The sequence below is a fragment of the Lissotriton vulgaris genome, chromosome 12, assembly GCF_964263255.1.
Source record: "Lissotriton vulgaris chromosome 12, aLisVul1.2, whole genome shotgun sequence".
In the NCBI taxonomy this organism is placed as follows: domain Eukaryota; kingdom Metazoa; phylum Chordata; class Amphibia; order Caudata; family Salamandridae; genus Lissotriton; species Lissotriton vulgaris.
Genome location: NC_141700.1, coordinates 671959994 through 672032082, shown reverse-complemented (window position 1 = coordinate 672032082; position 72089 = coordinate 671959994).

Sequence of the window (72089 nt, the reverse complement as noted above, 5' to 3'; positions counted from 1 at the left end):
TTCTGCACCCTTCTTTCTTCTTTTTGTACCTCTCTTGTTTCTTTGTGTATCCCTCTTGCCTCCTTCTCCATCCCACTTCCCCATTACTACAGCTCTGCTGCTTCTTTATGCAATTCTCTTACTAGTTTATGCACTGCTCTTGTGTATTTCTGTACCTCTGTTGCATCTTTCTGTACCTCTGTTGCGTCTTTCTGCACTTCTCTTGCTGTTTCTGCACCCTTTGAGCCTCTTTCAGCACCTCTGTTGCTTCTTTCTGCACGTCTCTTGCTTCTTTCTGCACCCCTCCTGCCTCTTTCTGAACCTCTCTTTCCTCTTTCTGCACATCTTCTACCTTTTTCTGTATCGCTCTTGCTTGCACTGTTGGTTCTTTCTGCACTGCTCTTGCTTCTTTCTGCACCTCACTTGCCTCTTTCTGCACTTCTCTTGCTTCTTTCTACACCTCTGTTGCTTATTTCAGAAATGTTCTTGTCTGTTTCTGCACTTCTCTTCCTTCTTTCTGCACCCCTCAAATCTCTTTCTGTACCTCTTTTGCCTCTTTGTGCACGTATCCGACCTCTTTCTGCACTACTCTTGCCTCTTTTTTCATCTCTGTTGGTTCATTCTACACTGCTTTTGCTTCTTTCTGCACTCACCTTGCCTCTTTCTGCACTCATATTTTTTCTTTCTGCATCTCTCTTGCCTCTTTCTGTTTACTGTTCCCTCTTTCTGCGCGTTTCCTGCCTATTTCTGCTCCTCTCTTTCCTTTTTCTGTACCTCTTTTGGTTCTTTCTGTAATTCTCTTGCTCTTTCGGCACCCTTCACGCCTCTTTCGGCATCTCTGTTGCTTCTTTCTTCTTTCTTCTTTTCTTCTTTCTACACCCCTCCTGCCTCTATCTTTACCTCTCTTGCCTCTTTGTGCACAACCCCTACCTTTTTCTGTACCCTTCTTGCCTTTTTTTGCACCTCTGTTGGTTCTTTCTACACCGCCTTTGCCTCTTTCTGCACTTCTCATGCTTCTTTTCTACACCTCTGTTGCTTATTTCAGCAATTCTCTTGCCTCTTTCTGCAATTCTCTTCCTTCTTTCTGCATCCCTGCTGCCTCTTTCTGTACTTCTCTTGCTTCTTTGTGCACCTCTCCTAAATCTTTATGTGCCCTTTGCACCTCTTTCAGCACCTCTGTTGCTTCTTTCTGCACTTCTATTCTTTTGTTTCTGAACCCCTCTTGCCTCTTTCTGTACCCGTCTTGCCTCTTTGTGCACCTCTTCTACCTTTTCTGTACCACTCATCCTTCTTAATGCACCCCTTCTGCTCTTTCTGTACCCCTCTTGCCTGTTTCTGTACCTCTCTTGCCTCTTTGTGTACCTCTCCTACCTCTTTCTGCATTCCTATTGCCTCTTTTTTCACCTCTGTTGGTTGATTCTGCACTGCTCTTGCTTTTTCTGCACCCCTCTTGCCTCTTTCTGTACCCCTTTTTCTCTTTCTGCACATCTATTGCCTCTTTCTGTACCCCGTTCCCTCTTTCTGCACCTGTCCTGCCTATTTCTGCTACTCTCTTGCCTCTTTCTGTACCTCTGTTGGTTGTGTCTGTACTTCTGTTGTTCTTTCTGCACCCTTTGATCCTCTTTCAGCACCTCTGTTGCTTCTAACTATACTTCTCTTCCTTCTTTCTGCACCCCTCCTGCCTCATTCTGTACCTCTCTTGCCTCTTTGTGTGCCTCTCCTACCTTTTCCTGCACCCCTTATGTCTCTGTTTGCACCTCTGTTGGTTCTTTTTGCACTGCTTTTGCTACTTTCTGCACCCCACTTGCCTCTTTCTGCACTTCTCTTGCTTCTTTCTACACATCTGTTACTCCTATCAGTAATTTTCTTTACTCTTACTTTACTTCTCTACCTTCTTTCTGGACCCCTCCTGCCTCTTTCTGTACCTCTCTTGCCTCTTCACGCAACTCTCTTACCTCTTTCTGTATCCTTCGTGCCTCTTTTAGCACCTCTGCTGCTTCTTTCTGCACTTCTGCTCCTTCTTTCTGCAACCCACCTGCCTCTTTCTGTACCTCTCTTGCCTCTTTGTGCACCTCTCCTATCTTTTTCTGCACCCCTCTTGCCTCTGTTTGTACCTCTGTTGGTTCTTTTTGTACTGCTCTTGCTTCTTTCTGTACCGCACTTGCCTCTTTCTGCACTTCTCTTGCTTCTTTCTACACCTCTGTTGCTTCTTTCAACAATTCTCTTGCCGATTTCTGGACTTCTCCTCTTTCTTTCTGCACCTTTCTGTACCTCTCTTGGTTCTTTGTGTACCTCTCGTACCTCTTTCTGCACTCCTCTTGCTTCTTTTTGCACCTCTGTTGGTTCATTATGCACTGCTCTTGCTTCTTTCTGCACCCCTCTTGCCTCTTTCTGCACCCATATTTTTTCTTTCTGCATCTCTCTTGCCTCTTTCTGTTTACTGTTCCCTCTTTCTGCGCGTTTCCTGCCTATTTCTGCTCCTCTCTTTCCTTTTTCTGTACCTCTTTTGGTTCTTTCTGTAATCTCTGTTGCTTCTTTCTTCTTTTCTTCTTTCTACACCCCTCCTGCCTCTATCTTTACCTCTCTTGCCTCTTTGTGCACAACCCCTACCTTTTTCTGTACCCTTCTTGCATTTTTGCACCTCTGTTGGTTCTTTCTGCACCGCCTTTGCCTCTTTCTGCACTTCTCATGCTTCTTTTCTACACCTCTGTTGCTTATTTCAGCAATTCTCTTGCCTCTTTCTGCAATTCTCTTCCTTCTTTCTGCATCCCTGCTGCCTCTTTCTGTACTTCTCTTGCCTCTTTGTGCACCTCTCCTAACTCTTTATGTGCCCTTTGCACCTCTTTCAGCACATCTGTTGCTTCTTTCTGCACTTCTATTCTTTTGTTTCTGAACCCCTCCTGCCTCTTTCTGTACCTCTCTTGCCTCTTTGTGCACCTCTTTACCTTTTCTGTACCACTCATCCTTCTTAATGCACTCTTTCTGTACCCCTCTTGCCTGTTTCTGTACCTCTCTTGCCTCTTTGTGTACCTCTCCTACCTCTTTCTGCATTCCTATTGCCTCTTTTTCACCTCTGTTGGTTGATTCTGCACTGCTCTTGCTTTTTCTGCAACCCTCTTGCCTCTTTCTGTACCCCTTTTTCTCTTTCTGCACATCTATTGCCTCTTTCTGTACCCCGTTCCCTCTTTCTGCACCTGTCCTGCCTGTTTCTGCTACTCTCTTGCCTCTTTCTGTACCTCTGTTGGTTGTGTCTGTACTTCTGTTGTTCTTTCTGCACCCTTTGATCCTCTTTCAGCACCTCTGTTGCTTCTTTCTATACTTCTCTTCCTTCTTTCTGCACAGCTCCTGCCTCATTCTGTACCTCTATTGCCTCTTTGTGTGCCTCTCCTACCTTTTCCTGCACCCCTTATGTCTCTGTTTGCACCTCTGTTGGTTCTTTTTGCACTGCTCTTGCTACTTTCTGTACCCCACTTGCCTCTTTCTGCACTTCTCTTGCATCTTTCTACACATCTGTTACTCCTATCAGTAATTTTCTTTACTCTTACTTTACTTCTCTTCCTTCTTTCTGGACCCCTCCTGCCTCTTTCTGTACCTCTCTTGCCTCTTCACGCAACTCTCTTACCTCTTTCTGCATCCTTCGTGCCTCTTTCAGCACCTCTGCTGCTTCTTTCTGCACTTCTGCTCCTTCTTTCTGCAACCCACCTGCCTCTTTCTGTACCTCTCTTGCCTCTTTGTGCACCTCGTCTATCTTTTTCTGCACCCCTCTTGCCTCTGTTTGTACCTCTGTTGGTTCTTTTTGTACTTCTGCTCCTTCTTTCTGCAACCCACCTGCCTCTTTCTGTACCTCTCTTGCCTCTTTGTGCACCTCTCCTATCTTTTTCTGCACCCCTCTTGCCTCTGTTTGTACCTCTGTTGGTTCTTTTTGTACTGCTCTTGCTTCTTTCTGTACCGCACTTGCCTCTTTCTGCACTTCTCTTGCTTCTTTCTACACCTCTGTTGCTTCTTTCAACAATTCTCTTGCCGATTTCTGGACTTCTCCTCTTTCTTTCTGCACCTTTCTGTACCTCTCTTGGTTCATTGTGTACCTCTCGTACCTCTTTCTGCACTCCTCTTGCTTCTTTTTGCACCTCTGTTGGTTCATTATGCACTGCTCTTGCTTCTTTCTGCACCCCTCTTGCCTCTTTCTGCACCCATATTTTTTCTTTCTGCATCTCTCTTGCCTCTTTCTGTTTACTGTTCCCTCTTTCTGCGCGTTTCCTGCCTATTTCTGCTCCTCTCTTTCCTTTTTCTGTACCTCTTTTGGTTCTTTCTGTAATCTCTGTTGCTTCTTTCTTCTTTCTTCTTTTCTTCTTTCTACACCCCTCCTGCCTCTATCTTTACCTCTCTTGCCTCTTTGTGCACAACCCCTACCTTTTTCTGTACACTTCTTGCATTTTTGCACCTCTGTTGGTTCTTTCTGCACCGCCTTTGCCTCTTTCTGCACTTCTCATGCTTCTTTTCTACACCTCTGTTGCTTATTTCAGCAATTCTCTTGCCTCTTTCTGCAATTCTCTTCCTTCTTTCTGCATCCCTGCTGCCTCTTTCTGTACTTCTCTTGCCTCTTTGTGCACCTCTCCTAACTCTTTATGTGCCCTTTGCACCTCTTTCAGCACATCTGTTGCTTCTTTCTGCACTTCTATTCTTTTGTTTCTGAACCCCTCCTGCCTCTTTCTGTACCTCTCTTGCCTCTTTGTGCACCTCTTTACCTTTTCTGTACCACTCATCCTTCTTAATGCACTCTTTCTGTACCCCTCTTGCCTGTTTCTGTACCTCTCTTGCCTCTTTGTGTACCTCTCCTACCTCTTTCTGCATTCCTATTGCCTCTTTTTCACCTCTGTTGGTTGATTCTGCACTGCTCTTGCTTTTTCTGCAACCCTCTTGCCTCTTTCTGTACCCCTTTTTCTCTTTCTGCACATCTATTGCCTCTTTCTGTACCCCGTTCCCTCTTTCTGCACCTGTCCTGCCTGTTTCTGCTACTCTCTTGCCTCTTTCTGTACCTCTGTTGGTTGTGTCTGTACTTCTGTTGTTCTTTCTGCACCCTTTGATCCTCTTTCAGCACCTCTGTTGCTTCTTTCTATACTTCTCTTCCTTCTTTCTGCACAGCTCCTGCCTCATTCTGTACCTCTATTGCCTCTTTGTGTGCCTCTCCTACCTTTTCCTGCACCCCTTATGTCTCTGTTTGCACCTCTGTTGGTTCTTTTTGCACTGCTCTTGCTACTTTCTGTACCCCACTTGCCTCTTTCTGCACTTCTCTTGCATCTTTCTACACATCTGTTACTCCTATCAGTAATTTTCTTTACTCTTACTTTACTTCTCTTCCTTCTTTCTGGACCCCTCCTGCCTCTTTCTGTACCTCTCTTGCCTCTTCACGCAACTCTCTTACCTCTTTCTGCATCCTTCGTGCCTCTTTCAGCACCTCTGCTGCTTCTTTCTGCACTTCTGCTCCTTCTTTCTGCAACCCACCTGCCTCTTTCTGTACCTCTCTTGCCTCTTTGTGCACCTCGTCTATCTTTTTCTGCACCCCTCTTGCCTCTGTTTGTACCTCTGTTGGTTCTTTTTGTACTGCTCTTGCTTCTTTCTGTACCGCACTTGCCTCTTTCTGCACTTCTCTTGCTTCTTTCTACACCTCTGTTGCTTCTTTCAACAATTCTCTTGCCGATTTCTGGACTTCTCCTCTTTCTTTCTGCACCTTTCTGTACTTCTCTTGGTTCTTTGTGTACCTCTCCTACCTCTTTCTGCACTCCTCTTGCCTCTTTTTGCACCTCTGTTGGTTCATTCTGCACTGCTCTTGCTTCTTTCTGGACCCCTCTTGCCTCTTTCTGTATCCCTATTTTCTCTTTCTGCACCTCTCTTGCCTCTTTCCGCACCCCTGTTCCCTCTTTCTGCACCTTTCCTGCCTGTTTCTGCTTCTCTCTTGAAGCTTTCTGTACCTCTGTTGATTCGTTCTGTACTTTTCTTGCTCTTTCTGCACCCTTCTCGCCTCTTTCAGCATCTCTGTTGCTTCTTTCTGCACTTCTCTTCCTTCTTTCTGCACCCCTCCTTCATATTTCTGTACATCTCTTTGCATACCTCTCCTACCTTCTTCTGTACCCATCTAGCCTCTTTTTGAACCTCTGTTGGTTCTCTTTCTGTACTAATCTTGCTTCTTTCAGCACATCACTTGCCTCTTTCTGTACTTCTCTTGCTTCTTTCTATACCTCTGTAGCTTCTTTCAGCAATTCTCTTGCCTCTTTCTGTACTTCTATTCCTTCTCTCTGCACCCCTCCTGCCCCTTGATGTATCTCTCTTGCCTCTTTGTGTACCTCTCCTACCCCTTTCTGCACTCCTCTTGCCTCTTTTTACACCCCTGTTGGTTTATTCTGCACTGCTCTTGCTTTTTCTGCAACCCTTGCCTCTTTGTGTATCTTTTTCTTCTCTGTCTGCACCTCTATTGTATCTTTCTGTAGCCCTGTTCCCTCTTTCTACAGCTTTACTGCCGGTTTCTGCACCTTCCTTGCTTCTTTGCAGACCTCTGTTGCTTCTTTCAGCAATTCTCTTGCCTCTTTCTTCTTGTACCTGTGTTGGTTCTTTCTGCACTTCTCTTGCTCTTTCTGCACCCTTTGTGCCTCTTTCAGCACTTCTCTTGCTTCTTTCCACACCTCTGTTGCTTCTTTCAGCAATTCTCTTGCCTCTTTCTGTACTTCTCTTCCTTCTTTCTGCACCCATCCTGCCTCTTTCTGCACCTCTCTTGCCTCTTTGTGCAACTCTCTTAGCTCTTTCTGCATCCCTCGTACCTCTTTCAGCACCTCTGTTGCTTCTTTTTGCACTTCTCTTCCTTCTTTCTGCACCCCTCCTGCCTCTTTCTGTATCTTTCTTGCCTCTTTGTGTACCTCTCCTACCTTTTTCTGCACCCCTCTTGCCTCCTTTTGCACCTTTGTTGGTTCTTTCTGCACTGCTCTTGCTTCTTTCTGCACCTCACTTGCATCTTCCTGCACTTCTCTTCCTTCTTTCTGAACTCCTCCTGCCTCTTTCTGTACCTCTCTTGCCTCTTTGTACACCTCTCTCACCTCTTTTTTACTACCCTTGCCTATTTTTGTACCTCTGTTGGTTGATTCTCCACTGCTCTTGCTTCTTTCTGCTACCCTCTTGCTTCTTTCTGCATCCCTCATTTCTCTTTCTGTACCTCTCTTGCCTCTTTCTGCACCCCTGTTCCCTCTTCCTGTACCTTTCCTGTCTGTTTCTACTCCTCTCTTGCCTCTTTCGGTACCTCTGTTGGTTCAACAAAATTCGCTGTAAATGCTAAATGTAAAAGCATGTTTTTTTAATGTTTGGATAAGGTAAGTATGGGTATAGGGGTATATGTTTTGGGGTACTGAGGTATATGTTTTGGGGTGTTTGGGTATTTTAAGGGTTCAGATATAGTTTTGGGTTATGGGGTACAGAGGTAGTTTTAGGGGTTAGGGATAGGTATGGGTTTTGGGGTACAGGTGTATTTTTAGGGATCAGGGGTTAGGTTTGGGGTACAGGGGTATTTTAAGGGTTCAGGGATAGGTTTCGGTTATGGGGTACAGGGGTATTTTTAGGGTTCAGGGCTAGGTTTGGGTTTTAGGGTACAGGGGTATTTTAGGGTTCAGGGGTAGGTTTGGGTTTTGGGGTACAGGGTTATTTTTAGGGTTCAGGGCTAGGTTTGGGTTTTGGGGTACAGGGGTATTTTTAGGGTTCAGGGGTAGGTTTGGGTTTTGGGGTACAGGGGTATTTTAAGGTTCAGGGGTAGGTTTAGGTTTTGGGGTGCAGGGGTATTTTTAAGGTTCAGGGCTATGTTTGGGTTTTGGGGTACAGGGGTATTTTTAGGGTTCAGGGCTAGGTTTGGGGATACAGGGGTATTTTAGAGTTCAGGGGTAGGTTTGGGTTTTGGGGTACAGGGGTATTTTAGGGTGCAGGGCTAGGTTTGGGTTTTGGGGTACAGGGGTATTTTAGGGTTCAGGGGTAAGTTTGGGTTTTGAGGTACAGGGGTATTTATAGGGTTCAGGGCTAGGTTTGGGATTTGGGGTACAGGGGTATTTTTAGGGTTTAGGGATAGGTTTGGGTTTTGGGGTACAGGGATAGGGTTAAGATGGGTTAGTTTTTAAGGGTGTTGAGGTATTTTAAGGAGTAAGGGTGGGTTATGATTATGGGGTGCAGGGGTATTTAAAAGGAGAAGGGTGGGATTAGTTTTATAATGTAAAGGGTAATAAAATAAAATAATAAATAAAACAATATAAATAACGCAATTTAAAAGAATAAATGCTTTAATAAAATTTAAAAAATGTGTGTGTATATATATATATATATATATTTTTTTTTTTTTTCCCACAAAGTTCCCATCGAGATGAGAGGGCACTCGACACCGCTCGGCCATCCGGCAATTAAGTGCAGCTTACTTTCATGCCCCCACGTATTTCATTGGTGCCAACGCGTTTCGCGGTCCTACGCCGCTTCTTCATGGGCTGCTCCTGAACACAGATTGATGCACGCATTTTAACATTTTCTGCTGTGCTTTATTGACATGCTCGCCCTTCAATGGACGTGTGCTGATGAGCTTTCTCTATTGCATGCTGGGCTATGAAGTTCCCAAATGCGTGTCACAATTCAAAATGTGTCCAGATTTTAAAAGCAATTATTGTTTTGTACCTTTGGTAAGGGTCGGGGCATAACTGCAAGCTTATGTGCAAATTTCGAGCAGTGTGCTGTCGTTCTCGAAAAGTTCAAAATCTCCGCCTCAGTCAGCTGGATATCCTGTTCTTCCAGCTGGTGATGGTTCCCTCTCCGCGGCAGGGAGGCCGCGTGCATAGTTTTTCCACAAAGTTCCCATCGAGATGAGAGGGCACTCGACACCGCTCGGCCATCCGGCAATTAAGTGCAGCTTACTTTCATGCCCCCACGTATTTCATTGGTGCCAACGCGTTTCGCGGTCATATGCCGCTTCTTCATGGGCTGCTCCTGAACACAGATTGATGCACGCATTTTAACATTTTCTGCTGTGCTTTATTGACATGCTCGCCCTTCAATGGGTGTGCGGTGATGAGCTTTCTCTATTGCATGCTGGGCTATGAAGTTCCCAAATGTGTGTCACAATTCAAAATGTGTTCAGATTTTAAAAGCAATTATTGTTTTGTACCTTTGGTAAGGGTCGGGGCATAACTGCAAGCTTATGTGCAAATTTCGAGCAGTGTGCTGTCGTTCTCGAAAAGTTCGAAATCTCCGCCTCAGTCAGGTGGATATCCTGTTCTTCCAGCTGGTGATGGTTCCCTCTCCGCGGCAGGGAGGCCGCGTGCATAGTTTTTCCACAAAGTTCCCATCGAGATGAGAGGGCATTCGACACCGCTCGGCCATCCGGTAATTAAGTGCAGCTTACTTTCATGCCCCCACGTATTTCATTGGTGCCAACGCGTTTCGCGGTCCTACGCCGCTTCTTCATGGGCTGCTCCTGAACACAGATTGATGCACGCATTTTAACATTTTCTGCTGTGCTTTATTGACATGCTCGCCCTTCAATGGGCGTGTGCTGATGAGCTTTCTCTATTGCATGCTGGGCTATGAAGTTCCCAAATGCATGTCACAATTCAAAATGTGTCCAGATTTTAAAAGCAATTATTGTTTTGTACCTTTGGTAAGGGTCGGGGCATAACTGCAAGCGTATGTGCAAATTTCGAGCAGTGTGCTGTCGTTCTCGAAAAGTTCGAAATCTCCGCCTCAGTCAGCTGGATATCCTGTTCTTCCAGCTGGTGATGGTTCCCTCTCCGCGGCAGGGAGGCCGCATGCATAGTTTTTCCACAAAGTTCCCATCGAGATGAGAGGGCACTCGACACCGCTCGGCCATCCGGCAATTAAGTGCAGCTTACTTTCATGCCCCCACGTATTTCATTGGTGCCAACGCGTTTCGCGGTCCTACGCCGCTTCTTCATGGGCTGCTCCTGAACACAGATTGATGCACGCATTTTAACATTTTAACATTTTCTGCTGTGCTTTATTGACATGCTCGTCCTTCAATGGGCGTGTGCTGATGAGCTTTCTCTATTGCATGCTGGGCTATGAAGTTCCCAAATGCGTGTCACAATTCAAAATGTCTCCAGATTTTAAAAGCAAATATATATATATATCATCACAGAGTTGCCCCACCTTTGAGAACGCACACAAGGAGACGGTAGAATTCCGCTTTTAGTTTTCAGCAGTATCCTTTATTTTGTGCAACCAGCAAGCAGCATCTTGATTAATTTAAAGCCCTACGCGTTTCGGAACTCCATGTTCCTTGATCACGGGCGATTTGCATGTGATGAGGAAGAAAGGGTGAAGGTAAAGTCACTTGTTTTTATACTTATTCTCCTCCAGTGGATGTCCCTTCAGTGGGCGTGTTCAGATACCCAGCATTCTTGGACCCATAGTACCTTCTCCCGTAGTTTCAGACCCTTTGGTGGGTTTCCGCCGCATTTACATTGTTTTGTGCATTATTACAAAGCTCTTTGGTGAGCTACAAGTTGCATGCCTCCGGTTCAGTTTAAAGCAAAACCGCTCCTTCTGCCAAAGCGTTGCAGTCCAGTCCACACCGGCAGCCCTCATTTCAATGATGGCGGTGCAGTTCTCCCGACCGGGACCGGCCGGTTTCAATATGATCACAGAGTAGCCCCACCTTTGAGAACGCACACAACCATCTGTTCACGGAGTGTGTCTTTAATGCAGGGCAACCTTGGGAAATATATATATATATATATATATACATATATATATATATATATATATATATATATATATATATATATATATATATATATATATATATATATATATATATATATATATATATATATATATTCACTGAAAAAAACATAGGTTTCACACCAGTTATAGTTAGCTGGAAATTTTACTGACATAAAACCATTGAAACATCCATTAAGACACTTATTTAAACATGTATTGTTCCATCGACCTTTACATATACATATATAAAACATATTTATTTTTCAGAAAGACACACATTCACTGGATGGTGTCATCAGTGATGTCATGAGTGATGTCACTGACCATGTCATGAGTGATGTAATATGTGACGTCATCAGCAGTGCATTACACGCGCAAGTTATAGTGAGTCCAACTAACTATAACGTGGAATTTCAATGGTTTTATGTCAGTAAAATTTCCAGCTAACTATAACTGGTGTGAAACCTATGGTTTTTTCAGTGAATTTAATAGTTTTTTTAAATTCTAATTCCTAACTATAACTGGTCTGAAACCTATGTTTTTTTCAGTGAATTTCATAGTTTTTTTTAATGCTAATTCCTAACTATAATTCTCACTTTATAAGTAAGACTGTTAGCGCTCTAGTTGTTTAGAACACTCTGGTACATTCTGTCATTGGGCTACAGTTGGGCTACATCTGGCTGATATTTGGGCTACTTTTTTTTTTTGTCTCTGGTGGCCATCTTTGGGCTACTTTGGGCTACATTGGGCTACATTTGCGCTACATTTTGGCTCTAACATATATATAGCCCAATGTAGCACAATATATATTTTTTTTAGCATAAGCGCGTGGGGTCATGTGACCTGAAAATAACAATTTTTATTGGTTCATAACAGTTTTGGTTTCATGATGAAGCCCCTGGTCATGTGACCTGAAAATAACACTTTTCATTGGTTCAATACATTTTTTTTTTCAAAAGGATGAAAGACCCCACCTTTTTTCCTTATTCTGACTTTGTCCTTTGACTTAGGAAGACCTGTTTGTAGCTCTCTCTACTTTTTTGCTCAAAATAATGGCTTCAGTAGTGGCAGCAGCTGGTGCATCTGCACCACCACCACCACCACAACCACCAAAAGGACCTCCTCAAGATATCATTGGTGGTCTTCAAGAAGAGGAAGAGGAGGAGGAGGAGGAGGGGAGTTCAAGATGGCTGGAAGAACACAATACCCCATACCAGCCAAGACCACACATTATTTGGGAGTTTTTTACTCTCCCAGAGGGGGAAAAAAAAGTAAATGCACCCAAGGTCAATTTGCAAATTTGTGGCATGGAACTTTCCAGGGGAAACCCAAATAAAAAATATTCATTTGGGAACCACACAATGATACGCCACATGCAGCGCAAACATCCTATAAACTATTCTGCTGCAGAAATGAGGGAACTGGCCAGTAACCGTCCCCGATCAACAAGAACCAGCTCAAAAAGGGAAACAACCCACTGCGTCTGCACCAGAGGAAAGTGAGACGATGCTGTGCATTCAGCCCCGATTTGCAGATTTCAGAATTATCTGTAAATATTGTGGGAAGACCATCTCCTACGGAGAACAGAGCGTAAAGCTCATCGTTCTTGCTGGGGAAAACCATAAATGCCCCAATCAACCCTAATTTTTTCTTTTCTTTTAGTTTTTTGCTCCAGTTGAGGCATTTTCAATTCCCTGTTTTTTCGTTTTTCCCCATGAAAAATACAAAAAAAATCTAAAACTGTTCAAAAAATCCCAAAAAAGTACAAAATGTTCAAAAAACAATATAAAAAATATAAAACAACAAAAAGAAGAAAAAAAAACAGTTCTTTTTAGAACTACCTCCAATTTCTAAAAAAAGGCTACATTTTTTAAAAACTCTATCATTCATTTTTCCTCATGGTACGCTCCCCGGTCCGCTCCCCGGTGCGCGTACCGGGCACTCCCCCCGCGCCAAACAAAAAAAAAAATGGTTTGCCCCGCGGGGCCCTTTTTGAGCCCCCACATCAAACCTAGGGGTTCAGGGGGGATCTACCCTGCCCCCTTATGGTCATTTCCCCCTTTGTTTTGGCCACCTCTTGTGTCTCGATACTACAGAGACACAAGATGGCGGCCGCTCCGGACTGTTTCGAATGTTTACAGACACCCAAGAGCCAATCAGATTTCCGTGCGCACCTAGCGTGTCGCGCCCGGGGCGCTCCCCGGAGCGCGTACCGGGGCGCTGCCATAGATATATATATTTATTTGAACCTAAATTACTCAAAATCCACTGGAGCACATATCTTGAGACATAGCAAAGGCACATCGGGCTACCAGTCCCTACAATTTTGCCAAGTTTGGTGTAAATCCATTCAGCCGTTCGGGCTAAAAGTGAAGTCGACCGCCCTATGGAAATTAACATGGGGAAAACGCGTTTTGGGACCCCCCTTTTATCTCAGCCCCCGCTTGACGAATCCCCCCCCCCAAACTTTCAGGGAAGGACCAGAACTCGAAGAGGCCATTTTGAGGAAATTTTCAGGCAGATTCGTCAACCGGCGCCAAAGTTATTCCAAATACAATTTTGAGATTTAACATTGAAAAAAATCCTAACTATAACTACCTACTGGCGACCGCCAGTAGGTAATATATATATATATATATATATATATATAAATATATATATATACATATATATATATATATATATATATATATATATATATATATATATATATATATATATATATATATATATATATATATATATATATATATATATATATATATATATATATATATGTATATATGTATATATATATGTATATATAAATACACATATATACAAACAATACAAACATGTATTTGATGTTTTAATAAGGTACTTTTACAATGTATATGACTTTACCACACATGCATTTGCGTTAAAATGGCATGCGTGATAAAGTCATATGCGTTGTCAAAAGGTTTAGAAATTATGTCTTTGCGGAGTAATAGTCCAGCGTTATAAAAATTGCAGAGTGATGGTATGCGGGATGTTGGTTTGCGGAATATCATCACATATTCCCGGGGGAGGGATTGTCCCTTTCTTGCTATTTCCATGGAGGCGGGCCTTGTGTCCGAATGTGAGTGGCGCGAGGCCTGTGCGCAACAGAAGTGGAAAATCTCCAGAGTGCGCTTCAGGCGTCACCGGAAGGTAAGGCGAGATTACATTTCCTGCACAATGGCCCCTGTTTGCGCTCCTTCCGGCCCTTGGGAATAGCGCCATGCCTGACCTCCATACAGTAAAGCAGGTGCACGTCACTGGGAGCGCGGGGCAAGTACACCCGGAGCTGGAATGTGCAGAACCTGGGAAGAAAAAACAATGAAATATTGGGCACAACGCTCGCTTTTTTTTCCGTAATCCCGCACCCCGCACACGCCCACACCCCCAGCACACGATATGAAACATGGCATGAAGGGCGGAACGTACCACACGCTCCCAGCATTTGTCACGCCCCCAGCACACGCCCACAGCACAACACAGACACGCCCACAAGGAACTACTTTGCTGGCACGGTTCTTTTACCTTTTAAATGTATATGGTGGGCGTCTGCATAGCCTATGTCCTTCTGCTGCAACTGCCCTTTCCAACGCTGTATTGGGTGTTGTGATTGGTGCTGTGGTTCCTGAGGTTACCCGCCTCAAAAGTTTGGGCTCTCTCTTTATTATATTAGTATAGATGTGACTTTATCAGCAGTGCATTGCGGGGGGGCAAGTTATTGTTATCTCAACTATATATATATATATATATATATATATATATATATATATATATATATATATATATATATATATATATATATATATATTTATAAATATACACATCTTTATGTATATGTATGTGTGTCTGTATATATATATATATATATATATAAAATCCACAGGTTGCCCCAGTTGAGGATGTCACACGAGAAGGGGTATCAGCACACAACCACCGGCAGCAGAAATATCAGCCAGTCCTCAAAGCCCCACATCGTGAATGCCAAACGCGTTTCGAGCAAGTAATGCTCTTGATCACTGGCTCATTTCAACAGAAACAGGGGAAGCGGAATGATGTGGAACAAACATTCTTTTATTAAAGTAAATAGTCCCGCCCATGTGGGCGCCAGCAGAACCAGGCATCTTGGTCTATGTAGTTTAAAGCCTATTGTAGCTTGGACGCAGTTCCATATAAACCCGTTTGGGTACCGCACCCCAGTCGAAAAGTTCACAAATGTCTTACCCCAGTGGGCATGGGGAATTGAAAGGGCGCATCCATTCCTGCCAATAGGATCCCGGCAGCTAGGCCCCCTTCACTCCTTTCGTCACTCGACATTTCCGAGCGCACAGGATCCGCCTTGAAGCAGCGGGACATCCTCTCGGCCAGGCTAGCCGCTAAAATACAAAATCCACAGGTTGCCCCAGTTGAGGATGTCACACGAGAAGGGGTATCAGCACACAACCACCGGCAGCAGAAATATCAGCCAGTCCTCAAAGCCCCACAACGTGAATGCCAAACGCGTTTCGAGCAAGTAATGCTCTTGATCACTGGCTCATTTCAACAGAAACAGGGGAAGCGGAATGATGTGGAACAAACATTCTTTTATTAAAGTAAATAGTCCCGCCCATGTGGGCGTCAGCAGAACCAGGCATCTTGGTCTATGTAGTTTAAAGCCTATTGTAGCTTGGACTCAGTTCCATATAAACCCGTTTGGGTACCGCACCCCAGTCGAAAAGTTCACATATGTCTTACCCCAGTGGGCATGGGGAATTGAAAGGGCGCATCCATTCCTGCCAATATGATCCCGGCAGCTAGGCCCCTTCACTCCTTTCGTCACTCGACACTTCCGAGCGCACAGGATCCGCCTTGAAGCAGCGGGACATCCTCGCGGCCAGGCTAGCCGCTAAAATACAAAATCCACAGGTTGCCCCAGTTGAGGATGTCACACGAGAAGGGGTATCAGCACACAACCACCGGCAGCAGAAATATCAGCCAGTCCTCAAAGCCCCACAACGTGAATGCCAAACGCGTTTCGAGCAAGTAATGCTCTTGATCACTGGCTCATTTCAACAGAAACAGGGGAAGCGGAATGATGTGGAACAAACATTCTTTTATTAAAGTAAATAGTCCCGCCCATGTGGGTGTCAGAAGAACCAGGCATCTTGGTCTATGTAGTTTAAAGCCTATTGTAGCTTGGACTCAGTTCCATATAAACCCGTTTGGGTACCGCACCCCAGTCGAAAAGTTCACAAATGTCTTACCCCAGTGGGCATGGGGAATTGAAAGGGCGCATCCATTCCTGCCAATATGATCCCGGCAGCTAGGCCCCCTTCACTCCTTTCGTCACTCGACATTTCCGAGCGCACAGGATCCGCCTTGAAGCAGCGGGACATCCTCGCGGCCAGGCTAGCCGCTAAAATACAAAATCCACAGGTTGCCCCAGTTGAGGATGTCACACGAGAAGGGGTATCAGCACACAACCACCGGCAGCAGAAATATCAGCCAGTCCTCAAAGCCCCACAACGTGAATGCCAAACGCGTTTCGAGCAAGTAATGCTCTTGATCACTGGCTCATTTCAACAGAAACAGGGGAAGCTGAATGATGTGGAACAAACATTCTTTTATTAAAGTAAATAATCCCGCCCATGTGGGCGTCAGCAGAACCAGGCATCTTGGTCTATGTAGTTTAAAGCCTATTGTAGCTTGGACTCAGTTCCATATAAACCCGTTTGGGTACCGCACCCCAGTCGAAAAGTTCACAAATGTCTTACCCCAGTGGGCATGGGGAATTGAAAGGGCGCATCCATTCCTGCCAATATGATCCCGGCAGCTAGGCCCCCTTCACTCCTTTCGTCACTCGACATTTCCGAGCGCACAGGATCCGCCTTGAAGCAGCGGGACATCCTCGCGGCCTGTGGATTTTATATATATATATATATATATATATATATATATATATATATATATATATGTATTTATTTTCAAATTACAAAGTTGTGGTGTTAAGAATAATAGACCCATACCTCCCTCTGTGCACTTACCTTTGGATATTTTGTTGCGAATATTGTTGTAACAATATTATATCCTATCAATATTTGGGATTAGCTATACCCTACTATAATAAGGAGAGAGCACCATTCTATACTGATAGACTCAATACACCTATATTATAAATCCCTATGCTTTATTTTCACAAATTGTGTTGTTGTATACTGAAGAGAAACAGGTTTAGCGTTGATGGGATATCTTGACCTTGAACAGGGGTGTGATACAAGAGAAACAACCTGACATTTACCAGGTACCAAATATCATCCTGGATGACTTTTCTAACAACCTAAAGTAAGTCCAAAGCATGTTATTCAAACAGTAGGGCACAGCAAAGTAGTTTGTTTAAAATGACTTTTGCAAGTGATCCATTATGTTTTTAAAGCATGCTTTCATTGCCTTCACTGAGAACCTGTTAACTCACTTCTAAATGCTTGAAGGAACAACATAAACTCACAAAACTGTAATTATGAACATGATAGGCGTCCAACATAGTGCTTTATGGATTAGCAGGCAATAATTACTGAAGCCTAAAAGGAACTTCACTCTAGAAGTGCCATAAACAGTTAATAAAAATAACATTATTTCAGTCGAATAAACAATGTAAAACAATATTTACCTTGCTCCTGGGTTGCTTGTCTTCATCCATTGTTTCTGAAACATTTTCTTTTTACCCAATCAGCTCTGGTTCTCACTTAACATCAGATTTCATTATTTCTCAGTGCATACCTTCTGTCTCTCTTTCAAGCAACATGGAGAGTTTACATTCTGGTTATCGTTTTAGCGTTTCTAGGTTCCCTCATTTTTTGTGCCGGGAAAGTCAGCTTTCATAAGTTAGAGCTTACCTCCTCTTCAACGTCTTTCATTTGAGGGTATTTAATGCATGTAGAGCAAAAAAGTTCAAGTAAATTATTCTTTGGAACCAATCTTAGAAGTTAAAAGCAGCCTCTGGTATGTACATGCCTAAAATGGTGCGTGCACGTAAATCTTATAAAACTTACTTAACAGACCGGGAAGTTCTGCACCTTCCTATGTCAATGAACCTTTACCACTGTGTTAGAATGGAGCATTTTTCATAACAACAACATCATCTTTTGCATTTGATGTCCAGTCAATAAAGAGAGTGTTGGTGAAGTTTTAAAATGTATTTTCTCATTAAGAGATTCATTGATATTTTTTTTTCATTTATTCAGGTTAGTCAGATCCGATCAATTACAGAAATAATCATAAAGATAGGTTAGACATAGAAAATAACAGCGTGTTCCATTCTGAATATAGTCCCTATTTTAATCTAAAGGGGCTATCCTATTGTAACAAGTTTCCATAAAGAATTCCTTATGGAAAAGAACACGCAGAATTTTGAAGTAAAGTGAGATAACTAAGAAAAGGATCAAACTTCCCATAAAAGGTAGTTCTGGAGGCTCAGCTCAGTACATCGGACAGTTGCCAATGCAAATGTCTAAATGAGTTAGAGGGTGAGAGAAATCACAGCAGTTGCTATGACCTGCATAAAGATAGAGAGTCTCCTCAATCTGTGTTAGAAGAAATCAAAGAAAATCAATGTCAGCAATAGCTTATGGTAATTGAAGCTAGCACAACAAAATGCTAACGGGCATGGCAGGGTGGGAGTGCATAGAATGCCTTGACTCTCTACCTTGGAACACGTACTATAAGAAAGACCACTAAAAATGTTGCAAATAAAGGAGAATATCTCATCAGCATCCAATGGAGGAAGATCTTGGTCTTCAGGCTTTTTCCTCGAATCTAATGGTAAACTTCCATGTCTACATGATGTTATTCAGAGGTGGGTACAACATATTGGACAGGGAAATTATACCGGAGAATTCATTTGTAACAAATGGAGATGTAATGTCCAGTTTAGATGGAGAACTTAACATTAGGGAAAATGGAAACATTAGGGGGGACAATATTGTATTTTTGACAGACATGGGGGGTGAACCCAGATTTTCACCAAGTATGGGTGTAAATGATGGTAAAAATGCCAATTGTACAGAAATTGTCTTGGAAGAAGGTGGTGATTGTGAGAGCTTGACCAACTCCCCGGTTATCCAAACTACTGATGGGAAGACTTGCAAAGACAGCATTATGGGGAAGTTTTCTTCGTGGAATATTGCGGGGCTGAGTACTAAATTGTTGTCACAAAGTTGGATAGATTTTGTTAACGGATTTGAAATGTGTTTGTTCCAAGAGACGTGGGCTTGTGACCCAATCTTCCTCCCAGGTTACCTAAATTATTGTATACCAGCGAGTAGAGGCCCAAGGGGAAGACCTATGGGAGGTCTAACAGTCTGGATCAAGCAAAGTTTACGACTTAAGATAAGGGTGCTTGACCTAGGCTGTAAAGATATACAACTGCTAAGAATACTACCGGAGAAGGGGGGTGTGATAGACATCTACAATATTTATGCTAGGGGCACATGTGCTGGGAGTTCCCCTACCCTAGAAGCTCTATCCACCTTCCTAGAATGACAGTCACTGGGAAATAGAGTGGTCGTGGCTGGTGACCTGAACAGGTCATTTGAGCCCCTAGAAAGCACGGAACATCCAATAGGACAGGAGGAAGATGCCCAATGGGGTATTCCAAACCTAAATTTAGTGCCAGTTAAGCGGTGGACAAAGGATATATTATTGTTGAACGCGTTATGTCTGGAACATGGCCTGAGGGCCCTTAATGGTAGGACAAAGAGTGACCAGGGAGGAAATTGCTCATTTGACAATGGCCATAGTAAAAGTAGGATTGATTATGTCATCTGTAGCTTAAAGCTGTGGTGTGGCGTAGTCGATATGGAAATCAAGGGTAGATTAGAAAGCGACCATAATCCCCTTTGTGTCACCCATTCCTGGTGGAGGGCTACGCCTGACAACCCAGAGACAATTAGCGAGACCATAGCGGTTATGGCTAATGACTCACGAAGGGTGAAATGGCCAAATGTGTTGGCAAATCTCGCTTCCTTGAACCACATAAACTTGGAGGTTGATAAAGCAATTGCCGCGATGGAAATAGTGAATCCTGTAACTTCTGGTTCCTCCTTAACAACAGACATACATGACGCATTCTTTTCCTTGATAAAACCGTTTTTCACAAGATTAGTTAAGGCTAATAGAAAAGTACCCATTAAACAGGCGAGGTGGTTTAATAAACAGTGTAGGTTAACTAGATTAGAGCTGGGTAGGGCAATCCAAAGTAGGGATAAGGCTTTGATTTGCATAGCCAGGAAACAATACAATGACAACATCCGTAAGGCTAAGAAACAGTGGGACGAGGAATACTGGGAGGAGCTACTTGAAGCCTCTGGGTCAAGAGACTCGAGACTTTTTTGGAAAATTTTGAAGTGGGGCAGAGGTGGCACCCCCAATAACCCAGACAATAATGTTAATGAGGCATCCTGGGTTGAGTATTTTAAGCCTCAGTATGCAGAGAATAGGGATATTATGGCCATTGACCCTATCCCAGTGGTATTTTGCGAGGGAGACCTATTTACAATGAAAGAATCTGAACTGGTAATTTCAACACTACAAGGGGGGAAAGCACCGGGGCTAGATGGAATTCCCTCAGACATATTTAAGCATGACAAGACCCGGTGGGCCAAGTACGTGACCTTACTGGGAAATGCTCTAGCTAAAGGGGCCAAAATTCCTGAAATATGGAAGGGGGCAATAATTATACCGATCTACAAGAAAGGTGATCGGTCGTTACCAGCCAACTATAGGCCGATAAGTTTGATAGCCACCATCCAAAAAGTGGTGGGGAAGATGGTGGTCAACAAACTTATGGCTTGGGTAGAAGAGAATAATGCTCTCTCCCCCTACCAGGCAGGATTTAGGCGGGCAACTAGCACGGTAGATCAAATATTTCGATTTACCATGCTACGGTGGGGAACTGTACTCCTTGGTGAAGGCAGCCTCTACGTAGCATTCGTAGATTTGAGGGCTGCCTTCGACCTGGTCCCTAGGAGCAAGTTGTGGGCAGCTCTAAATAAAATAGGGGTCCCACCCGAGTTGCTTACACTAATAATGCGTCTCCACGAAGGCAACTTTGCTAAAGTCCAGTGGGGGAGGAACGGGGAATCTACCATCAATTTCCCAGTCGAGCGAGGTGTGAGGCAGGGATGCGCTATGGCGCCCCTGCTGTTCTCCCTGTTCGTTAATGGCATAGTGGATAAGATGTTAGACGCAAGGGTAGACGCACCATCGCTAGCTGGCATCAGGGTTCCGATCCTGATGTTCGCTGACGATACCCTGATTGTGTCCAAAACCCCGTCAGGACTCCAGCGAGCCTTGAACATATTTGATATGTTTTGTAGGGAACAAGGCCTAGAAGTCAATGTTAGTAAAACAAAGCTGATGGTTTTTGGACATAAGTGCCGATCCCAACCAAGGGTATCTCTGAACAACACTAAGCTTGAGGTAGTAAATGTTTTTACATACCTAGGGGTAGAGATATCGAGTAAGCCAGGTTGGTCACGACATATAGAGAAGGCGGTACTGAAACATCAGCAGATTTCAGGAGCGCTCCGGAAGGAACAAGTAAAATCGAAAATTAGGCCCATAAAACCGGTACTCATGGTCTATGATGCCAAAGCCTTGGGTGCAGCCCTGTATAGGCTCAACACCCTACAAATATCTGAGAACAGGTTCCTGAGAGGAATAACAAGTCTTCCCCAGAGTACCCCACTAATACCTCTTGGTCTGGACCAAGGAAGGAGATTAGCTAGTGACCGTGCTCGACTAAGGCCTATCCTCTATTGGAGACGGCTTTGGACGACCCCAGAGATCAGACACTATGCCGATGGGTTCCTAGCCCTAGTCAAATCGGATGTCTTTCACAAAATCACATGGCTGAAGATGCTTAGGGATGCCCTGGTTGAGCTAGGACTTTCTAACCTCTGGGAAAATCCTCTTGGGGAAGTGTTCCCAAGTAAAAACACTATCAAGGCCATATATTGGGACTATATAGAACATAAGCTCTGGAGGAGTACACACCCAGAAACAATGGGGGGTAAATTTATGGAAATCAAAATGAGACCTGCATTGGAGCAGTATTGGGATAAGATAACTGTTCCGACAGATAGGAAATTATACTTCCAGTTAAGGGCAGGTTCTCTCCCCCTGAGGTCACTGACGTGTAGTTGGAGGAATAGCAACGGTTCGAGTTGCCCAGCATGTGGTGCCCCCAATGAAAGTATTGCCCACTTCCTATTTCTGTGTGAGGCCTATGCAATCCCAAGAATATCATGGCTGGTACCTGTTTGTAGAAATCTTGGGGTATCAAGCGGTGTAGAGGGGTTGAGAATTATCTGTACCTCCACCGAAATGCCCATTGTATTAGGAACAGCAAAATACCTGGGGTGGGCTTGGTCCATTAGGCGAAGGGCCCAACTTTCTAATATGTAATATATCTTAATTCACTTGAGAAAGCTTGCACAAGTTACTACAAAATGTATTTTATGTGTATGAAACATGGATTTTAACTGTATTGTGTTTTTTAATATATGTAATGTGTTTTGGAATGTATGTATTTTATACTTTTTGCCTGTGCTTTTATGAGTGCATAACTCGAATAAAGCTTTTTCAATCGTTATTCAGAGGTGGGTACAACATATTACAAAAAGTTACTTCTACAAATGTTCTCATGGGAAACTTTTGCAAACCTACTCTATTATATGCTTGATGTCCCATTTTTTAACACTGAGCTGCTCTATGGAATTAAACATTTACAATCTGTTATGTCCTGGTTAGATCACAACATGTAAGCAGCATTAAGTATTTTCTTTTCATAAATACGCTTGTTCATTAAGAATATGGGGCATAGAAAACAATCTAAATGCAATGAAGTCATAAGGTGTTACAAGAGGAGAAATACATTTTGCATTAAACAACACATTTCACAAAATGGTCAGTCTCTAAAATTCAGTTACAAAGTTAATTCACTATTTATGAAATGCATTTATTTTTCTTAAAGTGATAGAGAAGAATGAAAGAATAGTGTGACCTAGCAGTTGGAGAATTAAAGTAATGAAAGCTTTCTGCAAATGTTGGCTTCATTTTCATTTTTTCACATTTAATAAAAGCACATTTCCTAACGTCTACTTTATTATGAATGTCAATGTTAACGTTGTTAACACAATTCTATATCATTATGTGGTACATTTTCCATAAACATTTTCAGCTTTCTCAATTCCCCATCTGATGATTTGTAAAGCATCACCTATCTATGTTTCTCATATGAGTTCATTTCAGAGTGCACCTTCATTGTCAGTTGAATCTTGTCTTTTTCTTTCCAGACCTCTAAATGTCAATGAGTTCATGTAGTTATCATTCATAATAACCCTCACACCCAAATCCTTCTCATACCATTTATTTTCCAATTTTTCCCTTCTCTTCCGAAGAATGTATTTACAGCCCAAGAATAATGGATAAAGAAGTATAAGACAAAGCCATTCTACTATTATTGACATTATTATAGCTCTAAAAAAATGTTCTAGCCATCAAATACAAGTTTCCAATTGTGGTAATCCCCTTCCTAAAATTCTCAACCAAACTTGGGGGCATATTAGAAAGGGCCATATTGCTGCCTTAGCTGCACTTTTTGTCGCTACAGCGGCCATATTTTTATCGCCCTATTAGCAAGCTGTTGCTAGCAGCAGTTAGCGACAGCTTTTAGGTGATAGCGACCGGTTTTGGCCCACTTTGCACGTCAGCGATATTTATCGCTAATGACATGCAAAGTGGGTGTACTCAAACTTTTAGTGACTGAAAGCAGACGCTAACACAGCTATTGCCTATTAGCAAGGCAGGCTGTGCGCTTAAAAAAGTTGCGCTAAGCTCGATTATCGCCAGAATCTAATGCCTGCTCAGTCCATTACTTAACCTGTTTCTCCAATGGGAGCTGGATATTCAGGTTAAGCCCCTATTAGCGTTAATGCCTGAATATCTCTGGATTTTCAGCGATATTCACGCATTGAGCCGCTATTGCTGGATATTTTATCGCATTAGAGATAAACGTTGCTAATAGCATGTTATCTCTGCAATAATATCCGTCAATAGGTGTCAATAAAAAAACGGGCAAGGCGCGTTTTGCGGTAAATATCGCATGTCCTTGCTATTATGCCCCACGGTGTTTCCAAATCACTCAATTCAGGTTCTAAATTTGAAATATTCCTTGCAAAGCTTTCTCGCCTCTCCTCAGGTATATATATATATACAGTCGTGAGTTAACTTAAGCATTCAGCAGACTCTGCCCTTTTGGGCAAGTAAAATGTCTAATGCAAGCCGGTTTTCTAATATCATTGACAGTATAGCTATTACTTCTGCACTTACTATAAGCAAAGTTCCATATGTGTTAGGTGCAATTTTTCTGACAACTGTTGACAGCTTTCTAGTCTTGGAATGATGGCTCCAAAAATGTCTCCTACTAATACTTCTCCTATTTCTGTACTACATTTCTGCCTATGTGCAGGTGGTAATGTTAGTGCATCCATGCTTTTTACATGTTACATCTTGAGGATTACTATGCCTAAGTAGCAAGTCCCTTCCAGTTCGCTGGCAATAAAAAGCAAGCATTCTATCTGCAAATGTAATAAACCCCTGGAATTACATTCTCGTTTCCCTGTAATATTTGTGAAGTTCCACCTGTCAATTAGAAAGTGTGTTAACAGCTACTAATCCCTACATGTCTAGTTATTTTCGGGGTCCATATTTTATACACACAATTTTTCCCTTTATGTTGGCTGTCAAGTCTCAGTTTAGGGTAGACCATCTTTCTAAATTCATTTTCCACTTTCCTCCATGCTAAAACATCACCTTTTTTTTATTAAAAGTACGTTTTGTGTTAGTCTATCTTTCTTCTAAAGCCAATTTGTAAGCATTCTAAGCAGGTCACATTAAACACATTAAATTGTCTTTATATGACTTTACAATATGTATGTGTCTATGAGGGAAGAAATAGTACCAGGCTGTATCCATTTCGTTGCTTGTGAGTTTAAGTTTATGCTTTCTATTAATGGTACACTGGAAATTATTAGATTCGAATAAAAATGCTCAAAATGTTCTCTCCTATAAACTAGCAATAATAGGATACTTTAAGAAATAGCATAAGGTAAAAGCATATGATCGTAGGTGACCTCTTCTAACATTGATGTAGGTAAGTGTGCGCATCACTGCAGTCTTTTGTGTCCATGGCGTTAGTGTATTCTTGTATTAACCTAGAATAGAGATTAGTAGATTATTAATTTTCCTTGTAGCTTACAAAAGTGTAACTGAAGAAATCTTCTTTAGTGTTGTAGATATGCAAATTAGCAATGTTCTTTGGTTTAAGCTCGGATTCTGGTGTTAGGTTAAACCCTATCAGTACCATAGTAATAATTATTATTCTTATTACAAAAATTAATCCCATAATACATATATTATTTCTAAAGCAACACAGTCTTTGAGTCAGTTCAAAGCACTTAGTTCAATGGGTTGTGTGAGGTTTAGTAAATAGCTTCTGTGGAGAAGTTTTTGTTTTCTCTTTGTTTGTTTTTTCTTTTTCTTCGATTAAGCTCCTAACAAGACAATCCCTAGCTCCGTGTTCTTCTAAAATGTTATCCCTATTTTTCTGCAACTTTCAACTTGGACCAAGGATTTGTCTTCTTTAAAACAACAAACTAAAATAACATCGTTAATAGACACAGTTAAGGTTTCTTTCTTCCTCTGTTCAGTCTCAGATGTTTCTCAATTATGTTCCCACTTGCTTTATTTTGTTTTTCACTTCTGGGAGGTTCAAATAGTTCAGGATTCACATTGCATAAATCTTCCAATGTGAAATTCAAATCAGTGCTCACAAAGTATGCCTATTCAGATGTGGAATACCTGTGGCAAGCATCTTGTACTCTTTTTGATCTTCTTAGGTTTTGCTAATTTGTGTTTAGGCTACTTTCATCACTACATGAAAGTGATGATATTGTTATCATCACTTCATATATTGTTTCTGGTATTCAAGCTATTGAAGCACTTCTCCTCTGATTTTTGTTTTGTAGCTTTGTGGCCATTCTGCTTGTCAATTGATTCTCCTCACTTCAGTGCTGATTGCTTCACCTAGATCTTCATCTCTCAAAGCCACATTTCAAAGCACTTCCTTTTGGTGACTCGATCTCTGTTTCTCTTTCATTAGAGATCTTTACACCACTCAGTGTTACTTCTGGTACTTCCACTTGATTTTATGTCCATTGATTTCCACATCTCTTGTCCTCCTGCTGCTGGACTGGCAATGGTGCTGCTGCTCTAGGTGGTCTCTCAATTGGTGGTGCAACCACCAATGCTCTTCTCTCATGGTCAGAGACCAAAAGAACCTCTTTTGGATTGCTCAATCTTTTGCTGTGCGAGTCATGAATCTAGTTTGGAATTCTAGCACACGTAGCAGCTGTGTGTGTGGTAACCAAACAGTTTACGCACACTTTGCATGTTTCTAACCAGGCTGCATTACACAGTCTGGTGAGGAACATGCACAGGCTCGCTGTTCCCATCTGAGCACTGAACCACAGCGCTCAGACCAATCACAACACTGCATTAAAGTCTTGTGATTGGCTCAGGAGAGCCTGTGTGCCGGGTTCTTCCTGCTGCTGGCCAAACTAGAGAAAGGAAAAGAACGCAAGGGAGGTGGCGGCCAGCCATTCCATGATAAGAAAAATGTTTCTAAACCCCCCTGCTCCACCACCCCATCCGGTAGCAGCTGCTACTGGGTGGGTGCACAGAATTTGGCCAATATAGGTTTGATGGTGTCATTCATATGTTCAACAATACTAAAGGCTTCTTTTCTGTAACTAATGTAATCTTTATTCAATCTGTAAGGATGTGCAGATCATCTTTACAGCTTCGTAGTTCATCTGTCTGACTGAAAATAAATCAGCATGCTGAACCTGGGTATCAATTCCCACACAACAACTTTGCAACAGTGAGCTGTTGCTTCTTCTAGTTGGGTAGGCTTCCACCCATCTTGAGAAGATGCACATAATCACCAGGATATTTCTCAGCCTCTTCTGGACTGTCATTTTGATCAAATCCATCTGCATCCTGTTGAATGGGCCACTTGATCTCCTTAGGTGTGTTAGTGACTTGTTTGTTTTCCTACGTTTAGCTGTTGACAGGTTATGCACCAATGGCAATCTTCTTCTGCCAGCATTCCGAATCTGGGGTTATACCAATTCTGTCTGAAAAGTCTCATCAATGCATATCTCCCTAAATATATGTATCCATGGTGATATTTGGTTACTGGAAACAATAAATTAATTACTAATACCGGTCTCCCATCTGCTGACATACGGATATCATTTTCAGTTTTCTCACACCCTGATTTTACCCAACTATTTTGCTCTGCTTCTGAAACATTTTCCTGTACCCTTTTCAGCTCATCGGCATCAGCATGGAAAAATAACTCTGTTCTTTGCAGTCACATGTGAAATCTCCATTAAATGAATAGGCTAACAGGGCGCAGTACCTGGCTACTGAATCAGCATATTGGATGCCCATGGCAATGTATCAGCTTCCTCCTTGATGTGCCAAGCCCTTCTTCACAGCAATTTCTCCTGGCAACTGCAGATCATACAGTAGGTTCTTGACGTGTATTGCATTTGTTATGGGGGTTCCTGAGGATGTAAAAAAATCTTGATGTGACTGCAACTGTCCAAAATCATGGACTACACCAAACCGGTATTGTCTGTCAGTGAATATGGTGACTCTCATTTGTGCAGTCAAAATGCAGGCTCTAGTAAGAGCAATCAATTCAGGAACTTAGGCAGAATAACCTTTAGAAGCCATGAATATTCGACCACATAATTTATAGTGCACATAGCATATGCTGCTCCAAGTGTGCCATCATTAACTCTCAATCATGAGCCATCTACGAATAACCCATGATCAGGCTCACTGAGGGGTTCATCATTTAAGTCAGGGCGGTCTTTAGTGCACAAATCTGTGACATCTAGACAGTCATGTTCACTTTCATCACAATTGTCATCATCATTTACAGGCAATAACTTTCGAACCGTTCAATACTGTGCAACATTTTAAGGCAACATTTTCTGAGGATAGAATGGTCTGCTCACACTGTGTTAACTTATTATGGGTCATGTATTAATTTTTTTTTCTGATTAACACCAGCTCCACAGAGTGAGGGACCAGGACAATTAATGGGTATCTCATCACCATATTCTAGCTCTTTTCCAGACTGGTACTTACTGAGGCCATCGCTTTAAGGAAACCAGGAAATCAAGCTGCTAAATGGTCAAGGGTGGAAGGAAAGTAAGCATCATGCTTCAAGATCCCTCATGTATTTGAGTCAAAACCGAGAGAGCACACCCATCTTTCTCACTGCAAAATAGTGTGAATTTGGTTGTATAATAGGGCATTTCTAGTGCAGGGGTGCACACAACTATTTCTTCAACTCTAGGAATGCTTTTGCACATTCATTATCCTATGGAATCGGACCAGACACATGTCTGTTTGTCAGACTCAGTGGAACCTTGACACCAAGGAAACATTTGTATGCATTGTCTACAGTAGGCAACCATCCCCAAAAACATCCTGATTTCTCTCTGAGTATGTGGTGGGTTCATCTGCAAAATCGCTTCTACTATTTCTGGTGACACTTTCCTAGCTCCTTTCACAATAATGTGTACCAGATATTGAACTTCTTTTTGACAGTTCTGCAGTTTTCCTACAGACAGGTTGTGTCCACGTGATTAAGGAGTGCAATTGTATCATTTTTACATGCATTTTGCATTTCCAGCCCACAAGCAAATCATCAATTTATTGGATAAGTGTGAATTTGAATGGCATTATCAGGGTATCTAAGTTTCTTTATAAAATCATCTGGTTAAAGATAGATGGATTCTCTGTATACCCTTGTGGGACACGAAACCATATTACCTTTCTGCTGGAAGACAAAATAAAATAAAAATTGATTTTCTTCATGAAATGGCACCGAGAATAAAGCCTGACATAGTTCAAATAGAGTAAACCATCTGCAGTACATGGCATTTGAAAAAGTGTGGTGGCTGTATTTGGTACCACAGGACAACAGGGCACTGTTTAATTTATTTTTCTTAGGTCTTTAACTATCCTATATTTACTTTGGGTTTCTGTAAACTCATAATTGGAGAGTTGTATGGACTTCCTATCAGTTCTTTTGGGATTCCTTTTGTAACATTTCATCTATCACTGGTTGTATTCCTGCAATAGTCTCTGGGGTCAATGGATGTTCTAGGATATGTAATTTTTGGTGTCACCGTAAGTGGGACTGGCTCTACACCTTTAATTAGTCAGATGTCCTTTCCTGTAAAATCCCAAAGTATGGCATTCACTGTTTCATTCAGATCTTCAGGTAACTCATCGCTAGTTAATAAAGGGAATAGTCCTGTTTCAGTTTGCTGTCTGTTCAATTTAAAATCCACATCCTTATCATGTGTTTGGAAAGCTACACCATCAAGTGTATAGCAAATAGTGCAATTTAACTTGCACAACAAATCTTTCCCTAACAAATATACAGGGCTTGAATCACAAACAACAAATTGGTGCCTCTATTAAAAAAAATCCTACCTTTACTGGTACCCTTTCTAGGACTGGATTTTGGATTTGTTTATGTGTTAATCTTACAACTTGGATAGTTTTCCCTGGAGCTGGTAGCACCACAGTATTGATCAGAAATGATATGGGGTGGCTATAAACCTCTGCATCTACATATGGGCCACTCTGGAGTATCTCTAAGACTGCACTAAATATGCAATGTTCTTCCTCTCTCAGGTACCATTATAGAAAATTCTCTGAACCAGAACCATCATTTTTGAATAACGGGAATTGTTGCAAGGTAGTCTGGTTTGGGTTCTGAAATTGTGGCATGGCATTCAGAAATTGATTTGTATTCTTTTTTGGCATCTGGTTTATATTAAATCTGAGATTCTCCATCTGTGCAGGTGCAATTGGCATCATTGGGACTTTCCCCTGCAGTTGCATTTGCATTCTCTGTGCGGCCACATACTATTCTGCATTTGCATACTCTGCGGCATTTGCACATTGCCGCAAACATTTTCAGACTTATATCGACATTCCCTCTTCCAATCTCCAATTCTATGACATATATGACAAGCTGTAATCTTTTTCATAGTAGCATATCTGATCCGAATCCCATAACCACAGGAATGGCTCGACCACTGGCCTGTGACATGTGAATTCCTCCTTGACTTTACTGAAAACCTGATTGTGGCATCAAAACTCCCTAAATGTTTCCTTGGTGCCCTGTAATAGAAGCATTCCGAAAACCTTCCTGAGCCATCTTTGTCTGACCCAACTTGAATTTATCTTTTATCTTCTTCTGCTTCATGCCCAACTCATTGCTACAATATTTAGCACTTCTCATGATTTCGTCAAGTGACTTATTTTGCCAACAGATCACCCTTTGGATTATGTGAGAGCAGATCTCTGGCTTCAGTCCAAATATAAACTGGGGAAAAATACTCCCATATACTTTTCCTCAGGATATTTATGCCAATTGTACTGTTTGAAACACTGCAACAAACTCTCATAATACTCATGTGCAGTCTCTTTTGGCTCCTGAGCAGTTATTTTAATTTTGAGCCAATCTATATCTTTCAGTGGTAATCTGCTCTTCACGATAGTAATAACTGTCCCATAATTCTCCATTATGACAGGAGACAGCGCATTTGTGTCAGCCACTCTTGCTGGTTACTCTCGAGGCCACTGCACCACAATTGTACATTCAGCCTATAATTCTACAGGCACCACAGTTTCAAAAAACATATTCAAATCAGTTCACAGTGCCTTTGAAATCTTTATGAAACTTTCTGCTTGTGTACACCACTGCACTGGCTTGTCTCTCAATTTGGGAAAATTGTTTGTGAATTCCTCCAAATCACCACGACTCCAAAGATCATGAACATATATTCTTCCCGCTATTTCTCTAAGTGGATAAACTGTTGCTTCTCTCTCACTTCGTTTGTCTTGCTTCCTTGGCCTAGCTGCTTCTCTCTTTTTCTGGTCATGTTTCTGAGCCCATTTAATTTCTATTTTTTGAATCTTACCCTACCTGTGAATGCACTTGACCAATTCTATATTATGCAAATGCAGCCCTGTAATCCTCATATCTTCAAATGCCAGATCATCCATTTGGACCCTATAGCTTCTGTGTAGTTGTACATTTTTTTGTAAGGTCTTTCTCATATTTGTGAGCAAGTTCAGTCAGTTTGTCATGAGTTAAAGCGTTTTTCTTGTAACTTCATTGCACATGTACATTATATCTTTCCTTTGTTACTGTTCTATGTGTTCGAATGCTAAACACCCCCTTAATATTTCTTCCAATTCAACTTTTAATTAAGATATATTTATGTGCTTTTCTTTTTCACTCTCCGGCCTCTCAGGGGTTCCCACATTTCCTCCCGTACTAGGTCCTGTTGTTTCATGAAACCAAGATGGTATCTATCCTTCCTCAGTCACAACTATTTCTTCTGATAAGATTGGGGCCATCTATAATTGCTATGGTGGCTTCCCGGCAACTATTTGTGAGTTCTGAGAAGTTGGAACAAATCCTGAAGTGTTTACTCCTCTGGTTACAAATTGAGTCTCAGGTCTTGTTTATATAAGCAAAGAAGATTTGGCTATCACCCGAGTTACAGATGGTGCTTTAACAACAGGTACTGGGGCTACACTGATAACTGCAGTTGTGGAAGCCTCAAGTTGAACAGTGGCTTGCGGTTGAGCTACTACTGGGGAGGCAATTTTCAATATCGGCAGGGGTCATTCAATTTGGCATGCGTTTTCCTGTACTGAAGCAGTTGGCACTATTGAAATGGTATTAGTGCCTGATCCACTATGCTATGCTCGAGTCACATGTGATGGGGTCTCAAAGTCTACATTTGTTCTAATATTTCATCTCCTGAATCAGTATCTGACTCTTTCCCCTCCTTCATTATGTAATCTTTACCTTTTCCCCTCTTAACAGTCCCTGAAGTAAGGACTGGATATAATCTAGTCTTTTTTACAATATCTTTTCTCCACCTACACTATTCTTCATCCCATTGGGCTTTTGTGTAATTCTTAACTGCCCTATTAGTGGGCCTTTGGTATTTTTCCTTCTTCTTTTCCCTGGCCACTCTCTCCCATGCATTAAATTCTACAAACTGAAGGGGTCTAGAGGGTGGCCTAATTTCATTGTATTTTCTTTTGAAATGATCAAGAACCCTGGTGTTAAATGTCCCATATCTAGGAAAACCCGAAGCACCCTCCTTCTCAGTAATCCTACTCCATTTGCAAAGTCAAACACATGTATTCAATCCATTTTTGGTAGTCATGATGTATGCAGGCGTATCCTCAGGAGATGCCTCTATATCTTTGCATTCTCGTATAGTAGCATCCTCCTGTTCTAAATTTGTAAACTCTTTAAACGTTTCATGATGACAATTTAATTCTGAAACCACACAATCTAAGAAATGTTATGATTCTGTTAGGTATATTTCAGGATTTCTGGTAACCCAATTACATTCCAGTTATTATTTTCACAGTCCTTTGATAACAATTAAAAATCAAGTTTCACCTTTAGCAATCCAATCCCAGCAGGGACAACTAGGTCACCAACCAATCACAGTGCAAAAGCACACCAAGCAACCAATACCAGTGCAAATTACTGTGACATACACCATCACTCATCACTGTTCACCCCCCTTACACTTTTCTTCAAACCTACACAATTAATTTTTATCAACTGTTAAAACACTTTGGGGCAGATCTTCAAGGAAGTGCCACAGAGTGGCAACGCAAGCCCTTTAGCTGCGGCACTTCTAAAGCACAGGTATGCAACATATTTACAAGAATATGTCGAATCTCTGTGCTTCCCCCTGCGCTGGCGCACAAACTGCAGCCATGTGCTGGCGCAGGCATCCTTGCACCATGGTGCAAGGATGCTTGAGTTGTGGCGAGATCGTTTTTGTGCAAGAAGGGGTACCTTCCTGCACAAAAATAATCACTACAGGCATTTTACTCTTTCAATGCATGCTGTAGAATGCAGCATGCATTGAAAGATGAAAAACGAGGAGAAATGAAAGCATTTCTCATCGTTGCACCTCGCTACACCATCTCTAGAATGGCGTAGCATTCAGACGCATCTCCAGATTTACGAAAAAGCGTAAATCTGGAGATGTGTCTTGTTCCATGGGTGTTGCGTGGGAACACCCACATCAACACCCATGGAAAGCCCCTTCAATGCAAAGTGCTGCGTGTGAAGGGGCCATATTTACAAGGAGGGGAAAAGTCACGCAGGGTTACTTTTCCTGTCCTTGTTAATATGGAGGAGCCACCTGCGCCACCAGTACGTCATGAACAGTGACATACAGGTGGCACAGGGGGCTTGTAAATCTGCCCCTTTCTTTGCTCGACTGAAGAAATTAAATTTCTCATTCATTCAGGAATCTTTTCAGCATTCACCAGTGAAATCACTACCAGCCTGATATCACCCAAATCAATGTAGTTTCACCCATTGGTGCAATTCAATTAACATTGATCATTATTAATCAACCTCAACAACTTAATAACCCTATTTTACCGGTGAAGATGATGGTACCTCACACCATACCTCAAAAACACTGAAAACAAGTTTTACATTTTTCTTTCATCACTGAAACTTTAGACTACAACTAGTCTGAAATCTACAAACATCTCTTCAACATATTTTTAAACTATTTTTCCTCACCCACTCATTGTCAGCCAACATTTATTCAAACCAAGGAAATAACAAAATCTCAGTCACAACACATTTGCCCTATTAATACTCACACCTTCAAATCGCAACTGCCTCACATACCGCTTTGATGGATCTTTAAGTTCTGGACAAAAGATCCAGGAACAGGGAATTATATGATTATTTCTGGGTACTATTTTATAGCTCCATTCAGGGTGAATAACCTCTCCTCTGCTACCAGATTCGTGAGCACAGAAATCTTATGAAGATTTCTGTAAGTAATATCACTTCGATCTTACTTAACAAACCTGGAAGTTCTGTGCCTTCCTAAGTCCACGAACCTTTGCCAAATTGTTAGAATGGAGCATTTTTCATTACAACAACATCATCTTTTGCATTTGATGTTTACCCAATAAAGTGAGATTTAGTGATTTTTTAAAAATGTATTTTAGAACAGGCTTAGAACATAACAGCTTGTTCCGTTCAAAATATAGGGCCTCATTATGAGGGTGGTCGGACTTTTGTCCGTCTGCCATCCTGTTGGGAACAGGACCGCCCGACTAGCGGACGGCAGTTCCGCCATTGGAATTAGGATGCCTTCAAGGCAGTCGCAATGTGTATTCTTTGTATTGCTGCGTGTGTTGCGGACTGCGACATACCCCGCAATGCAAAAAAACATCTGACATATTCCTGCACTATGTGGCAGGTACCATGCGGTTCTTGCCACATGGTGCATGGATATGTAGGGGCCAGGAGGTCCATGGGGGAAGGGGGGGTCCTTTACAACACCCCAAGTCACTTTGCAGCTGCCTTTTCATAGCGGCTTAACTGCCATGATACGGCCAGCAGAAACTGACATTGTAATACACCATTGTAGGGATTGCAATCCATCCAATGGTCCGAAGACCTCCGTTGCGGTTAGTCTCTCTGATTGCCCTCCATCCACCTACCATCCTAATGCGGCGTGAGAACAAGCATGGTCCGATAGCGGTGGGATTGCCACCTACAGCCTGATGGTGGCGGTCCCACTGCCATAGTAATGAGGCCCAGAGTCCCTATTCTAATCTAAAGAACGTATTGTATTCTAACAAGAACCCATAAAGAGTTCCTTCTGGAAGAGAACAAGTAGAATTTTGATGCAAAATTAGACAGCTAAGAAAAGGCTCAAAGCTTCCCACAAAGGGTAGTTCTAGACACTCAGCTGAGTATTCGGTACAGTTGCAGTAGTGAGTGAGAGGGTGAGAGAAATCACAGCAGTAGCTATGATCAGCATAAAGATAGAAAATCTCTACAATCGGTGTAAGGAAAAGTCAAAGAAAAACACAGTCAGCAATGGCTTATGATAATTCAAGCTAGCACTATGAAGTGCTAAGGGGCATGGCAGGGTAGGAGTGCATAGAATGCTTTGACTCTCTACCTAGGAACATGTACTATATAGAAAGGCCACTAAACGTGTTGCAAAAATGGGTAAGTATGTCTTCAGCATCCAGTAGATGAAGATCTTACGATGGTCTGCTGACTTTGTCCTCAATTCCCATGGTAAACTTCCATGTCGGCATGAAGTTATTGCAGAGGTGTCTACAAAGTATTACAAAAAGCAACATCAATGAAGGTTCTAATGGGAACCTTTTACAAGCCTACTCTATTAGCTGTATGGTGTCCCATTGTGTAACAATGAACTGCTCTGCGGAATGAAAGAATTCTGGTATGTCCTGGTTAGATCATGAAATGTAAGCTGCATTTTCTTTTCATAAATATGCTTGGTCATTATGAATATGTGGCAAAGAAACAATCTAAATACAATGAAGTGATACGGTGTGAAAAGAAAAGAAATACATTTTGCATGAAACAGTACATTTCACAAAAAGGTCAGTCTCTATAATTTAGTTATAATGTTAAATCACTATTTATGAAATGCATTTACTTTTCATGAAGGGATGGAGAAGAACGGAATAATATTGCAGCCTAGCAGTTAGAGAACGATAATACTGAAAGTTTTCCGCGAATTTAAGCAGCATTTCTATTTTTTACACGTTTAATAAAAACAAATTCCCTAATGTGTACCTTACTAAGCATCTCTATTTTAACATTGTTAACATGTTTCTATATTATTATTTAGTAAATTTTTCATAACATTTTTCAGCTTCCTCAATGACATCATTCAAGGATGGTATATATGTCCCCCTTTTACCTCTGCATTATCAAGCCTGCCGGCCTCTTTTATGCACTGACCATTCAGAACCACTCACTTGTAGTCTATCACAGTACTGCTTACGGGTATGCAGACTTAAAATTCTACAGGAAAAGCAATTTCAGGGTCACAAACTCTGCACTTTATGAATGCGTGAGCTTTGCTCAGCTTCAGCTGTAATGAAGCTTATCGGATAAGAAAAGTTTTGCATAAACATTTTTGTTGAAGAAATCTCATATTGAAAGGAGATGTTTAGCTGACCCAATCAAAGCTTTTAAGGGATTGTTTTATTTAACAAAAAAAGATATGTCTATAAAATTTGCAATATTTGCCAAGGAACTTGCCAAGATTTGCTGAAGTGAAGTATCAAAATATTTGCACCATCCTATTGTTGATATCATGGAAGAACTACTGAAGGTTATGCATTTGGCCCTTGGAGAACTTATGGTCATATGATTACCACTGGTAACCTTCCTTTCATTAAACTATTTTATACGTTGACTATGGGTAAGGTAAATACAGACACTACAAAAACACTCCCTCCCGATCTATTTGTTGTTCCGTACAATTTCAATGTACAATTTAAACATGGGTATTAAACCAAGAATTCAATAACATATCCAACTTGTTTATTTTGACTTCTTTTATTTTACTAGAGTGTTATTCTTTTATCTCTGTTCATTTTCAGCATTTATCAAAAGTACATCTTTCTATTATTTGCAACAATCTCTAATACAAAATTATTTTCCACAATTTTAATCTATTCACACCCAGGTGGAGAACAAACCCACACATACCACTCAGTCATACATATACATTACATCCTCGTCCCATTAGCAACTCTATGTAGCTATCCCAATTTACATGTCCAGTTGGTTTCAGTCTCTATGACCCTATACAGGGCTGCTGCTAAATAGTAGGATTTTGAAAGGACATGGTCAACGTGTTTCGGTGGCATAAAAAAACATAGGAGCAACCGTCATCAGGACCCGCCAGATATCACACTAATGGTTCTCAACACCCTGGGATTACCTGGAAAAATATGTAAAACAATCAATCAGTTACTAGCCTATGGCCTATAAATTTAAAAGACACTGATTGGACACATTTCCCAACTTTTTTTGACATATTAAAAAGTGTGTTTAAACACCTGAGGAAGGTGGCTCCTGAAACCAACTGGACATGTAAATTGGGATAGCTATATAGATAAATGCTGAAAATGAACAAAGATAAAAGAATAACACTATAGTAAAATAAAAAAAGTCAGGTTGGATATGTTATTGAATTCTTGGTTTAATAGCCTATGTTTAAATTGTATATTGAAATTGTAAGTAACAACATGTAGGTCGTGAGGGAGTGCTTTTGTAGTGTTTGTTGTTATTGCCCCTCTTCTCCCTGGCCTTTGAAAAGTAATTTGTGTAGAGGGAGTCCCAAAACTTCTTGCATAAGATAGGTACAGACCCTTATAGTGCCACATGACAACTTGCTGTCTCAAAGAGTATTTATGGCTGCTCTCACAATTGATTCCAGTTCTCAGGCATCCATTTATTGTATGATATATGTGGTTAGGAATGTACTCAAATCAAATAAATCTAGTAATAATGATTATAGAAATGTTTCTTTAATGTGAATTCTGATGGCTTTTATTGATGGCCTCCCAACCCATTCACAAATAGTGAAAGGCGACAAGGGAATAAGCGTTCACTGTCGTGTTCAAAGCCAAATAAACAAAGTCTGTTATAAAATTAAGGCCTCCTCTTGAGGTTGCCTGGGGAATTGTTCACAGTGACTTAGCAACCTGCTTCCTCCTAATTTAGCAGTGTGATTTGTTTTCCAAACTCTGGACACATATCTTGTCTTCTATTACCAGAGATCATATCAAAATAATTTTAAGTCTTCAGAAAGAGTGGAGATGATTTTGGTCTTTGGAGGATCATACAGAAGGGGACTGTATGTGGATTGGCAGGTGGGATTATAGTTTGGGAATTTTGAAATGAGAAGCATATATGTCCCCTGAAAGTGGATCTCAATGGAGGGGAAGGTTTTGGAAGGTCAGTTAATGGGTAGGAGGTAAATGATAAAAGGTGAGATGTTGTTTTAAAAGGACATTAACGTTTTTCTGGCTTTGCAATCGTAGTGTGAAGAGAGGATTTATGATTGACCCAGCAGTTAATTTGAGACAATGAAGTTGAGAAACCATTAATATCACGAGGAGTCATTGCCTTTGGAAGAAAATGTACTTATCTGTTGTGTTTTTAATACTGTGCAGTCTATCTAGCTTGTGGTATGAGAGTTTTGCATGGAGTATGGTAATGTAGTCTACTTTGACATTGCAAAGAGTGATAAACTGAAAGTTGTGAGCAAAATAACAGGTGGACACCTCATCTGAGTCATCCATGATTGAAGAACAGACTTTTTACGATGAAGCCAATTTGCATGCAACTTGGAGAATTGTCCAGGAAGCCATTAAGGTGCTTGAATACTCGTTAAATGGAGTATTTAAAAGTGGAGCTGGTGTTGGTGAGTGTTTTGTGCGTCAACGAGCTTTCATCTGCATGGGTTATAATTTCATATTAAACCACTAATCAGGTGTTTTCCTAGCCTTATTTATATCTCTATCTGAATTGCAGAGTTCTAGAGTATGTTGAGAATATCGATTTTCTCATTGAGTTGCAGGTCCTTTCTTTAGTATGCTGGTATGGTGCAGATCAAGAGTGTGTCTGCAGCAAGTTGGTACTTCTTGAGTACTGTAGATGATGGACATGAGGGCCAGGAGGAGTAAAATCTGAATAATGGACAACTGTGATGACTAGAATGAATAGGCTTTTAATTTCAAGGACAGCTAGTGTTGTGCATGAGTGATGACTGCAGGGAAGAGGTTTGGTCTAGCTTTGTGAGATGGGGTGTAAATTGAAATAAGGCTGTTGGGTAAAACGAAGAAGATGGGATCTATGTTAATGAAAATAGCTTGTGAAGCGCTACAAAATGTTTGCATATCATTGAATTGTTCTTAAAACTGTTAAGGTTGGAACAGAGTACTTTGAAGTGATTTCATATCAGTGGGTCTGTGGGTGTGTTTGATTATCTGCAATAGTTTGCACGTTTGTGCAATCTGTTTTGTATTCTAAAACTAAAGTCAATATTTTGTTGTGATGTTATTTTAATGCTAAATGATTTGGACTTCAATGGATAAATGCTTTTGAATGGATTGAGAGTGGTGTGAGTGATGTCATATCAGTGGATCTGTGTGTGTGTTGGCTTATCTGCAATAGTTTGCAGGTTTGTGCAAACTATTGCAGATGTATTCAAAAACTAAAGTCAATATTTTGTTGTGATGTTATTTTAATGCTAAATGATTTGGACTTCAATGGTTAAATAATTTTGAATGGATAGAGAATATGTGAGGCATATTCGGTTCTGCATGAGATTGGTTTGCAAAGGGCTCTTTACACAGACACTAGTGGTGCAGTGGTAGTAACTTTGGGCCAGATGTACAAAGAGTAGGAATAGCGATTTCCAAATAGTGATTTTATCCGAATCACTATTTGGAAATCGCAATTCCTTATGGATGGAAAATTTTGTTCCATACTTGCGATTCCAAGTGGGACACTAATTGATCTACCTCATTAATATTAATGAGGTAGGTCGCAGTTTGCCACCCATTAGGAATGCCTGCCATCCCAGAGATGGTGTCTTGCTTAGGTCAGTAGACCACCATGTCTGTGATTGCCTTTGAATAAAGATTTTTCGTTGTTGAAATGCAACTTGTTTTCCTTAAAGTAAAATGGGATGCATTTCAGCACTAAGAAAGAATACGTTTTGTTTTAATTTTTTAAGAGCACGCAGTGGTCTCTGGGGCCACTTCTTGCTCTTAAAAATGCTTTCCCAACATTCACAAAGGGGAAGGGGTCCCATGGGCACCTCTTACAATGTTGCGAATTCATTACCACCAACTTTGAGTTGGCAGTAAAATATCAAAGTTTTTGGACCACATTATTTTGAAGGCACACCCTAAACACAGCCCTTCCAAAAAGCGATTTCTACACTCAAACTGCAATTCTGGAGCATTGCAGGGTAAGTGTTTGTACATCAAGAAAATCCTTTTTGCCATCGGAAAAAGGCCTAATTTTGTGTTTCAGGCCCTTTGCGATGTCAAAAATGGTTTGTACACATTGCCCCATGAGCTTTAGCGCATATTAGTAATTTGCTATATGGTGAATAAAGTGAAGTTGTGAAGATGGTGTCAGTCACATTTCTCCAAATCCTTCACGATAAGTTTGTGAAGTGTTTGTTTTGTGACGAAGTCTGCCTTGTTTGGGGACAGAGATATTGAAAGGAAAGCTTGCTGGTATCCCCAGGGCTTCTGAATGATATAAAGTAAATTGTGAGCAAGTTTGCTTGAAGCCAAGGAAATCCAAGCAGTTGTTAATGGGCTGTTTATAACTAAATGCATTTACTTGTGGGGTTGGTGTCCAAGCATTCTAAAGCTGGATAGATGTCTGTGTGGTCCAGTGCAAAATTAAAATCACAATGTTGTTGCCTAAAAAGGCTCAGAGGTCAGAAAATGATCCAGTAAAGTAAAAAAAAACTTGATGTGTATTACGGCACTACAACACAGATATTTGTTTTATACTGAATATATTGAAAGGGGGAAGGAAAGTAATGCTTAGTGTTAAACTGTGAGGCACTGGCCTGCCAGGAGTCCAGGGTCGATCTTGGCATTTCTTGTAGCTGCCCTGATTCCAAGGGGTCTAGGTAACTTGCCTCCACAGTAGTTAATTGAGCACATGGAAATGCCAGGCTGGGAAGAGTCAGGCTACAAATGTGTAGCTGCACATAATGAGCCTGATGTATAATTGGCAATAGGGAATATGTAAAGTAGTATGACAGTGTTGTGACTTACTACAAAATGCAGTTTACAAACCTGTGTAAATCTCCACCTCCAACTTTTCTATAGGGATATTCTTACACATGTAAGTTTGCTAATTATTAGTCAATGTGCGAGGGGCCAGAAAGGGTGGCTGCAAAATGTTGAATACTTACTATTAATTAAGAGAGTTTTAGGGAGGAGGGGTTTAGGAAGGGCTAAGGAGTCCATTGCTATTCACAAACTGCACTTCTAATGTTATTGCAGGCAAAACAAACAGTAGTAAATGCACTTCTGCTCAGACCTGGAAAAAGTCCAGCACCACACATGGGCAACAACTGATACAATAACACCTTTTCATTAAATATAATGGAGGCAGGGATTTAAAACAGAACTGCAAAGGAAATAGTGTCTAAATAATTAATTTTTTTAGACTTTTTAAAAGTATATATAAATGTAAGGTAATAGTTTGCCCAGCGCAAATGTTGTAGATGTTGCTTTATAGCACCCATTTCTACCTTATTCACATTTCTTCATGCCAGTCTAAAAGCCACTAAATCATAACTGGTAGAGAAGCTCCATACTGTGGTATAACTATGAGTACCGGTCAAAGCACAACTACTTTCACTACCAGACTGGTCAGTGGGGTGAAGATTGGCAGAGGCTACAATATTAGGACTGGCACAGCAATGTCTGCATTTCACAGTGGTGGCAACAAGGTCACTGCCATATTAAATCATTTCAAAACAGGATTTGTAAGGTGCAGCTATTCACCCACGAGGGTAACAAGGTGCTGAGGGCTGCTGCCTTGGGTGGATCAGTTGAAAAGCCAGGTCTAAAGTCCCTTACTGAACTCTAGAAGAGAAGTGAGGTCTGGACAGTAGTGGCTCCTGGAGGGAGTGCTGCGGGGCGGTGGGCCGGGGCAAGGGGCAGGGTGTAGGGTAGTAAACTCCGGCATACGGCCGATCGGAGTTAGGTAAAGAAAATAAAATGAATAAATTGTGCGCGCTGCATTGCATTTGGCATTGCAGAGTGCACAATTTAATTCGCTTTATTTATTTCTTTCTTTACCTAACTCCAATCGGGCGTATGCTGGAGTTTACTACCCACCCACCCTGCCCCTCCCCCGCTCTGCCCCACTGCCCTGGAGAACTCCCTTCAGGAGCCGCTACTGGGTCTGGAGATGAAGGGGAAGGCCTTTCCAGGACTTGTCTGCAAGGTAGGAGAAGGAGCGTCTTCCGCTGTTGTTTTGGCAGGCTTGGGGGTGAGAGGGAGGGGGAGGGAGGCAGAGCGCAGGGGTCTGGAGGGTTGATGGAAGTTCATGCATCGGTTGATGTATGCTGGTCCATGATCGTGGAGGGCTTTGAAGGCGTGGATGTGGCTGCTGTTTTCTGAATGGTTTGCAGTCTCTTCAGGAGGTGAATCCTATGTAGTCTAGTCGGCTGGTGACTAGGGCTTGAATGACAGTTCATCTGGTGTGAATGGAGAGCCATTTAAAGATTTTCCGGAGCACGCAAAGAGTGGGGAAGCAGGCAGATGAGACTGCAGTGATCTGGCTTTTCATGGTGAGTTTGCTGTCCAGGATGATGCCAGGGTTGCTAGCATGGTCTGTTGGTGTGAGTGAAGGTCCTAGTTTGGAGCGCCACCAGGAGTCATTCCATGGGGAGGTTTTGTTCCTGAAGAACAGCACCTCCGTTTTGTCAGTGTTGAGTTTCAGGCAGTTGTTTTTCATCCAGTAGGTGATGCTCATCATGCACCTGTGGAAGTTAGCCCTTGTGGTGGAGGGGTCTTCTGATATCGAGCTGGGTGTTGTCTGCCTAGGATATCAGTCCATGCGGTCTGACAATGCTGGGGGTCATGTAGGTGTTGAATAGTGTAGGGCTAAGTAATGAGCCTTGAGGGACACTGCAGAGGATTCTTTTGGGTTCCGAAGTGAATGGTAGTAGATGGATTCTCTTTGTTCTTCAGGTGAGGAAGGAGGAGATCCATTTGAGAGTGGCACCTAGGATTCCGATGTGATGAAACCTCTTGATAAGAATGTGGTGGGTTACTGTGTTGAATGCTGCTGAGAGATTGAGGAGGACCACGGCTGCTGTAGTTCCCCTGTCCAGGAGGGTTTTGATGTTGTCTGTAGCAGTGATCAGGGAAGTTTCCATGCTGCAGTTGGTGTGGAATCTGAATTGGGAGTAATCCAGCAGGTTGTTGTTCTCCAGGTGTTCGGTGAGATGGTGATTGATGGTTATTTTGAGGATTTTGGCTGGAAACAGGAGCAGAGAAATGGGCAGTCATTCTTGAGTTCTTTGGGGTCAGCAGATGGTTTCTTGGGAAGAGGTTTGACCTCTGTGTGCTATCATTCTGCAGGAGAGGTGGCTGTGGCGATGGTTGACTGGAGGTAAGCTTGCTGCAGATCTTCTTGCTCATGAATTTAAAATGTTGGTTCGGACAGAGGCCCGTAGGGGCTCCGGAGTGATGAGGAGGTGGTCAGGGTTTGTATCAGTAGGGGTGAGGAGGGTGTAGAAGGTGGTGGGTTGGGTTTTGTAGTTTTGTAGACGGCGTAGATCTCATCATGGAAGAACCTCTATCCAATCTCAGCTTAACTCTCGCCCTCAGCCACACTGCAATGCTGTCCCTGGCTTCTTGCTCGAAAAGGTGAATAAGATCGAATCAGATCTAAATTCTGCTTTACTTGAACTCTCACCTTCTCCTGACGCCTCTTTACCCACAACCCTTCCCACGTCTCCCTGTCTCTCCCCCAAAAACAATGCCTCTTGAAGTCAATTCACACCCCTCAATAACACTGACATCCTCAACATACTCTCGAACCTGTAACCTTTAAATCACTTCAATTAACTCCTTCCCTACAACTTCCTTAAGGTAATGATAGGACCACTAGTACAGCTCTGGTTCAAGATCATCAACGCCTCTCTTCTTCAAGGTGAGATACAGGACTGCCTGAAGGCTGGCCTAGTGCTCCCTATTCTCAAGAAAACCTCGGTGGACCCGGAAGACTTGAATAACTACCAACCAATCTCAAACATCCCTACCCTTGCAAACCTACTGGAGAAATGTGTACATGAACAATTGCGCCAACACATTGAGAAATTCCAACTTCTCGACCAATTCCAATTGGCCTTCCGCACTGGCCACAGCAAAGAAACGACCATCACTCATATAGTGGACAATGCTCTCACTTTGCTTGGCCAGAATGAAGCTTGCCTAATAATTCTACTTGATCTCTCATCTGAATTTGACACTGTCAATCATGACAATCTACTCAACCTCTTGGAATTCAAGATGGGGCTCTCAGGCACGGTCCTGAAATGGTTTGACTCTTTCCTCAACAACAGAACGCAAAGCGTCAAATCCAATCAGACTCTATCTAACCACAGTCCCTGCATGCTGGGTGTACCCCAAGGGTCCTCACTCTCCCCCATGCTCTTAACCATTGCATTGAACCACTGACTGCAATACTCAAAGAATCCAACATTCAATATCACATGTATGAGTACAACACCCAACTGTACATGAAAATATCCTCTCCTGAAGGCATCAAGTCACTTAACGGAACCCTGCTCAAAACCCTAAACTGGCTAACCTCCAACCATCTCAAACTAAACGCCCTTAAAATAGAATTCCTCCTCATCTCACCCATTAGGTAAACCCCTACTGTTGTGAAATATTTATGTAACCCCACCGCTCTCAACTGCACACCACACATCATTGATTCCACGAAATCACTGTGAATTGTGCTATATAGGAACCTAAACATGCAAGATCACATCAGAGCATTTACCAAAGGAGTGAACTTCCAACTGAGCATCCGAAGAAAACTCAAAGCCTACCTACCCCAAGAAGACGTCAAATCAGCGGTCCAAGCACTAGTCATCGCTCTAGACTAGAATACGGCAGTGCTACTCTATGCGGACTGCCGAAACTCAGTTTAGCCCCCGTCAGAGTATATCTAAATGCTGCAACTAGACTCATCACCTGCTCCAAGAAGACCAACCAAATCTCGCCGGACCTGAAATCACTCAACTGGCTTCCTTTTGAGGCAAGGAACCAGCTAAAAATTGCGTGTATGACCCATAGAGCACGACACTTCAATACCCCACTCTACCTGCCAAATAAGCTGGAACTCTCTGGTGGCTCCCGGCCCTCAGGGAAGTACCAGCACTCTGCTGCTTAAGCCAAAGAAATTTTAAAAACGTAAAACCTGGAATTGTACATTCTCTTGCATTGCCCCGAGAATCTGGAACGCCCTACCGTGGAAACAAGACTGTTTTCCTCAACACTCGCCTTCAGAAGGGAAGTTAAAGCTCTACTAATCAACACTGCGCTGAACTAGAAGCTTTCTACTCTTGCCTTGATCCTGTTTAGCTGTTTTACATACATCTCATTTGTTGCAAGCCCATTGTTGCCCACCATAATGTCCTTATCTGTTCCTGTTGTTTATTGCCTTACGCTTTTACTTTTCTCCCTCAACTATCTTACTATGTCTTCTACAACCAAATGTAAATCGCTCTGATACCCGCTTGGGTCATGTTCATGCTATACAAAACTTTAAATAAATAAATAAGTCAGCCAGGGAGTCACAAATTTCCTGGGAAGGGGTAATTATGTTTTCGGTGACTGAGGGGTTAGCGAATTCCCTGATTATGTTGAAAAGTTCTTTGCTGTGGTTGGAACTGGCTTTGATGCGGTCAGGTAGAGTGCTGCTTTTCATGACTTTCAAGAATTAGTAGCATTGGTTGAGTGTTGCTTGAAGGTGGCTTGGTCTGTGAGATATTTGCTGGTGCACCATTTCCTTTATAGTCAATCGTAGTTGCATTTAGAGGTTTTCAGTTCTTTGGAGTACCAGCTGACTTGTTTTGTGGATCTTCTGGGTTTGGGGGTTTGACAGGGGTGAGTCTGTCAACATTACTGGTGATCCAGGATGAGAAGTTCTTGACAGCCTGTTCTAGTTTGGTTGTAGTTTTAGGGTGGGAGGTATTGAGAATCTCTGCCACTTTGCTCCAGCTGTAGTCTGAGGTACTGGGTGGAGAAGTGTGGCTCACTGGTTAGAGCAGGGAGACCCAGATACGCTTGCTGACATGACTGCACATGACTCTTTCTGGCCATGAAGATGGGGTCAAGTTTGTGTCCAGTGTTGTGTGTGGGGTTGGTGATGATTAGGTGAGGGGGATGTTGTTCGTACTCTCAAGGAGGTTGGGGTGTTGGTGTCATTGAGGTCTTCAAGGTAGAAATTGAGGTCCTGGTGGAAGATGTAGTTTTAGAGTCAAATGGCGAGCAGGGCGATGAAGTTGGGGATGGCATTGCAGAAACTGGGTCGTGGTCCTGGAGGTCTGTAGGTGAGGGTGCCTCTGGGGTCCAGGGCTCAAAGAGTATCTGTGTGTGGCAGGAGGGCCATAGTTCCTGGCGCTGGGCCCGCTCTAGGCTCGGATGGGTACAGATGGGCTTGCCATTGATGCATCTTTGGTGCACCCACTGGATGTGGTGCTGTGTGGCCATGCTGCAGCCTCCATTTAGTAGGTCCTGGCAGGAGGGAGGGGAGTAAGAAGACAGTAGCAATAAACATGGTAGGAAATGAGCAAGTGGCAAGGGGGCTCAAAAAAGTACAAGAAAAATGATCAAATGTGGAAACAAAGGACAAGTAAATCACAACTAATACAAGGCGATAACAAAGGACAAGTAAAGAATAAAAATATGAAATGGCTAAAAATAAGGAATACAACAGAAAATGGCTATGAGAAAACAGTATGAGTGTGAGTGACAAATTACACAGTAAATGAGCAGAGTACAAATGTGGCAGATAGGCGGGGCAGCAGAGGGAACAATCGGCAGAGTTAGAAAACCTGCTGAACGAGCAGTAGCATGAGGGAGCTAGATCAGGGACCTGTTTGATGGGGTCGTGCTGTGGCCTTCATTAAGTTGGTCCTGGGAGGAGGGGAGAGGACAGGCAGGTGGGAGAAATGAAAATGGCAGGAAATGAGTGAGCAGCAAAGCTGCCCGACAAAGCACAAGACAACTGATACAATGTCGAAACAAAGGACAAGTAAATAGTAGCAACTAAAATGTGAAAACAGAGGACACGTAAATAGTAACAACGGGAAATGCCTAAAAATAAGGAATACAAAAGAAAATGCCTATGATAAAACAGTACGAGTGCAAGTGAATAATTACATAGGATATGAGTATAATACAAACAGGCAGACAGGCAGGGCAGCAAAGGGAACAATCGGCAGAGTTGAGAGACCTGCTGAACAAGTGGCAGTGAGGCGGAGCTGGATCAGGAACCATACAAGGCAGTGATGCTTTAACTATAATGGGCCAAAACCAGTCTGCTCAACCTGTACTCACAAATGCTCATCTGGACCAATTCTCATTCTCTTAGACTTTTTGTTGCACTCAATACAATAGGTCACCCATCATGGTAGTTTTTCATGGCACACTAAGCATCAGTGGCATTGGTCAACATTGGTTCCCAACGAATCTTATCAATTATCATTCTCTCCAAGCATGTGTATCTCCAACTCGTTCTGAACACATTAAGTTCAAGACATCTTAGTCCTGGACCTGCTCCTAGTTTCTCCTCTAAGATTTGTTTGTTGTGACATGTTCTTTGTTTTTAACTTTATCCATTACCTAGGTATTGAAGCCACACAACCCTTCTTCTTAATCCCACCTCTCTCGACCAACATGCTAATAAAGATCTCTACCACCTGATAGGCATGAGCAATGATGACCTTTGTTCTCTCTCATGTAAAACTCCTCTTTCATTTTCATTCATTCCCTTACACTCCTATACTCACCAGAACCATTGGTTTTCCCTAAATCAATCATATAATACCCCGAGGCAAGGGACCTTAGTATGCAGTTGTATTGGAATTCAGTCATTTATCAATTCCTATGCATCAGCATACCCTGCTGAAAATCGGGAAAACTTTGATTTTCAAACTTTTAAATCTTTATTAAGTGGAAACTGCACTACAGTTGCTGCCACCTAGTTGGACTCCATCAGTACCCCTTCTCCCCATGCAATACAATTAATCTTTCCACGTACAAACACTAACCTCCCCAGATGCATATAAACTCTTACTAACCAAATGACTAGCAACCAAACATTCGGGCACGGCAAATGTTAACCTAGTGCTTGAGTCACCAGAAGGTATTTTAGATCCTTCTCTCTCTCAAGCATTCTCATGATATGCACTACAGTACTCATGGGTTGCAGCTAACTGCAGTCTGATATCCATACCAAAAATACTCTCTGGTTCCACAACTATAATGGAATCCTTCAAATTCTTTGGACTCTTCTATTAGAGCTCTCTATCTCTTATACACTATTCAGAATATGTTGCTACCATTCTGCTTGCAATCTTCATCAACGCCAGACTCCCAGCCTTGAGAACAAGCACTGCTGCCAAGCCACCAGAGTTCATCCTGTGCACTGTTGTGTAAATATGTAAGATCTAACTTAAGTACATGTTTAAGCAACTTTTGTTAGTGTAATAGGTTGCAGCTATAAATTCATTCAGAAGTGGGCAGGGTGGCAGTGTGGCAAAAAGTTGATGCAACTCATATGAGCTTTCATTTGCCAAGGACATGGATGATATTCACAGGAGAGATATATGCAGTTAAAGAAAAAAGATAGCTTACTTCCCTCCAGTTTAACAGGTATATCAGGGGCCCTTTGTATCCATGATTTAACGGTACATGAGAGGTTCAGAAAGCTGAGATATAGTGTTGGGCTCTACTTCGATAGTAAGATGCTTGAAGGAATTATATGTTATGATTTCAATCTTTCTCTAAGTAGAGCCTTGCTTATGAGTAATGACTACCTTAACTCTTAGCTCTTTGTTTTTTTCTAAGTGCTATTTCATCATCTTGTGGGACTTGAATCATCACCATAATGAGTGGCAGCTTGTTGATCCAGGCGTCTGTCAAGTATATACTGCTGGGGTGTGCACATTTTAGTTGGTGCTCTAGAGATGGCTTGGCTGTATTTTGCATGTACAGAAGGAGTTTTACCATATACCTTACAGTTTGTATATCAATATGTCGTATGACCTACAATATATGTGCCTGGAGCCGGTCTTTAATGTCTAAAGTGAGTTTGATGAAAGTTTATCTGTGGTGCTATCATCACATTCTGTGAATGAATTTAATTGTGTTGATTCATTTGGGCCAATAAGGGTCAAAGAATCCAGAAATGGATGAAGTTGAGAAGTATTGAGGGGTAGCTGATATCGCTGGCTTGCCCCTTGTAACAACAATTGCTACCCTTGGTTTCAGAGGTCTAGAGGGTGGTGACAAAACAACAGTAAGTGTTCTCCCATACAGCCTTCCTCTTACAATTCAACTGAAAATAGCAGGCTGTTGAGGGTGAAAGTGCAATAAATGTTCAACTCTATGATGTTATGAGCAGTCAAAGGTATATGATGTCACTTTCCGTATCGATGGCATGATCGACATCCATAAGGGAACTTTTAAATACTAAATGAAACACAATCATTTAACTGGCTTATTTTTATATTTACTAAGGTAGCTTTAAGCAGCACACAGACCCTCTTTTCTTACATGCTGACAACATGGTGTCTCCATTTTCTTGTTCTGACAGTAGTCTCTACCACCTAATGTAGTAAAGTGGCTCAGATATATAAAAAAATGGTGTTTCATCTATAAGACAAAGCTAGGATTAAATAAGTGTATAGATCTAGCATGGAAGGTGGAAAAGATAGGGAATGTCTGAAGATCTAAGCGCCTGCTGGAGAGATTTGTACATATCCTATGGGACTCTTTGAGGACCGACTCAGCCTTTCATTTGGTTTAACTTTATTAAATGTGTGTTTTTGGGAAACAATGGCAGTTATTATACAAAAATAAGCAACAGATTACTTTATTACATGCAGTATTGACGGCCAGTTTTAGTAATGTGGCTGTACATATGAAGTACTTCTATTTCCTGTATTCCTACATTTCAAAATTTAAAATCTTCAAATAAAGTAGGATACTGGTAATAAGTATGTGAAATGAATATATTGATCTCAGATAAACCAAAAAGATCACGTATGCTCACTAAAAACAAGCCTTGGTAGGTTTCCCTCAGTAGTTCATGAAGGAGCACACAGAAGCAGTCTAGAGCCTGAAGTGGCAAAAATATCGTAGCCCAAATCACAAAAATATTAGCACATGTAAATCTGGATTACAAGGGCAAATAGCCTTTTTTAGGAGTGTAAACCCACTTTTTGATTTCATCAAAGATGGTTTAGCACATGTATAGCATTAACTCACTTTAACATTTTCATGTGAGTAAATATTTACCTTATGCTGAGAAGTAGTCTAGCTCTGAAATTCCCTGTGAGTTTGTGCCATTCCCTGTGTCCTACACTTGATGCTTGATAATGAGTGTCAGGAACGTACTCCTCGCATTGGACGGCCAGGAGATTAATCTCTTTACATAGTGGAAAAGCACAGGGAACACACCTAAAAGGTGCAGGGAGGGTGGCTTCACCCATAGTGAAAAGTGAAAAATGAATTTGCAAGTGTGTTCACACTCAGTCTGTACAACACAATATGTGTGTATATTTAGTTCTTTTAAAATGACATCTGAAAAAGTATTCCCGGAACTCTATGGCTGCCACATATTCCTATGCATCACTTGACAAACCTTTGTGAATTCTTAAAGTGAGTAGATCTACACCAAAAAAGGATCAAAAACCTCTGAGTGAGGATGTTCACATGTCCACTGTGTTGTAAAATGAATATCAATAACTGTAACTCCTGATTGCACCTAATTGAAGTTCATATGAAAATTTTTGAAATAGAAACATAGAAAACTACACTAAAGTGCAAACAATATGGCCTAACATAAATTATGATACTAACTACTAAAAAAAGAAAATCAAAGTTCTAGGTGGAAGCCATAAAGTTAGTGAACTGTAATATAATTCCAATTAGGCTTGGATCATTTAAAAAGAAGGCTTCCAAATCCTAATGATTTCAATTTGACTTGCTCGTCTGGAACTCCTAGCTTACATTTGAATCCCAAGAGTCAGACTAGTGTACTCCTTGCTTACTCTAATTCTCCTGGTCTACTCTTGTACCACAAGATTAAGCACACTAACTCAACGAAAATGTTTCTTAATCAGGTTCATAGAATCATTTACTCTTAAAGAGATTGGCAAGAAACTCAACACCATTCGTCTATGCAGAGAAGGAAAGACTAATGCTCCTGAACAACCTGCATTTTGGAACCTCAATCTTTGAGATATTATCACTTCCATGCTCACACTGAAATTTAGGCTTTTTAGGTCGGTAGGTTGTAATCCCAATCGTCTTCCTCAGAATATTTTGTATGCTATCTTTAACCTTAATCTGACTTGTGGAAAGCAAATTACTTTGGAAATGCAAGGAAACCTTTATTGATCATTCTCATTGCCATAAGGTGTTGCTTCACACACAAAGCAAATGTTGGCACAATATTTTGAATACAATCACTTAAATGACTGACACAACCTTGCTGACGTTGTAGATTGAAAAAATCACTAACACATTATGACCATTCGAATGTAAAACGTAATTTTTGTTGGTACAAGTATGAGTCAGTACATTTTTTGTGTTACTAATATGTGCATTTGTTTTCAAACAGTTAATGAATACGGGGATTCACCAATAAACTGCAGATTTGCCGACAGACGTAAATGTATACCCACCCTTTTTGTCTATGATTGGGATATACACACCCAAATTCTAGCAATATATTTGCCAGTACAAATCAGCATGCTAGCTTGGTTGACTGCCACCATTGCAGAGATTTCTGCAAAGATAAGATAGGAGGTCTCCTGCCAAAGGTTTGTGATTGGAATTTTTTTGTGGGACATGGATAGTTCTAACATAGTAATACTTTACATATTCCAAAACTTAGTTTGTGAAATGGGTCCACAGATCATCCCTCCACAGATACATATCCTGTGGACAACCCAAAACTGAAAATTGAGGAGAGAATACAGTGAATTCCTAGGTTTAAATGTTCCAATTCACTGTCTCTCCCAGCCACGTGTATCACTGTCTTATTTGCCCATGTTTCTTTACCCTACCTCTATTCCTCTGCCATGCTTCCATTGTCCACTGTCCCATCTCCCTTTGCCTATGTTCTCTTACCTGTCTCATGTGTACCTCACTCTTCTCTCACTATATTTTATCTCATCAGCTCCCTATTGCAGTTTTGGAGTCGCCCTTACATAAACTCATCCTAAAGAGTAGCTGATAATGTAAGTGGGGAATGAGCACCTTACACACAACAACCTAAACTGTGGACTTCTCGCTCTTTGGGTGGAGGGCATCATGTAGGAGCCAAGCATTACTGTCATAGACCCACATTAACATAGCATAATTCTATCCCTCCATATTCTATTATACGTGAGTGTTTTATGAGTATTTCCCTACATGTTGCACCCAGCTAGATCCAGTGAGTATTTTCTTGACTCACACACCATCCATCAGTGGGGTTAGAGTGGTCTTGCCAGGGGATAATGCATGAGTACTACAGACATCTGTCAGCCATCAAGAAGATTTGTCATTGGAGGAGGATTGGAGGCCGCATATAAAACCCAACAACCTGGCTGGAAGAATGCACAATACTTCTTATCCACAGGCCCTGCCATGGATTTTTACTAGTAACACCCACTAAAACCGCTGAACCCAATATTTGTATTGTTTGTGTCAAAAACTCTAAAGACAATTGATGTAAGCTTATTTGGCTTTGCCACATAACTGCCTTTCCTAACATCGACACTCCATTGGGCAAGCCACATGCTCTATTGCAATGTTCTACAGGGCTCATGTTGGCCCACATTGGATGCACTCACTGATTCTGTCAAAGGATGTTGAAAGATCACCATAATACATCACTTTTCAATAGAATGAAGTTGAAAGATCACAGCAATACATCTAAGTGTCCATTGGTTTGTGACCATAGATGCATGATTGAAGAGGCAGAATGGACAGTGGTAGAAGCACTTCTACTGGCAGAAGAAGTTTTCAGCTATACATACATCTCAATGCAGAAGAATGCAATGTAAGTGGTTCAGTAGAGTGTTGCCATCATTTTACACTGGTCAACAGATGCTCAGGAGAATGTGCACGCTGAGTTAAAATGTCTGATAAAAGATCCCACTGGGACCATTAAAAGTTGAGGACTGACAAGCTTAAGTAAAAGATAGACACTAAGGAACAGAAGGATCGTTGCTGACAAATGTGTTCATCTGAAGGTTGCAAGATTGAATTAAAAAAGTAGACTGTCTCTTTAATACTTCTGGGGTCAGAAAACTGAGTGCCAAAAATTGTGTAATAGTAACATCTATTGTGGTGTTAAGTGCTACATAAAATCAAGTTATTATTATTATTAGTATTGCACACTTCCATGATCCACGAAGGATGTTGCTCTTGGACAAGACACCACTCTTTCAGTAGTGGCTGACACAGCAGGACAATGCTTCATTTGTTTGATGGACTAGCACTCATTTTTCATTATAAGACTGTGACTCAAACAAGAAAGACAAAGGCAAAAAGTTGGAAAGGAGGAGGAAGAGCCAGATGTAAAACTGTAACAAAGGACAAAAGTATGTTTGAAAAAGAAACCGCAGGGGTGGGGAAATACACAGAGGGTGAATGGTGGTGGATGAAAGAAGCATGAGGTAGAATCAAAACTAGACAACCATGGTATTAGGAAAACCTGACATTCAGTAGTCTGGGCCACAGGCCTCTTAGGAAAACATTAGGCCCCTTCACTTATTCTTTTACAAATTAAGTAATGTAGCAGGATGTTATCGTCACAATTAACGTTCCAGGAATCACTTAGGGTAAAGATGCTCCTCCACAAGCATCATAAACCTTTTTGCCAGGCTCCAGTGAATCATACCTTGTGCAATGAGGATCAATTACCAATCCCCAAGTATGCCTCAATGAGCTACCACTTAGCATTTATCACTTCTATACACATTGCACACTTGCCCTACTGCTCTGAAACTCCATTCACGTCACACTACCACCACCATCCATGACTGGCCAAATTCTTCAGTGTTTGGATGAAAACAATATTTCATCCTACAATCCATCCTCCTTCCTCTTCATGTAGTTGTGTACTAAAGCATGCAGGTGTTTGTAATGTTTGACTATTGACAGTTGCATATCTGATCTTTTAAATGTGTCATGTCAGACTCATCGAATGAATGTCTGGTGCGACCAGCACCATTATGGAGGACTGACCTACACACCCATTAGTTTGTTATGAAACTCACAAAATAGATTTAACAAAATTCCATGCATAACTGATCATGTTGTTCAACAAGGTTAATTGTAAATGGAATGGAATATAGCATTGGTACAAACAAATAGGAGAACAAAAGAGCAGTAGTAACATTTATATGGACATTTAGAAGAGCATGCCCCCAGGGGGAACGATGGTGATCAAGGAATGAGAAGCACAAAGATCAGCACCAGGGCAGGAAAGAAAATTACAAGGCCCTGCACTGTCCAAGGAAAGTAATTTCAACAGTGGCAGGACAGATAAATAACTATTTGCAAAGTCAACATAGTTAGCATTAGCTAGCTTGTAAGATTAATATTTCTTGAAAATACATACCAACGCCACAGAAAAATGAAAAGAAGAAAAACTGAATTAATGCTTTCACCTAAATATGATGGCCATTTACTTTCTCTAAAAGTTTTATTTAAAATAACTAACTGTGGCATATCAGGTTAGTAGACTGTATACACATATAGATTTTTAATTTTACAGAAAGATATGATTGTATTGGTGCAGCAAAAGGTACTATAGCCTTCAAATTACACACAAGAATGACTAAGAAAATAAACAAGCAATTGCAATGCAAATTGGTCTCGCATTTGCTTGAGTTTGAGCTACTGGCGTTGTAAATTACAATGTATTTTACTAAGTTTGTGGTTGCTGGCTTTGGTTGAATTTTGTGTGACACATTTGTAGTGGCTTTGCGGTTATGGAAGACACCCCTAGACAATTCAGAAATAACTTGTATAGGAAGCACCAGAAATAAATAATCTGTGAAAGAAGTACGGGATTATATTCTGGTAGCAGGTGAGTTCTTGGGTATGGGGAGGTTGAAATGAAAGACAAGGCGGGTTGCATAATGGGCCTGGGTACATTAGAGGAGGAGTTCTAGGATGTAGGAGCAGGTGAGTGGATTGTAAGGATCCGTGGGCGGGTGGCACCAGTACATCAGGTGGTTATTTTAAAGGGGAGGCGCAAGATGTGCGGTCAGTGGTTATAGATGAGATGGAACAAGTAGGTTGGACAGGGAAGGTCTATTAGTTATAGAATGCAAAGGGGTGTTAGGATATGGAGGCAGGGTGTAAATATGTATATATCTGCATCTCAGAATAATGTTGCTTCCTAGGGGATGGCTGTCAAAAGCAGGGCACAGGTGGCATCTATGTTATCTCTTTCTAAAACAGATATGTGTACACCTGCCAGGTCTTCAGGAGCCACAGACACTGACAAAAAAGTTACTTAACAGTATTCTGCTCTGCTCGTGAAAGGTGGATAAACTAACACAATACTAATACAAAGCGAGTATCACAGGAGTTTAGACAGCCATTACAAGTTCAATAAATGACTTGTGAGACTAATGTGGGCCAGCTCCGATGTGCCATTGTCTAAATATTAAATATTACTCATCAGCTACAGCAGGTTGTTTGTCCTATGTGGTGGGTTCATGTGCAAGGTAATCAATAGCCTTCAATATGCACTTTGCTGCACCTTCCCTACAGTGTGCCTCAGCCGCATCCTCTAGCTCAATCCCTTACCAAATACAGAGCACAGGGATCAATCCACCACCAGGTCTCTCACAACTAAGTATGAGCGGAAAATCCGTTCCGCTCGCGGATTTTGCGAATTTTCGGTAAATAGTAAAATAGTTACAACATGCCCTTCCTGTGACTCATTCATCAGCCCAAAAACAATCGTGAGCGTCGTCGAGGCAGGTGTGCCTTCTTCCCAAATCTACCGTGGAAAATCAGCTGTGATGCTGGATAGAGGCTTTTGCATCCTTGACTTTCACAAGCGCAATACCCGTGCTGTTCCTGTGACCAGGAGCTTCTTTCTCTTCATCTGCTGAACTGATCTTTCTCTGACCTTTTATACACACAAGAGGCATGTGAACTCGCATTGAAGCCCCGCACGTTTGGTCCCGCTCACACACTCGCGGTGTGCACCGTCTTCCCGCCATTTACCCACTATGATGGACAGCTCACTCAGGGACCCCTGCGCCCTTCGGGGCGATTGCATAGTAACACACGCATGGTCGCTCGAACTAGTTGAAGCTCAAATTCAGTGACTCATTCATTAGCCCAAAAACAATCGTGAGCGTCGTCGAGGCTGGGCAGGTGTGCCTTCATCCCAAATCTACCGTGGAACATCAGCTGTGATGCTGGATAGAGGCCTTTGCATCCTTGGCTTTCACGAGCACAATACCCGTGCTGTTCTTGTGACCAGGGGCTTCTTTCTCTTCATCTGCTGAACTGATCTTTCTCAGACCTTTTAAACACACAAGAGGCATGTGCACTCGCATGGAAGCCCTGCACGTTTGGTCCCGCTCACACACTTGCGGTACTTGCGGTGTGCACCGTCTTCCCGCCATTTACCCACTATGATGGACAGCTCACTCAGGGACCCCTGCGCCCTTCGGGGCGATTGCATAGTAACACACACATGGTCGCTCTAACTAGTTGAAGCTCAAATTCAGTGACTCATTCATTAGCCCAAAAACAATCGTGAGCGTCGTCGAGGCTGGGCAGGTGTGCCTTCATCCCAAATCTACCGTGGAACATCAGCTGTGATGCTGGATAGAGGCCTTTGCATCCTTGACTTTCACGAGCACAATACCCGTGCTTTCTTGTGACCAGGGGCTTCTTTCTCTTCATCTGCTGAACTGATCTTTCTCAGACCTTTTAAACACACAAGAGGCATGTGCACTCGCATGGAAGCCCCGCCCCAAATCCGCGTATCCGCAAATCCGCAAAATCCGTGGATTTTGTGGATCCACGATCCGCAAATCCGCAAAATCCGCGGATCGTGGATCCGCAAAATCCGCCCATGCTTACTCACAACCATACCAGCCATCCTTGCCATCTTCACAGCAGCAGCAGAACTCCAACTTCCTGTGTGACTGTTAAAAAATCCCCACACATCCGGCGATGCCTACAACATGTGAAGCCAACAGATCTTCCGCTTCTACCCTAGCAATGTTCCAAGTTGCGGCTGTCCCCCTGTTGCCATGGAGACAGTTTCACCCTTTAAAGTCCCAGAAAGTGACATCGGCCATATTGGAATGGGAAGCTTTAGTCATTCTGATTCCACAGCAGAAGATATAGAACTGCAGTAAATTGACCATAAAGCTGGCCACAATTTGATATGAAATAGTAAAATGTTTCTCATTCTTTTGAAATTTTTTTTTTTGTTTTGTATGATACATCATACTTTGGCCTGTACTCTAAGTAGCTAGCGCATTTTTCAGTGGCGGCTCCTCCGCTAAGGCAGAGGAGTCTAGCCCCACTGTTTTTTTCACCAGTATAAGAAAAACAAAAAATGATAATAATTCAGTTAATAATATTTTATTTTTTCCTTTTTGGTGCACGTCAGCATTGTCAGGCGAGGCAGGACAGGGTTGACAGAGCAGCCGAGGTGTGGTTTTCCCCCACTCCCAAGTGTGCAAGGACGGTTTGGCTGAAACTCTACGGATGCCCGAAACAATTATGCTCACTTTCCCTCTTCTCCACCCTAGCTGCATTACAGCCTGTGTTAAGAACATGCCCAGGCCCCATGCCCAGTCTGAGGGCAGAGTCACAGCACTCATCCCAATTAAAATGCTGCATTGCAGCATTATGAATGGCTCAGGGGAGGCTGGGTGCCTCCAGGCTGCTTCCTCTTCCTGCCGGCGGGAGGAGGAGAGATGTGACCAGAGGATTGGTAAGGAGGACGCAGCAAGCAGGTAAGTTACAGAGTGTCAATTGAATATTGAATATCATGTTGTTCTAATTTAATGTGTTTCATGATCCCTTGCCCATGATTTATGATGAGTCTTACCACTGAGAAGGTTTGGTGTTTTCAGTTGTAGAATGCCAATTGAACATCATTTTGTTTGAACTTAATGCTTTTTTCTCAAGATTCCATTCTGGTGTTCAACATAGTTGTCTTGTTATGTATTTCACATTCATGCACAGATTTGCAAGTACTTGTGGTTCTATGGTTTGAGGGTCTGTGGTTTGGAGGTTCTGAACCCGTTCAATGAAGGTCATCGGATATAGACGATTTTGGTATCAGCGAACCGCAAATGACGAGTGCGGTGTGCACGAGTGTTTTCGTCATAACCGATCAATGAGAACACTACGTATTCAGGGATTTCGTTTGAACCTTTGGGCTCCATTTTGTGTGCAGCAGCCATTTTGTGTGGTTGCCCTCACATAGGCCGATGACTATGGCCGAACGAGTCCTTGGTACACGTACACCTTAGCTGACTTCTGTGTGACCTGGCCGAACTGACTCCCTTGCCCGAGGTTGACCTCGTTGAGCCAGTTCCTTGTTAAGCAGCTGGTCAGATAAAGATCAAAGAGCAGGACATTGCTGAGTTTATGGTACAAGCACACACCCATCTATCTTGCTTCTCATCTGCTTCTATTCCTTCCTTTATGGCTTAATTATTGATTTGGGTTGAGGTCTTTATGATGGGTTTGTCCGGCCTGTTTGAACAAGAATGTTGGATTTTGCTTGGCCATTTCTGGTGGGCTGGACAACGGAAAGTGGGATTGTCGTCATGCGATTTGAAATGTCGTTCTTTCATTGGTCAGTTTGTATGTAATTGATGCTAGCCAGGAATGTGATTTTTGGCATAAAAGACGATGCTCCGCTCCATGAATTTGTGCAGTCTCTAGCGAACCACCCGTGTTGTGCTTCGTAGACCTGTGTTCTTGGATTTATTGCAGCCAATAAATTTGGTCTTTGACGTCATCAAGAAGTGTCCCGTGTCTCTGTTTGCCGAGGCAGGGGAACTCGAAGACATCGGGCATTATCCCTGGCGCCGCTGGGTTCTAAAACCCGGTTCTTCATACTTTATATCATCCTGGTTTCAAATAGCCAAGATAGTTTTATATTCTACACTCGACCAACATGGCTGCCACAGTTCCACCAACAATTATCTTGACACAACGTGAGTCCGTCTTTTATTCATTCACTGTTTGCGTCTTTTATGAGTTTTACGGTCATCATGCCGGTTACTTCAAAGGAGATTTGAGCCACATGCATGAAAGCTCTTGAGTAACTGTACAGTCGTCACTTCTTCAACGTCGGTAATGGGCTGCACTTTTGAGCATGTAGAGTATTTGATTGCGCTCACGGGATCGCATAATTTTTTAATTCCTACTTTTTGAATAACCACTAAAACGCCCACTTTACTAGCCGCTTTAACCGTCACCTACTTGTAGGGATTTCTTCATTCTCGTTGGTAACAGGTTTCATTCTTGAGCACGTATCTTCATGAACGCAGAGTTTCCGATCGCATTCATAGGATCGCACAACTTTGTAATTCACCTTTTCCGAACGACTGCCAAAACTCTCACCTCATCAACTTTCATTGCTTACAGTGATTTCTTCACCCAAGTAGAGATTTATCCGTATCTAGGATATTTCACACCCCACATTTTGTTTTACATTAACCCAACACATGTTAACTCTATTGGTGCACTTTTATTCAATTTTTGCTTCACAACAGTCATAACAGAGAATTCACCAACTCTGAGTGAAGCATATTGTCTTTAACACTCTCATTGACTTCGTCAGTCTGGTGGTTGATTTAATTTATAACACTCTAATCAATGTATTAGAAGTTATTAATCACTCATTCAACCATTGACATTTGTGTTGCTTTCCTCATGGTCATTAGTTCTTACTTTACGTTTATAGATCCTATCCCTTAATGAAGAGCAAAATGCCCGAAATGCATTGGGAAAACAAAAAATTTGAAAATCCATGTGATTGACTAAAACAATGATTGCAATGAATTTTGGATGTTGTATGCTTCATGAACTAAGTTATTTTGTGAAAAACAGCACGATCAATACATTCAATGAATGAATGATGAACTTGGATTACTGTCGTCATTTCTAAAAAGGATTCAAAAGGAATTGTAGTCCTCGGGTGAGGACTTGTTTGGTGCCTAGGGGGACATTCCCCTTGGGGAGATGCTACACATTGACAGTCTAAAAGAAACTGCCACATTTCCCCCAACCTTAGAGCTCTTAATTGACTACCATTCAAAGCAAGAATTCAACTTAAAATCGCTTGCATGACTCACAAAGCATTTCATCACAATACCCAGAGTTTTCTGGCCCAGAAATTGGAGTTCATGTGGTAACAGATCTTCCAGAAGTTCCAGCACTCTTCTTCTGAAACCACAACGATTTGCCAAATAGAAAACAGACAACCAGGCCTTCTCTGGAATCGCTCCAAGGATCTGTCTGGAATGCACTGTCGTCTTTTTAAATTTTAATTTATATATTGTGATTCATAAGTGAGTGAGTGTTGCTGATTTCTTGAAATATCAGGGAGAAGCACTAAATGTTTTTAAAATACCCCTCACACACTAAGAATCCCAAAGTGTCATGCTTCATCATAGGGGTCTTCCCATCCCTCTACGGGGCGGGGTGTGCGTCAACATACGAATACGCAGGAGCACTTGATTTTATTTGAATAGGCTATGTGTGGTGTGGGTGGGGAGAGTGGTAGGGAGTGTGCTAAATACAATTTTAAGGGCTATTAAAAGTTCCCTGGCTAGTGGACAAAATACATTTTATTCCCTTCCCTAGCTGGAAACGTTAAAAAGGGGAAGTGTATGTAGGGTGTAAGTATTACGCCATACTTGGTTGACATGTTTTCGTAAGCAGTCCCCACTACTTTACTCATCAGGACCTAATATGATCCCTACTGCACTCAAAACTAATCTTTTTATATGTAGTATGCCTATTTTTCACAAAACATACCGCAAAAATAGGCTGGTCTGTTGACAGGGGGTCAATTAGCCTATCAGTGAGCCCACAGAGCAGCACAGAGGTATTACACTGGAAAGGGATTACCGATTCTGATTGATCATTGTAAAGTAAGCCTTCCCCGGTGTTAGCTCATGTGGCCTGATTACCGAGAGAAAGTATACCAATTTGGTTATTTTTTACTGAGGGGCTACAGTGTTCTTTTGTTCATCTTTCTTTCCCTTGTAAAGCACTCTGATACCCGCAAGGGTCACGTTCGCACTATATAATACCTTCAAAATAAATAAAAAACAAATAAATACAATAACTACATTCTGCCAGCTGTGCTATGCAGTCATCAATTTACTGTGTGTAGGTTTTTTCAGGATGGAATTCTCCATTGTTCATGTATCCATACACAATTGTGCACACCTCTGAGTATTGTTGCTTAGTGTCTATGGCAAATAAAACAATCGGTTCTGTCGGGTGAAAACCAAGAGTGATTCAGACAGTATTCTTAATTATGTCAGAAGAACCCCCTCTTATGACAACACAATACAATACCAAACCTCACAATTAATGACTCGAGGTCTTATTCATTTGCATTTTCATGTTTATATGAATTAAATTCATTCAGTTATTTCATGAGTACAAAAAGACTGTCAAGGTGAATTATTGTGCAACAAAGTGACAATAGTGAATAGTGTTCCAATAGTGAGAGATTTGATATATATACAGTGAGAGATACAAATCTATACAATCGATATATACATATATATACAGTTATTCTTTTCGGGCCATTTGTGACAATTATCTAGAGAGTTTCCACTGTTTCTTTAAGTTTTTGAGCTCCTAAATGTCAATGGCCTGGTGATGCATGTCGACGTTTCGACCCTTCTGCGCCCGTGTCTAAGGTCGCGGCGGGTCTTTTTCAAGACAGAAGTATATTGCACAACAGTCCACTCGATTAGTAGGTCATTTTGAATCGCCTGTTGGGACTGAGGCTATTTGGTCGGAATCCGCTTTCACTTAATGAGGGATTTGATCACTGGCTCGGAGTTCCCGGGATCCGCTGCAGACCTATGTCTATGGCAGGCTGGACAGAACCATTAGTATATATGATGTAATCATAGCGATCTAGAGGCATTATTTCATTAGTCAGAAGATATTCTTGTTCGTACTGCAGAAAGACTTGTTTTTGTAGTGTAGAATCAAATCTGCAGTCTACATCTGTTGTAGTGAGTGAGTTAGCCCACTGTATCCAACGAGGATGTAATGCTTAAGCTTTTGGAACACTTGCTCTGGTTACCGCCTGTAAGATCAGCACCGGGTCATGACAATTATGTTTTTACCCTGTGTTAGAGCACAGCTGTAGGTATGAGATTAAGTCTAAACAATTGTTGCGGGCATTCCTATTTTATCTACAACTGTTGATAAATGCATGTCTTCATCAAGAATTGGGCACCTTATAACAACTTACATTTAGTGCTCCTAGGTGGTGTTTTATTTCTTTAATTTTCAGTATTATTTAGTTTTGTCTTATTTTATGTGTGTACAGCTTGAGTCCTAAAAGGGCCATTACATTTTATATTTCAATTTTAATAGTTGTTCTAGCTCTGAAAATGTATTGACTGATTCACAAACATTTTGCTTTGTGTACCATATCTTGCACTCTGAGGGCCTGATTCACAAAGATGTTGTTGTGACATACCCTTTTACTTTGTTCGGTTACTCCTGAAGGGAAACGGCCTTAACAACGCGGGCTCAGTCATGCATGCCGTTTCCCCGGAAGCCGAACCATGCATGCCTTAACTATGAGTATGCCTTAACAATGCATATCTAGTTGCAGAGCGGTTGGGCGGGCACAGGAAGACAGGAAGAGAAAGGATCATGAGAGGACACAGTGAGGTAAGTAGGCTGCCTCTTGGGTGAATGGGGGTAGTTTTTCAGGGTGGGGGTAGTTTTAAGGGCTCAGGAGGGGATTGGGTTGTTTATAGTGCAGGGAACGGTTTTAGGGCTCAGGGCATGGGGTGCTGGGTTCGAGTACTTTACAGGTGCAGGGGATAGTTTTTAGGGCGGGGCCAGGTAGTTTTTGTGGCATGGGGTTATTTTCAGGGCTCAGGGCAGGGAGAAAAGGGACAGTTGAGACTCTGTGGTGCAGGCATGTGTTGTTCAGGCATGCGTTGTATCATCATCTAACTCTCCTGAGTCTTCCAGAAGTAAGGTAGAAGTACTAACGAAGTGAGTGAAATCAAAATCTTTGCGATCAGGACCTCTGAGTGCAATATATGAGACACAAAAGAAGGCACGCATCTGTGCATGTTACTTTCTTGCATGCAGGCTGTTCTTCAATGGTATGGTGTGTTTTGCACTGAGTAGATCTTACTGACTAAACTCCACTGTGTACCCTAGCTTTACTAATTTGTTGTCTGAGTTTCTTCAGTTTTGATGCAAATCATTATTCATTTACATAGATTAGATTATGCTGAAATTATCTTAAAAGGAAATCAAACACAATTGCATCTGGGTAAGTCAACCGAAACTGTATAATGTTCAGCCTAGGCTCATGGAATAAGACCTGTTATTTGTAGCCATGTTTCTGTAAAAAGGGTGCTTTCTGAGCAGCGAGTTTGAGAATTATGGAGACGAATCACTCTGTAACCTGCTTGAAATAGAACTGCAGTAAATTCCACTGTTGCCGAAGGGAAAACTCAGAAATATAGGAGTTACATTGTAAGCGATCTCTCATCCGTTTTACCAGCTAGGTTCCATGGGTATAAATGGACAGACTGTGCATCAGAGGGAGGGTGTGTCCATGGTTTTATGTGTCTATGGTTGGGGACATAAACTACATGAGTGCTCTAATTGTGCACCAATGTGTTTTCAACTCCATGCTGCACACTGTGAGGATGTGCTAGTTTCCCAAGTTCTTTTTGCAGACGCCACTGCAGTTATGCATCCGTTATGCAGCAGCAGATATCATTGCGCTTTTTTACACTTTTTTTAAGGCAATATGTGCATTGGAGTCTATGATTGTGTTTGTGTGTCTGAGGATGATTTGGTGTATGAGTGTGTATGTCTGTGCTTTCGATGTCAACAAATTAATATGTGTCTTAGCAGCAATGTGCCTGTGCCCCTACATCTAAACATGTATTTATCAGTCTGTGATGGCAATTTGTGTCTCAATGATTGTACACGAGTGTCAATCAATCAATCTACATTTTCCATTTTAGTTGTTTATTGCTTGAGGATATGAATGTTGTCGCTTCTTTATTCTCAGCTTTTTATAAATGTCCGCATGTCGCTCTATGTGTTAAGGTGGTTTGTTCCACCCGTTCATGATTTTTAACGAAATCAAATAAAAGTATTACTGATTGATTTATACACGAGTGAATGTAGGTTTGTTTTATAAATGCATGCACGTAAATCTGTATAGCAGCAACGATGAGAATCAATGGGTATGTCTGTAGAAACATCTTTATATAAGTCAGTTTGAGTGCCTGTCAATCAAAGTGTTTATATTTGCATATAAATGGTGCGAGCTTATTATATGTCAGTTTTTGTGCCTTTCTAAATGTGTCTATGATTCTTTGTGATTCATGGAATGTTTTTATATTGGGATTAGTGTTAAAATATACGTGTGTGTGTGTAACTTCTTGTGACCTCGAATAGCGTTCTCTACTCGTGTTTCTGTGTTTGCCCATCAGCCAGTCTGGTTCTGTTTTCGGATCCCTTTCAGGGGGGAGGGGCTCCGCGCAGACAATGGTTGTTGAGGTCGTTTGCCTCTGGAATCCTGGGGTCCATCTGCAATGGCTCTGCAAAGTTCCACGGTCAAATCTTAGGGTAGCAAAGGTGGACAGTCAATGGCTTTCAATAAGAAGAGGGTGGGGGGTAAAGAACTCAAATGTTAAAGTTCAACCAACAGACATTATAAACAGACACCATAAAGTAATGCCAATCCCAGTGTATATGCAATATGAAAAAATAAGTATTTTAATCACACAGCAGACCTAAATCCTACACAATTAATGGAGGAGGTCTGCAGGGTTGAAAACTACATTATACTGTAAGTGGTAGACTTAGTTCGGAGACAAAAGGATGCTAAGGTAGTACAGAGTACATTGTTCGTTGAGGTAGCTGGGTAGTCAGTTCTGTAGGACATGATCCCAGTGTCAGTTCCTTCGATTGTCTGAGCCCCTCTATGTTTGGCAAAACTGAGGTGGCCATATTGAGGTAGGCGTTGTACAAGAATTCGTGCTGGTGCCGTGTTTATCCTCAGCCTCCTGCTTCCCCTTTTTCCACAGTTTCTGAGCCGTCCGATGATGCCCTTCTTTTTGCAGTTCCTGGGCTGTGATGTTCCATCTCCTCCGGCTCCGGTGCTCGGAGGTAACTGCGCAGCTCGGCCGAGTCGTCGAAAGTGCGCGTGCCTCTTCTATTGGTTATCTTCATTCTTGCTGGTCCTGTAAAGCTGCACGTGATCTTGGCCTTCTTGAGCGTGTCTCTCAGTGCCAGGAAACCCTTTCTGGTTTCTACCGTCGTCTTCGAGAAGTCTTGGGTGATGATTATTTTTTGTCCGTTCCATTTGAGTGTTTGGCTTCTCCTTGCAAAAGCGAAAATGGCGTCGGTATGGTTTGCTCTCAGGGGTCTGCAGATGATTGTTCTGGGTCCTTTCATGTGCTGTTGCTTCACGGCCGGTACTCTGTATGCTTTATCTATTTCGAAAGCTTTTTCGAAGTGGAGGCCTGTCAGTTTGGGGATTAGGGTTTCAAGTAGAGCTGCGCATGACCCTGCCGCCACTTCCTCATCTTCTGGCACCCCCAGCATCCTGATGTTCCCCTTTCTGCTTCTGTCTTCCTGTTCCGCAAGCATTCTCTGCATATCGCTCGATATCTTGGAGATATAGCGTACATCTCTGTCTGTGGTGACTGCTTTGTCTTCTATGTCGCTTATTCTTCTCTCTGCCTCACCCACTCTGCTGGCGATTCTGTTCTGGTCTGCTCGTATTGCAGTGAGCTCTAGTTGAACGTTGTCCATAGAGGTCTTGGTGGCCTTGGCCAGGTCGTTGGCTTCTGTTATCTTTTTGACGAGCACGTCCATTGCTGCCTCAGTGTTGTGGATGTTCTTCATTTTGATTGGCGAGTCAACCAGGTCTTTCTTAATTTTTTTGTTGTCGCTGCCCAGCTTGTCTTCTCTGCCGGACATTCTATCAAAGCCTCTTCTTTCTAGATAGATGGACAGCCTATCCTTCTTTAGCTGGTCTGCCTGCTGGATTCCCAGGTGTGGGCTGTTGATTGTGGTGCTTAAGTGTATGGCTTTTGTGGTGCTCTTTGTGGTGTCCCCAAAGGTGAAACCGCTGGGCCACCTTACGGTCCTTGTTCTTGTTTTCCCGGACACCAGGGCTTCTGCTGCAAAGTTGAGTGGCCTTTTGGTTGGTTTGTCTGGCCACCCCCTTCTTCGTTTCAGGGTTGACTGTGTAAGCGCTGTTGCTGGTGACTGTCGGTGTTGTGCACCGCGCTCGTTTTCTGATTGTTCCTTTGTTGCTTGACTCTTAGCGCTTCACCTCCACCCTTTCGTTATAGCGGTCCCGCCACTGTCATAGTCTGGTGATTGTTGGTATTCCCACCGGGGGGACTGTCCTTGCGAGCTTGTGCTTGATTGGTATCGCTTGTGGGCTTGTTCGCTCCTTCGGCCGTCCCTCTGACTGGTTGAAGCCCACCTCAAGATGGCCACCGTACTCGTTCGGCTTCGTTGTGCGCCGGGGGGTTTAAGCTACCTTCGGCCGGTGAAAGCCACTGTTGGTCACTGATCTCTTGGTACGGCAAACCGCCAAGCTGCCCCTTGTTGCTTGCTCTCTGTTCTTTAGCCCCTTTGTTGTGACGTGCAGCCGTCTACCCTTCTTAAGATGGCCGCCGCCCTTGCTTCGCGACCTGCGTTATGTGGCTGTTGGTCTGGGTTCTTGGGTCCCCCTGCGTTGGGTCACGGTCTGATGGTATCGGATTCTGATTGCCGGTGCACCCACGCGGGGTTTGGCCCTGCCAGCCTGCGCGCCTTGTCTGTTTCGTTTCCTGATGCCGCTGCCTTGTTATGGTCGTGCAGCTTAAGATGGCCGCCCTAGGCTGATAGGATTCGGTTTCGCTTTCTCCAGTATCGGACCTTCAAGTGTCCACGAGCACCACGCTGACACAAAAGGCAGAAGACTACTCACATGCATCAAAAGGGGAGAAGAGACCATGCACATAGCAAACATATACGGGCCCAACGCAACAGACAAAAAATTCTGGGAAGAGGTAGAAAGCGAGCTCAGCAACATCCCAGTGGGGGAACTGCTAATCATAGCTGGAGATATGAACTTAGCGATAGATAACGCCACAGACAGACACCCACACAGACCCAGCCACGCCATACAATAACAGAATACACTCAAAAACCTATACACCAAACTTGCACTATCAGACCCGTGGAGACTACAGCATCCCAGCACCAGAGAATACACATTCTATTCGCACCCACACAACTCATACAGCAGAATAGATTATATACTCATGTCTGACACACACACACACCTAATGGAATCAACGGAAATAGGCCCCATAACAATTTCAGACCACGCTCACATCTCCCTCTCCATAAGCGGGAAACACAATGAAATACCAAGCTGGAGATGGCGCCTCAATAGCGACATACTAGAGAACCCCACAAATGTCACCGAAATAGAAGAGGCAATTAGAGAATATCTGACATTTAATGACACAAAAGACACTGAAGTCACAACACTGTGGGATGCACTCAAAGCCACATTAAGAGGGAAACTCCTGAGCATCAAGGCAAGGATGAACAGAGGCAGGAACAAGAAATTCAGAGAACTGGAGAGGCAGATAAAGGAACTTGAAGGGAACCACACGGCTAATCTGTCCGACAGAAACACACTAACGACACTCACAAAGAAGAAGTACGAACTGAACAGGATACTGAGTGAGAGAGCCACCACATGGATTAACAAATACAAATCCATAAACTTGTGCTCAGCAAACAAAGCAGGAAGGGCACTAGCAGGATACCTAAAAGCTAAACAAAGGCAGCACTCAGTCGCAGCAATCACTGACAAAAACAACGCCACATACACGGCAAACAAACAAATTCTTGAAACTTTCAGAGGCTTCTACAAAGAACTGTACACAGCCGACACATCACTAGGCGCAGACGGAGGGGCAAGCCTTCTAGATAAACTAGACCTGCCCAAACTCAGCAATGAACAGAGAGAGGCGCTAGAGCAAAACATAACCAGAACAGAAGTAGGCATGGCTATAGACTCGCTGAAAGCTAACAAAGCCCCAGGGCCAGACGGGTTCACCGCCACATTCTATAAACGGTTCCAACCACTGCTAAACGACACAATGGTCAGAGTCTTCCAGACATGCGCGGAAAGGGGATGTATGACCAACTCAATGGTGGAGGCGAACATTATTGTCATCCCCAAAGAGGGGAAAGACCCTCAGTTCCCGCAGACCTACCGGCCAATCTCACTAATTAACGTTGACTGTAAAATATATGCCAAAGTTATGGCCGCAAGGCTAAACACATTCCTTCCCCTTCTTATACACAAAACGCAAGTGGGCTACCTAAAAAACAGACTCTCACAAGACAACACCAGACTACTATGTCACTTAATAAACCATACCGCAAATAGCAGGGAGAAGGCTGTTATGATCGCACTAGACGCGGAAAAGGCCTTCGATAGAGTTTCATGGCCATTCCTAAACCAATGTATGCGCAAGTTCGGCCTAGGGGAGAAATATAGAGGCATGATCATGTCTCTATACAAAGAACCCCGCGCACGAGTGGTGGTCAACGCATCCACGTCAGAAACCTTCACCCTAGGCAGAGGAACAAGGCAGGGTTGTCCACTGTCACCGGGACTGTTCCTACTAGCACTAGAACCGCTCCTCCACATGATCAGGACCAACCGCGTATAACTGGAGTACAAGTAGGAGGGCAAGCTTTCAAGCTGGCTGCGTACGCCGACGACATACTGATCACCACCAGCAACCCAGAGGAGTCGATAGAAGCCCTGGTATTAACAATCGAGGAATACGCACATGTCTCAGGATATAAACTGAACAGGGGCAAATCTGAATGCAAACCTATGAACTGCCACACCACCAGGGTGGTCCTAGGGACGTCTGGACTGGCATGGCAAACAAAACCCCTGAAATATCAAGGCCTCCTTTTCGGGAGGGACCTTAGGTCCACCTTAGACCACAACGAAGAGGCTATGCTGAAAAAGATCAGGACCAAGCTAGACACATGGGGCCCCAAATTCATTAGCTGGTGGGGCAGAATCGAGACAGCCAAGATGATGGTCACACCAATGCTAAACTACTTGCTAAGCATGCTGCCACTTACCCTAACCACCAATTTCCACAAAAATATAGATAAAGCAATCAAAACGTTCCTAGGGGGGGGGGGGGAGCCAAGAATGAGCTTAGCTAAGCTCAGATTGAAAAAAGAACAAGGAGGTCTGAACCTCACGAACTACAAGGCCTTCCAAACGGCATGCCTAGCCAAACAAGGAATACACTGGATCATCCCTACACCAGAGTACGTGCCGGTCTGGCTGGACCTGGAAAGGGGCATCCTGGGGGGTTCGGATCCGATCATGGCAATAACGGCCAACAGGCACCCAGATGCTAAAAATGCAATACTCCGGAACACAAAAACGGCGCTACTGAGAGTAGACAGAGAACTAGAAGTCAGCATCAGAGGTTCCAAATGGGAGTCGATATGGCACAACCCCAAAGTAACATACAAAGGGAAGACTCTAGACAACAAAGAGTGGTACAGCAGAGGCATCACAGTGCCGGCACAACTAGAAGCAGGAGGTAACCCACTCACATACAAAACACTACAGCAGATGCACAAACTACCAAACAAGGAATTCTATGAATTCCTAAAAATAAAAGCAGCCATCAACAAAGCAAACCTCACAAAACACAAACCCACCATTATACAGTACTCACAAAATTTAAACAAGATAGGCCACCAAACAGCGCAGATCTACAAACTAATCACACCGCGCACCACTACTCTAAACAACGAAACAATAGCTTTCTGGGAAGAGAAAATACAGAGACCACTAAACGAAGACGAGAAGGTTAGACTATGGGCATCGGCGTCCAAAAACAAAGTAACCCCACAACTCGCACAAACAAAATACTGGATACTACACAGGCTACACTGGACTCCAGCGAAGCTACAAACAGTGGGGGCAAGCGAAAGCAGCACTTGCTGGAACTGTCACAAAGCAAGGGGTGACTTAGCTCACATACTATATGACTGTGCCAAGGTAAATACATTTTGGAACAGAGTCCACGACTTCATAGACACGATCACAGGTTGCCAGATACAGCGTGGCCTAGGAAGTATCGCCTCAGCCTTCCTAGCTCCCCAGCTTGACTCCAAAGAAAAACGCGAATTAGTCGATGTGCTGCTCACAGCAGCTGTCAAAACAGTCCTGGGGAACTGCAAAAACACGAGCAAAGCCACCTTCAAACGCTGGTTCAACTGGGTAACATTCCTACGGGGGGCAGACAACATCACCGCTAAACACCAGGCGACGAACCACACTGCAAGGGAAGACATGTGGGAAGCTCTTGACGCCCACCTGAGGCAGTAGACAGTTCGCACCCCCCCCCCCCCCCTCTTCTTCTCTCTTCTTTTCTTCTCTCTCCGGCTCCACTAAGCCAACAGCACACATTTGTCGGAACTGCCAAGAAATTTGTCAAACGGCTTGTTTTTTGTATATGAAAAACTTATTTTCAATAAAAATATTTTGAAATAAAAAAAAGAAAACTACATTATGATAGATCAGTGGTTCCCAAACTTTTTCGACCCACTGCTCCCTTGACCTATTGGCCGTTGTCCATGGCTCCCCATTATGTTACTTTTTTTGGGAGGGGTGGGGGGATGCAAGTCCTACCTCAGGAGTAATTCAATTTTTGTCCCCGAAAATGATTGGGATGAAGCCAATGAAGATATTATGATCATAGATGCAAAAGCAAACATAACGCCCATCTTTGGATGAGTAGATGGGTAAAGTTTCCAGGGTGCAGGTTCAAAACAAAATTATGTTTTAATTTAAACAAAATCTGTGTGTAGTTCCTTCAAACTCATATATGGCACCATGGGAAGAAATGAATTTGCTTACAAGACAGCAGCAAGCAATTGAAACAATCTGCGACTTAAACATTCATGCAGCAAACCCAGAGGATGAATATGGGGACTACAACAAAGGATGCGGGGTGCCTCAGCCTGAGATAAGAGCAGAACTCTCACTGAACGATGTGCTGCTGGTAGCAAGGGCTTTGGGAAGAGCACTTGAGCAAAAAACATGACTAGGACATGTACACAAGTCTGAGCCCACACACATCCAGTAAGCAAAACGCTGCACCAATGAGCTGCAAGTGGCCATGCCACAAGGCAGAGATGGATTTGTGCATGCACTTTTATATTTCAGTCACAGGCACTGTGATTACAAGTTATGTTAATTTATGGACGCACGTGCAGTATCAGCAGTGCTTAATTTGAGCTGCTGGTGTAGCTTGAGCCCACCACCACTCATGAACACTATGCACCCTTGGTGTAGACCACGCCCACATCCAGTAGGGCCGGTCCAGAATTCCCAGGAAAATCTTGTGCCCTGGGACTTATCCCTGTACAAATGTAAGCACTGTCAGTCTACACAAAGAATGACAATCGTATACAAAGATACAACAGTAACCACAATGCTCTCTCCCTAGAACTTAAAAGAGCACCATGCTCATCTGAGCCATCAAAAGAACCCAAACCATTTAACTGTATCATTACTAGCTGTAGGAAGGTGGCTACCTGACTATGGTTACCCCAGATATTTGCCTTGTGTTTAGCTGGTTTTCGACTTAGTTGGCCTGGTTCCCTGCTAATCAGGGCCCCAGGCTATCTGCTCTCTCTGTAAAATGGATTCCATGTACCCTAGGTGCATAACTAGATTGGCTTGGGTCACCTTATCAGCCCCTGTACAGAGCACTATAGGTGCCCAGGGCATAGGTGCATCCAAGGCTGGCTATCTAAAATTGGCACAACTGGCTGATCACTCAGCTGGGGCAAGGTGGTGTAATCACCCCTTGCTTAGATATAGTATGCCTATATCTAAACCTATCTGGACACATATAAACCTGTGAGCCACTCCTATGGCAGGCCTTAACAATCCTGAAGGCAGAGTGCGTGGTTTAATGTGAGATGGTGCTCTAGCATGAGCTGAGCCTGTCTGCAGCTGTCGGGACCAATTCCCTTAGCTGTTCCGGGATAATGCCAAACCATATACTATTAAGTGCATTATAATCCTCGCGGTTATATGTCAACTTTGGTTTGGCTTTATCAAAACATGTCGTGTAAGGTGTCATACGAATTGGAATACTACCCCCTCGCCA